The sequence below is a fragment of the Henckelia pumila genome, chromosome 3, assembly GCF_033568475.1.
Source record: "Henckelia pumila isolate YLH828 chromosome 3, ASM3356847v2, whole genome shotgun sequence".
Classification (NCBI taxonomy): Eukaryota; Viridiplantae; Streptophyta; class Magnoliopsida; order Lamiales; family Gesneriaceae; genus Henckelia; species Henckelia pumila.
Genome location: NC_133122.1, coordinates 137,818,970 through 137,891,058, shown reverse-complemented (window position 1 = coordinate 137,891,058; position 72,089 = coordinate 137,818,970). Strand labels below are relative to the sequence as shown.

Sequence of the window (72,089 nt, the reverse complement as noted above, 5' to 3'; positions counted from 1 at the left end):
CCTTAAAAGGAGATTTAGTCATTTTTCCTTTTAGACAAGATTCACAAGTAGGTAGAGAGTTAATATCCGACATATCAAACATGCCCTCTCCCACTAGCTTGTTCATCCTTCTTGAGAAAATATGACCTAGCCTAGCGTGCCATAGGTTTGCTGGGTTTTGACTATCGTTTTTCCTTTTGTTTGTTGTAGCCGGTTTATCAACATAATTCATTGGAACGTCTTTTAGTTTTAAGTTGTATAGATCGTTTTCAAATTGTCCATTTCCAATTAAACATTCATTCTTGTAAATATTGCAAATCTCATTCACAAAATTGCAAGAATAACCATCTCTATCTAGCATAGAAACAGAAATAATGTTTTAATTAAATCTGGAACAAATAAAACATCTATCAAAAGTAACTTAAAACCGTTCTGCAAAAATAAATATTTCCCATAGCTATGGATTTAACTCTGGAACCATTCCCGAGCCTTGACTGGGTCTCACCCATCCTTATCCTATTACTTCTTGTTATCATTTGCAACTCATTGCAAATATGAGATCTACATCTGGTATCCAATACCCAAGAAGTAGTATTAAGAAAAACATTTATTTCAATGTAAAACATACCCTTTGCAGTTCGCAACTGCTTGGGGTATTCCTTGCAGTTACGTTTCCAATTACCGGGTTTCTTGCAGTGATGGCAAACTTGTTTAGACTTGTCCAATTTTGCATGTAACATTTGGCCTTGAGATCATGGTCCAACCATTTCTCTAATTCGGCCAACCTTTCGGCAGTTACATCAGCCGGGGCTGTTTCGGAGAAGCCTTTTCTAACACTTAGAAAATCTTTTTCCGAACTTAGGACAATCTTAACTTATGGAATCATTCTGTATTGTTTGCGTCAATAAGTTTGTTTTGTTGGAGAACAGAAACATGTGGATTACTGAGATAAAACAGACAATTATCGATGATTGTTTAAATAATTTACTAAGACATAAAATTGGCGAATTTTATTTTATGAATCTCACTCCCACTATTTTAACGATTTCACCACCCTCTAGTGAAAACGGGAAACTTTTTCCTTAGTGAGAACATGGAGTCCAATTGACAAACTTATGGTCCCGAATAATATCAGCCAACCATAATTCTCAAAAGGTAGAGCCCAATTGCTTCCTAAGCAACCCCCATGTATTTACCTCATGTCCAATAAGGGCCCAATAATATGACGCCGTTTAAAGTGACATGTCAAGATGACCCATCAATATTAAGTTGTGATGGACGGTCGCCATGTGGATCCCCCAATAATATGAGCCGATCCCATGGGAGTTCCACCCAACTTACAACATTTGTCGATCCAATGTACAGCTTTCCGACGGACGGGCCCCCCCAATAATATGAGCCGGACCGTATCCGCGGGTAGCATCACATACATTGACCGTTGATGGAAGGTGGGAACATTTAAACAAATTTAAATTTCCTTTATTTATCTTGATATAAATTTTAAATCATATTTAAAATGAGGGATTTTTAATTATAAAAATATTTGTCTCATCATATTTAATTTATTGCATGCTTGCCGGATTCACGCAATTATGTCTAAACATGCATACAATCATAATATCAAATATTATATAGGATGATCGATTCCATTTCTAATTGACCCGTGGTTGCCAATCACGGGTCTTAGTCCAATCCTAGGTGATATGCAGTATGCAATGCAATCCTATTACATGTGCTTCCAATTTACATTTCTTCAGTCTTTATTGTCTGCTGGGCCCACCGTCTTCAAATCTTGATCTCCCACTAAATCTAATGTATTTACAATAAATAACAATGACAAGTAGGGGATACATTTTTAGGGGTGGGAACGGGCTATAAACCAAGCCCACTTTTATTACATATGACATTCATATCGGGCCATAAACCAGGCCCATTAATAAAACCAACAACAATAAAAACAAAATGTAAATTCCTAACATACACCTACAAAATTGGTCATGGCAATCGATCATCCTTATCCAATAACATTTAATTCAAAATTAATTTATTGGATAACATGCAGTGGCAATTCAAATTTAAACAAGATAAAATCATATTTATATATAAAATCTCATTTCACATATAAAATCATATTTTATCTCTATATCAAATAAAATCATATTTTATCTATAAAATCCAATTTTACAAATAAAATCATATTTTACTCAATATATCATAAGATCATATCTTATCATCAATTGTACCAAAATAATTGATTTCAAAATTCAATTTACGGATAAAACATTAAAATTTTCCAAAAATTCAAATTTATCCAAAATCAATTTTAAAATTTACGGACTCGAACAATTCGATCCGAAATCTCGTGAACCAATCAAAAACAATTTTTGACCGGACCAAAAATTAAATTTTAACATATTAAAATTAATTTTTAATAAAAATATAATTTTTCCCGCGGGCCGCCCGGACACTCCCGGGCCGCCCGCACCCGGGGCGCGGGCCGGGGGCAGCCCGGCTGCCCCCTTAGGGCAGCAACAATTGCTGCCCTGGCGGCGCCTAGCGCCGCCCCTGGGCGGCGCCGTGCGCCGTCCTGGGCGGCGCCGAACGCCGCCCCTGGGCGGCGACGGTCGCCGTCCTGGGCGGCGCCGTGCGCCCCCTTTGGGCGGCGCCGTGCGCCGCCCGGGGCAGCAACAATTGCTGCCCCACCGGGCAGCGATCCAATCGCTGCCCGGGTTTTGCCCCGGAAAAAAAAAATTTTTTTTTATTTAAAAATATTTATTTTGTTTTCCAAAAACCGAGATTCAAAAATTTTGTACAATCGATTAATTTAATCGTTTGATCTGAGCAACCTGGCTCTGATACCACTGTTGGAAAACTTGTGTTCACAGATCAATCACGATTGATACCCGGCGCAGCGGAAGTTTAAAAATTTTATCATGGAACAATTCCATGGTGTGGGTATCAACCATTCAACGATTAAATTATTGTGTGTGTAAAATTCAAATAACAATTAATTAAATTTTACCTTCAATCTCGAAGCGAGATTATTGGACACCACACAGATTTCTCTGCGCTTCTTGTATCTCCCAGGAACTGATGAACTCCTTCAATCAGGTCCACGAATGGGGTTTAAATCCCTCTGATAGATTGCACTAGAAAATCTATCAGAAGTTTTTCTGCGAAGAGATTAAACGAATCTGATTCGTTATTCCTGACTGCAATTCAAAATCACAGACCGGAATTTTCTCTGACAGAGTGAAAGGGGGGGGCGGCCGAAATATGTTTGAGAGAGAGGGTAGGGTTTTCGAAAATTGCTCTCAAAATAATGACCTGTTCTATGTAATTTCTGTACTGCAATAACTTATTTATAATGCAGGCCACTAACACCTTAGGGCCCATTAGTCATAAGCTAGGGCCCGACAAGCAAAGCCCGCACGTTCAAAAATTAATATAAAATTCATCGTGACTCCGATTGATGAACCGATTTCACCAATGTGCATAGAAACCATTTCTGCATATTTTAAAGTCAAAATAAATTTTCCTGAATCCGAATTCAGTGGTTTCCAAAAATGTCCATCCCTATGTCATTTTAGGAAATCCTACTCCCTTACTCTTATTTAAGAAGTCCAACTCCTTAGTTCATTAAATTTAACTCTTTAAATTTAACTATCTCAACGGGGATTAAAACTCCATTACACTGTGTGACCCTCAATGGTTCAGGGATACAGCTAGCCGTGGGCTCACAACTCCTTGTGACTCGGAACAACACTTTCCGACTTGCCCAACGAATCAAGGTAAAGCGCCTAGCAACATCGCCCCATGATTCCCTAGGTATCACTGATAGTGCCTACAAGAACCAGTAGATTTTGGTTAGCGTACAGTACGGTCCCTTCATCCATATATCCCGATCGAATCAACAACCATTGGTATATCGAGAGTCGCTCAAGATTCGATAACTATGCAATACATCTTGAAGATCAAATTAGTGACATCGCATGTGCTACTAAGAAACCATTTCTTAAATCACATCAAGTACTCTGGCCAGAGATTTGTCACACTAATATCTCCTCAGATCGCATAGGATATCCACACTCGTAAGTATGTGGTGAATCCTTGACAACAATGCATTGACTCCTATATGTGTCGTAACTGTACCCAATCTCGACACCTGATGACCCCCATAGAGTCGGTAAACGAGTCAAAGCACAGCACTAGCATATAGAGTCTCCATGATGTTTCAAGTCGTAAGGACTAATGGTGTACAACCAAAACCGCGGACTTTATCCACTCGATAAGTGATAACCACTTGGAAAGTCTGGATAGGGTAGTTCGATTATTCATCCTATGAATATCCATTTGCATGCTTCGAACATCTCCATGTTCCCTACCAATGAAACGTGGTACTCCGCATCGCAAATGCTAGTCTCAAACTCGAGCGATCCTTATCCTTATTATCGGACGGCTCAATCGACTAGGAACGGTTTTTAGAATATACAGTGACTATAAGATGTATTTCATGATAGACATCTCCATGTTCTACCACATCTTACATACACTATAGTATATTCAAGGTCTTTATCAAAACAACAATAGTATATCACAATATAACAATATGAAGTAATATAAAGTCATTGCCATAAAAGTGTAAATAATATTAAACAAAAGATTGTTTATACAAAGAGTCATCAAAGCCCATAGCCACACAGTTGGCTCACTGGGCACCCACTCTTACAGTTTCATTGGTATGGAACATAGAGATATTCAAAGCATGAAAATGGATATTCATATGATGAATGATCGAACTACCCTATTCGGACTTTCCAAGTTGTTATTATTAATTGAGTGGATAAGTCCGCTGTTTTGGTTGTACACCATTAGTCCTTATTACTTGAAACATCATGGAGACTCTATATGCTAGTACTGTACTTTGACTCGTTTACCGACTCTTTGAGGGTCATCAGGTGTCGGGATTGGGTACAGTTACGACACATATAGGAGTCGATGCTTTGTTGTCAAGGATTCACCACACGCTTGCGAGTGTGGATATCCTATGCGATCTGAGGAGATATTAGTGTGAAAAATCTCTGGCCAGAGTACTCGATGTGATTTAGGTTACTTGGTTTCCTAGTAGCACATGGGATGTTACTATTTGATCTTCAAGATGCATTGCATAGTTATCGAATCTCGAACGACTCTCGATGTACCAATGGTTGTTGATTCGATCGGGATATTTGGATGAAGGGACCGTACTGTACGCTAACCAAAACCTACTGATTCTTGCAGTCACTATCAGTGATACCTAGGGAATCATGGGGCGATGTTGCTAGGCGCTCTTACCATGATTCGATGGGTAAGTCGGAAATTGTTGTTCCGAGTCACAAGGAGTTGTGAGCCCATGGCTAGCTGTATCCCTGAACCATTGAGGGTTACACAAGTAATGGATTACTAATCCCCGTTGAGATAGTTAAATTTAAAAAGTTAAATTTAATGAAAGAGAAGTTGGACTTCTTAATTAAAGGGAGTGGAATTTCCTAAAATGACATAGGGATGGACAATTTTGGAAATCACTGAATTCGGATTCAGAAAAATTATCTTGACTTTAAAAAATGCAGAAATGGTTCCTGTGCACATTGGTGAAATCAGTTTATCAATCGGAGTCATGATGAATTTAATATTAATTTCTGTAATAACAGGCTTAGCTTGTTGGGCTTAAGTTATGGATTATAGGCCCTAAGGAGTTAGTGTCCTAATAGACATATAACTTAATCCAGTCTAGAAATTATAAATACATGATATGCAATTTTCGAAAATCACACAAGTTATTCCAAGCTTGATTTTTTGAAAATCCACTCTCCCTTTTGAGAGAATTCAGTCTGTGATTTTTATGAAAAATTAAATTCTGAATTGACAGATCAAATCTGTTTAATCTCTTCGATAAACATCTGATTGATTTCTAGTGCAATCAATCAGAGGGTTTTAGTTTTTTGTTCGTGGACCTAATTCCGGAGATTGATCGAGCAAGTCATCAGTTCCTGGGATTTACAACAAGAGCAGATTTAATCTGTTGGAGTCCATAATCAAGCCATATCTTGAAGAGGTAAAATATTAATTGTTATTATTATTTTACTTGCATAATCTAATCATTATGATTTGATACACATGATATGGAATCGTTCCATATAAAAGTTTTTTAAACTTCCGTAACACCGGGTATCAGATCTATGATCTGAAAACGTGTTCCAATGGTGGTATCAGAGCCAGGTTGCTCTCAGATCAGACGATTAAAATTAATGGATTGTACAAAATTTTTAGCCTCGGTTTTTGAAACAAAACAAAATTTTAAATTAAAATTTTTTTTGAAGGGCAACACGGGCCTGCCCGTGGCAGCGATGAGCTGCCCAGCTCCACATGGGCAGTCTTGTCCCACGTGGAGGCGGGGCTGCCCGGAACGTCCCGGCAGCCGGAAATTTAAAATTTGATTTTTTAATTAGAATTTTTAATTTTTGAAATTTTAGTTTTTGGTCCGATCGAAAATTGTTTTTGATTGGTCCACGAGGCATCGGGTCAAATTGTTTGAGTTCGAAATTTTTAAAATTGATTTTTGGATAAATTTGAATTTTTGGAAAATTTATAAATTTTTTCCGTTAAATTAAATTTTATAAAATTAATTATTTTGGTACAATTGATGATAAGATATGATCTTATGTATATATTAGATAAAATTTGATTTTATCTTTTAATAATGTTGCCATTGCATGTTATCCAATGATTTAATTATTGAATTAAATATTGGATAAAGGATGATCGATTGCCATGACCATTTTTGTAGGTGTATGTTAGGAAATTTATATTTGGTTTTTGTTATTGTTGTTGGGTTTTTATTAATGGGCTTGGTTTATGGCCCAATTTGATTTGTCATTTGTAATAAAAATGGGCCTGGTTTATGGTCCGTTCCCACCCTTAAATATGTATCCCCTACTTGTCATCGAAATTTATTGTAAATTTATTAGACTTAGTGGGAGATAAAGATTTGAAGACAAAGGTGGGCCTAGCAGACAATAAAGACCGAAGAAATGTAATTTGGAAGCTCAATGTAATAGGATTGCATTGCATACTTGCATATCACCTAGGATTGGACTTATACTCGTGATTGGCAACCACGGGTTGATTAGTTTTGGGGTCGATCATCCTAAATATAATATATGATATTATTATTTTATGCATGTTTAGACTAAATTGCATGAATCCCTCAAGCATACAAATATGATAAGATGAGACAATTTTTCAAAATTAAAAATCCCTCATTTTAAATATGATTTAAAATTGATATCAAGATAAACAAAAGAGAATTTAAATATTGTTTAAATGTTCCTACCTTCCATCAACGATCAATGTATGAGATTCTACCCGTAGGCATGGTCCGGCTCATATTATTGGGGGAGCTCGTTCGTCGGAAAGCTGTACATTGGATCGACACATGTTGTAAGTTGGGTGGAACTCCCATGGGATTGGCTCATATTATTGGGGATCCACATGGCGACCGTCCATCACAACTTAATATTGATGGGTCATCTTGACATGTCACAATAAACGGCGTCATATTATTGGGCTCTTATTGGACATGAGGTAAAAACATGGGGATTGCTTTGGAAGCAATTGGGCTCTACCTTTTGAAAATTATGGTTGACTGATATTATTCGGGACTATGATTTGTCAATTGGACTCCATGTTCCCACTAAAGAAAATAGTTTCTCGTTTTCACTAGAGGGTAGTGAAATCGTTAAAATAGTGGGAGTGAAATTCATAAAATCAAATCTCGCCATATTTTATGTCTTAGTAAATTAATTAAGCAATCACCGATAATTATCTGCTTTCATCTCAGTATATCATTATGATGAATCTTCGTAATCCACATGTCTCAATTCTCGAACAAAACAAACTGACTGGCGCAAACTATACGGAATGGTTCCGTAAGTTAAAAGATTGTCCTGAGTTCGGAGAAGATTTTCTACGTGTTAGAAAAGGCTCCTCCGAAAACAGCCTCGGCTGATGTAACTTTGGAAAGGTTGGCCGAACTAGAGAAATGTTAGGACCATGATCTCAAGGCAAAATGTTACATGAAAAGATGGACAAGTCTAAATAAGTTTGCCATCACTGCAAGAAACCCGGTTACTAGAAGCGCAACTGCAAAGAATATATATATCGAGTAGTTACGAACTGCTAAGGATATATGTTATAATGAAATAAATGTTTCACTTAATAATACTTCTTGGGTATTGGATACCAGATGTAGATCTCACATTTGCAATGAGTTGCAGATGATGACAAGTAGTAATGGGCTAAGGATGGGTGAGACCCAGTTAAGGCTCGGGAATGATTCCAGAGTTGAATCCAAAGCTATGGGAAACATTTGTTTGATTTTGCAAAACAATTTTAAGCTATATTTTGAGAGAGAAGTTTTTTATTTGTGCCAAGATTTCATTAAAACATTATTTCTATTTTTATTCTTGATAGAGAAGATTTTTCTTGCAATTTTGCGAATGAGATTTGCAATATTTACAAGAATGAATGTTTGATTTGAAATGGACAATTTAAAAACGATCTATATAACTTAAAATTAAAAGACGTTCCAATTAATTATGTTGATAAACCGGTAACAACAAATAAAAGGAAAAATGATAGTCAAAACCCGGCAAACCTTTGGCATGCTAGGCTAGGTCATATTTTCTCAAGGAGGATGAACAAGCTAGTGGGAGAGGGCATGTTTGATATGTCTGATATTAACTCTCTACCTATTAGTGAGTCTTGCCTAAAAGGAAAAATGACTAAATCTCCTTTCAAAGGAAAACCTGAGCGTAGTCCAAATCTGTTGGATTTTATCCATACAGATGTTTGCGGTCCATTTAGTATTGGTACTAAATTTGGTCACACCTACTTCATTACCTTTACTGATGATTATTCTATGTATGGATATTTATATTTGACGAAATATAAGTCTGAATCATTTGAAAAGTTCAAAGAATTCAAGACTGAAGTAGAAAATAAACTAGGTAAAAGTATTAAAGCACTTCGATCGGATCGAGGTGGAGAATATTTAAGTACCGAGTTTTTGGACTATCTAAAAGAGAATGAGATTCTCTCTCAGTGGACTCCTCCTATGACACCTCAGCTTAATGGTGTTTCGGAGCGTTGCAATCGAACTTTGTTAGACATGGTTCGATCCATGATGAGCTTCACTGAGCTCCCACCTTTGTTTTGGGGCTATGCGCTTGAAACGGCGGTATTGTTGTTGAACAATGTCCACACTAAAGTAGTGGATAAAACTACATACGAGTTATGGAATGGCAAAGCTCCTAAGTATTCGTACTTAAGGATTTGGGGATGTCCTTCTTACGTGAAGCGGACAGTGGGAGATAAGTTGGATAGTCGATCCACCTTATGTTATTTTGTAGGGTATCCGAAAAATTCAATCGGATATTATTTCTATCATCCTACTGAAACAAAAGTGTTTGTTTCGAGGAATGCCACCTTCATGGAGAAGGATTTCTTACTTGATAAGAAAGGCAAGATGATGGAACTCGAAGAGATTCGAGAAGAACCCGAGATACAAAATAACGATTCCACACCTCAGGAACCATTAAACGACACGCCTCTTTCTAGAAGATCCGAGAGGACTTCTAGACCTCCTATTCGATATGGTCTACTTCTTGAAGGGGATCAAAATGAACCCGACATTGGATGTGATCCAAGAAACTTCAAGGAAGCAATTTTTGATGCGGATTCGAATTTATGGCTTGAAGCTATGCAGTCGGAAATAGACTCGATGCATACAAACCAAGTTCGGTCTTTAGTAGATCCTCCCGATGGAATTGTTCCAATAGGGTGTAAATGGATCTACAAGAGAAAACTTGGGCCTGATGGTAAGGTACTGACCTACAAGACACGATTGGTAGTAAAAGGTTATACTCAAAGACAAGGAGTTGACTATGATGAAACCTTTTCACCAGTCGCAATGTTCAAGTCCATAAGAATCCTTATTGCCATAGCAGCTTGGTATGACTATGAGATATGGCAAATGGATGTGAAGACTGCATTTCTTAATGGAAACATTAAGGAAGAAATCTATATGATGTAGCCCAAGGGATTCACATCCATGGGAAGCGAGCATAAGGTATGCAAGCTTCAGAGATCAATTTTTGGTCTCAAACAGGAATCAAGAAGTTGGAACCAGAAATTTGATGAAACAATAAAAGATTTTGGTTTTATCAAGAAGCCGGAGGAACCATGCGTGTACAAGAAAGTAGTTAAGGATGCTGTGACATTCTTAGTACTTTATGTTGATGATATCCTACTCATTGGGAATGATGTAGGGATGTTGCAGTCAACAAAGATATGGTTATCAGGTAGATTCTCGATGAAGGATTTGGGTGAGGCGTCCTATATTCTAGGAATACTTATCTATAGAGATAGATCTAAGAGAATGATAGGACTCACTCAAGCAACCTACATCAACACCATATTGAAAAGGTTTTCTATGGATAAGTCCAAGAGAGGACATCTACCTATGTGTCATGGAGTTTCTCTATCCAAGTCTATGTCTCCCAAGACTGACAAAGAGATTGAGAAAATGACACACATACCATATGCATCAGCCATAGGTAGTATCATGTATGGGATGATATCTACCAGACCGGATGTAGCCTTTGCTCTGAGTGTCAAGAGCAGATATCAAGCCAATCCCGGTCAAATGCATTGGAACGCTGTGAAGGATATTCTAAAGTACTTGAGAAGGACTAAGAATATATTCATGGTTTATGGAGGAAGAGAATCGAAATTGGAAGGCTATACCGACTCTAGCTTCCAAAGTGACGTGGATGACTCGAAGTCAACCTCTGGATTTGTATTAATGCTCAATGGCGGTGCTGTCTCTTGGAAGATTTCCAAGCAGGACACCACAGCGGATTCCACCACTGAGGCAGAATACATTGCAGCATCAGCTGCTGCTAAAGAGGCCGTTTGGATGAGAAATTTCGTCCTAGAGTTGGGCGTAATTCCTGAAGCTGTTGGTCCAGTCCCGGTGTACTGTGACAACACTGGTGCCGTTGCTCAGGCAAAGGAACCAAGGTCTCATCAAAGATCCAAACACATACTGAGAAAATACCACATCATCTGGGAGATCGTGGAAAGAGGAGACATCACTGTCTGCAGACAATATCGTTGATCTACTTACTAAGCCCTTGCCAGGACCATTGTTTGACAAACATCGCGAAGCAATGGGACTACGTAGTATGACTAGTTGGCTATAGGGCAAGTGGGAGATTGAAAGAGTTGATGCCCCGCTAGCCAAGTTGTGGCTAAGGGTTTTGAGAGTCTCTTATTGTAAAGAATCTTTGTTTAATATAATTTACATTTATTAATGGCATTTTCTTTATCTTTCTTCATAATGTTATATTGTGATATACTATTGTTGTTTTGATAAAGACATTGAATATGCTATAGTGTAAGTAAGATGAGATAGTGAATAAAGAGAGGTCACTATCATGAAACACATCTTATAGTCACTGTATATTCTAAATAGTTCCTAGTCAATTGAGCCGTCCGCAAATAAGGATAAGGATCGCTCGAGACTAGCATTTGCGATGCCAAGTACCATGTTTCATTGGTATGGAACATAGAGATGTTCAAAGCATGCAAATGGATATTCATATGATGAATGATCGAATTACCCTATTCGGACTTTCCAAGTGGTCATTATTAATTGAGTGGATAAGTCCGCGGTTTTGGTTGTACACCATTAGTCCTTATTACTTGAAACATCATGGAGACTCTATATGCTAGTACTGTACTTTGACTCGTTTACCGACTCTATGAGGGTCATCAGGTGTCGGGATTGGGTACAGTTACTGTAAGGCCCGAAAATATTAAGTTCTTAATGACGAGATTTAAGATTTAAATTCTGAATAAGAGAGAAAAGATGAATTTAAGAATGTATGAAAATTAGAGATTTCAATTTCGGGTCAGAAATATTTAATTTGAGAATTTTTCGGATTTTAAGATTTTAATATCCGGAATTCTGAAATTAAAAGATTAAAAATATTTGAATTAATATTTATGGAATTTAATATGTAAATTCCAAGATTATAAATATCAAGGATTTAATTTGAGGATGAAATCCGAGCAAGGGCCAATTTGCAAATATTGAATAGTTCAAGGACTAAAATGCGATAAGGTCCAAAATAATTTAATTTTAATCCGAGAATATTTAATTTGAGAATTTTTAGAGTTTAGAATTAAATTCTAATATTCTTAAATTATTTAGGATTGAAATTGAATTAAATCGCTTGTTTGGGGACTTAAATGCAAGTAGGCCAAAGTTGGAGGACCAAACTGCAATTCCATTGCAAGTGGCCCTTTATACGTGTGTTTTGTATGAAAAGGGATCAGATTATCAGCCCAAAAACAGAACCAAACGAGAGAGAAAAGGGAAGAGAATGGTTAAGCTATTTTTGACACTTCAAGCTCCAATAACTTTCGATCCGCCCAAGAGATTTTTTGATTGAACATATATTTGTGATCACAGCTTAGATTGCTACGTTTTGACGTAAGTTTTATGAAGTTCTACCATGTTTGAATTTTAAGTTGTTGTTAGAATCAAGATTTGATTGTATAAACATGTTCTAGCATATACAACGATAGCATATCTAAGACGGATCGTGAAAAGATCGTCGTTTGAACATGTTTTCGATTTTTGAAAGATTTTTCATAATTCTGATTTTCTAGGGCTGATAATTTCGAAATTGTGTTGATGAATTGGTATTGCTTTTGAGTTGAGATGAGTAGTAAGATTGATGTTATGTTTAAGGAAAGACCGAAATCGTATCGTTACACCGCCGGTTCAAGATTTTGAATTGTTATGCATTCTCAATGTCTAGAGCTCATCTTTAAGCTTATTGTGGATGAATTGAATATGAGATTATGTTGAGAATGAAGATATAATGATATTTGAATCGAAAGATTTATTGGACTCGAATAGTTGCGACGTCGGTTTGAATTTCGATTGTATTAGCAAGATTTGAACTGAATAAGCTCTAAAGAATCATCGATTCGAATTGGAACTTGATGTTTAGATATGTGATAATATATTTCAGATTTGAATTGAAGATTATCGAAGTTGAATTGACGATTTCGAGTTTGAATGACTTGAAGTGTTTGAAGTTGAATCAAGAATACCTTCAAGTAGCACTGATTGAAATGAGCAGCATTGTATTAATGATTTGGCTAGCGTTGAGATGATCAGTATTGGCAACAGATTCAAGAGATTTGAATCGCGATGAAAGGTATGAGTTGACATTATTCTTGCCAGGTAGAACAACTCGAGAACGTGGTGGTTTTCGAGTTATCCTGAAATCACATACTTAGTTGTTTAAGTGCTCTTATGTGATTTACTTGCTTTTGTTGCTATGAATATTTATTTATGTGTTCAATATGTTTATCAGTATTTATTTGAGTAATGCATACAGATTATGTTGCATTCATCTTGAACTCCAGCCTAATAAGCACAGAGGGTTAAAAGCCTAGAGTGCATATGACGTTTGGTGGATTGTAGTTGAGTGGCACGGAATGTAGACTTACTTCCAGAGCCAGAAGACTCACTATAGTTGCACCAAAGTCAGAGGAAATAAAGTATTTAACTTCACCTCGACTGGGTGAGTTGGTTTTCCTTAAAGATTTTATTCCTCGGGATCCCAAGAACTAAGCTTATTGGTATCAGATTTGATAGCCTATTCCTTGGCACATGCATTGCATTTATGCATTAACCTAGAGTTTTCTATGGTTTAGATTATGCAGTTATAAATGCTAGCATGTTGTAATACGCTATTCTAGATATGAATGTGTGCTATTGTTGTAGATGAATCGTTATGCTTTAAGAATTTAAGAATAGATGATGATTCTATGATCTACATGTTATTACATGTTTTATGATTTTAGAGTTTATGGCATATAGATTCCATATGCGTTAATGATGTATATGCATGTCTTTCAAACTGAGATTTATTCTCACCGGAGTTATCCGGCTGTTTCTTTGTTTGTATGTGTGTATTGCATCAGGTTGGGGCATGATCAAGCTAGAGTTGGCTTGGATAGCTTGAGAAGAGAGATAGCATGTGGTGACTCGGGTTTTAAGCAGCTGATATGTATTGTATATATAACATGTTAGAAGACCAAGAATCTTGTACATGTTTCTATTTGGTAAATCCTAGTTTATATTCATGAATTGATGTATTTATGAGTTAGGATTTATTTGTCAATGCATGTATATTATTTTGTATCTTGTATAAGACTAGATGTCTTTATATTCCAAGTTTAACAGCATTAAGTTGCAGAAGAATTTCCAGAATTTGGAGACCGCTCGATCGGGTGACTTTTGCGGATCGAGCGCGGCCTGTGAATTTCCAAAGCAGAGAAGTGAGTTTTTGGGCTCGCTCGATCGGGTGATTTTCACCGATCGAGCGAGACCAAAAGTGTTGCAGACCGAGAGCTTAGAATTTTAGCTCGCTCGATCGGCTGAGTTTGCCCGATCGAGCGAGGTGATGGTTTTAAAAAAAACTAATTTTTTTTTTTAGCTCTTGGTTTATTATTCATGTATTGTTTGATTAATTGTTATTAATCGTTTATTGCCCTAAGATGAGATTAGCAACCCGGGTCCCCACAACAGGTGGTATCAGAGCGTAATGTCTTGGACTAAGATAGAAGTTGAAAGGGGTAGATTGAGTCGCATGCATTGATAGTATTGCATGAGTATGCTTTACTTGTTTTATAGAATTGTATGCGACTATGATTGCTTGATTGAACACTGCTTGCTTAATCGATATGCGAATTACATGCTTATATGCTGATATGTATGCATGATTTATTGAATTCATTAGAATAAATGAATTCGTTGCAAGAATGTATTATTTGAAAATCATGAGAATTTGAAAGTATGTGTTCTATTCAGAAGCAGGAGATTATATGTATGTTATACTGACATTGTATGTTATAATCTCTGCCATATATATTGCTTCTGTTATTGAATAAGACAGATTATGCAGAGAGCATGAGAACCTCAGACAGAACAGAACCGCAGATAGAACAGAACAGTGTTGAAGTACATTTTTGAACCGATTGTACTGAGGAGTATGTTAGTTGAACAACCCCAAAGCTATTGATCATCAACTCAGAAAGATACAGAATATGCTATGTCTAGAAAGGAGTTGATTTGAAGAGCTGGATCAGTTGTTCAAGAGAAGCATATTCAGATGAACATAGAACCAGCCTGATTTTATATCAACTCCAGGACTTAGCAAGAAGTTGGTGAAGTTGCCAAAAGAAGTACTGAAATTGTTTGGCAGGTAAGTAAACAGAATTGTTTCTTTCCGTATATGCTAAAGATGATAGAACAGTAGAGACGCATAAGTTGATTTCAAGCCAGTAAGAGAAGAACGAAATCATGAACCGGTTAGTACGAGGCAAAGTTGAATTTTTATTCACGCCTCTGTAATTGTGGAAACACTATGATCATCACCTCCACTACAACTTCCATAGAAGTATAGCTATGAAGCAAGAGATAGTGGCAACAACAGCAAAGATTGAAAGGCTCAAGTTGTATCAGATAAGAATATTACAGGTAAGTGAGTTAATTCTAGTTAACCGCTTATATATTGATTGCATAGTATACAGTCATAGATTAGTGATTTGTTATGCTATAATCCGTATCTGATGAGCTTTTATTCAATATATTTGCTGAGATTTTGGTCTTTGAGTAGAAGAAATGCATTTGAATGATTAGACAGAGAAGATGAAATGCAGACTTGAGAAAATAAGATTGAATATGCATTATAGATATTAATGCAATAACTGAGTATCAGATAAGAATTGATTGATTCTGTGCAGTGATTAAGTTAGATCAGCAATAGCAATGAGTAGAGGTCTATTTGATATGAGTTGCAGAAATAAATTTCTATTATGTCGGTACTGTTTATATCACGATGATCGTGGAAGAATGTCAGTAGAATTCTAGTCGATATATTGAACTAGTACAGAATTAACCTAGAATTGACCGATATGTCAATGGTTAGAATGTACAGAAATAGTTCAATGACATATATCAATTTTTCTACGACATGAATGCAGTTCTATATAGATTGGTGTCTAGTACAATGGTATTATGACAACTTGTATAGAAGGGCATTACTTGAACTGAAGAACTTCAAAAACAGTTAGCAGATTTAGTATAAAAGAGTTATGTAGTACCGAAATGATGATTAATTCTATGAAAATAAGTTAAGTCGAAAAGATTATATTCGACTATTGTCAGCTAAGAATTAATAAATGAACTCATGTCAATAGAGAATAAGAAAAATCAGTTACAGTTGAGCTTTCTCTTCAATTTTGCTGAAGCTATTACATCATAGAAATCGTGATTCTTGAATTTCTTGATATCGATTATGAGGTTTTTGTATTTGACCTCGATCGAGTTTGATGGACTCTTATTTTTTTTACTAGAGTCTGATTTGATTCCTTCTTCTTGATTTTTATGATGCAAGTGATATGGTATCACTTAGCAGATTTTATCATTCAGAATATGTAATTTTGGATGATCTTGATTTGAGCAAGTTCCTTTGAGCTGAGATTTGAGAATTTTGATTATTTGATGTATTTATTCAGTGTATCTTGAAGTATTTGGCTCGTAACTGATAGAAATTCAGATTCAGAATACTAGCAAGATTTCTGGGTTTTAGCTAATTGCTGGATTTATTGGGTACAGATCTGTACTTGTTGAATGTTTGTGCTTGGAAGATACTTAAACAATCAGAATTGTTGTGATCCAAGCTAAACTCGAATTAGTTTGGACAGATAAAAGCAACAGATTGATTGAGAATGCTAGATTAAGATAAGAGATAAGACAGCAGAGCAGAACAGATGAATGTTTGTGGTGATTAATCGTTTGATTATGTCAGATATTCTAGATATGGAATATCAGATTCTGAAAGAATCATAAGACAACAGATTTAATATTTATTCAGTTGTCTAAACATGTATGACTTACATGTAGTCATTACTTGGAAATCAGTATTGGTGAAAGAATTGAAAGCAGATAAGACATAATTAACAGTACCAATACGAAAATTCCAGTAAAAGAAGTAGAAAAGAAGAACTCAAGTGGTTTCTGTAACAGATTAGTTACATAAGAGTTGAGATCAGATCAACTTTTTGAACGACTTTGGTTCGAATCTACTCGAATCGTCATAATTTTGCGATTTAGAGTGTAGTAGATTTTGACAGATTCAAGAATATGTTGTATTAGATATGATACAAACATAAAAAGATACTGGTTATGCATACAGCAAGAGGATTCGATTACAGGAATTATTGAAATCTATTGTCGAGATAGAGACTTTAGATTTGTTTTCTAGATTGTGGCATTGATTGTCAGATGTTCTGAGTGTTTGGTTGTATGAGATTTCATTATACCATCATCTGATTAGTGGACTATCAGATATGATTATCCAGATTTCCGAGGATATTCTCAGAACTATAGTACTAGATTCGGTACTAGTTGATTGATTATTTGCCACGTGATTACTATGATTCCTGTTACAACTATTTGATAGATATAAAGACAATATTTTGATGATTGATTGATCAGAAACACAGAATTGTCTTTATATTGAAACAATCTTACAGAAATATCAGCTATCAGACCAGATATGAGTCAAGAAACGATAGAGAATGTGAAGATTGCTTCGAACAGAAAAGAATAGAGCAACATTAACATAGCTAGTAAATGAGCAACAGATAGAGATTTGAAGCCTGAACAGAATGATCAGAAAATAAATTTTTTCCCAAGCATCATTAGGTTCAGAAAGAGATTTTAGAAGCTATGAGTATTTGATCTAACTCGTTGATTAATACTCAATCGTGAATTGTCAGATAGATGAATTGTTATCCATATGCATTGGCTGAAGAATATCAGCTAGAATATGTATGTGCTTTCAATTCAGATACAACAGAAGTCGATAAGATTGTAAGCAAGACAGACAAACTGATGTAGAGTTAGATCACGGGAAAGAGCAACATAGATATAAGTTGACTCAGTGATTATATGTTCCTGAGAATCGATATGATTTCAGAAACTATCAAAAGAGAAGATATCAGAATAGATATCGAAAGCTCAGAGAATTGAAGTCAGTATTACTTCAGTCAGCTATACAGCTTACGAGAATCAGCAGTCAGATCGAATGCGATTTCGAGGACGAAATCATTCCTTAGAGGGGAGGAAATGTAAGGCCCAAAAATATTAAGTTCTTAATGATTGGATTTAAGATTTAAATTCTGAATAAGAGAGAAAAGATGAATTTAAGAATGTATGGAAATTAGAGATTTCAATTTCGGGTCAGAAATATTTAATTTGAGGATTTTTCGGATTTTATGATTTTAATATCCGGAATTCTGAAATTAAAAGATTAAAAATATTTGAATTTATATTTATGGAATTTAATATGTAAATTCCAAGATTATAAATATCAAGGATTTAATTTGAGGATGAAATCCGAGCAAGGGCCAATTTGCAAATATTGAATAGTTCATGGACTAAAATGCGATAAGGTCCGAAATAATTTAATTTTAATCTGAGAATATTTAATTTGAGAATTTTTAGAGTTTAGAATTAAATTATAATATTCTTAAATTATTTAGGATTGAAATTGAATTAAATCGCTTGTTCGGGGACTTAAATGCAAGTAGGCCAAAGTTGGAGGAACAAAGTGCAATTCCATTGCAAGTGGCCCTTTATACGTGTGTTTTGTATGAAAATGGATCTGATTATCAGCCCAAAAACAGAACCAAACGAGAGAGAAAAGGGAAGAGAATGGTTAAGCTATTTTTGACACTTCAAGCTCCAATAACTTTCGATCCGCCCGGTAGAATTTTCGATTGAACATATATTTGTGATCACAGCTCCGAGTGCTACATTTTGACGTAAGTTTTATGAAGTTCTACCATGTTTGAATTTTAAGTTGTTGTTAGAATTAATATTTGATTGTATAAACATGTTCTAGCATATACGACGATAGCATACCTAAGACGGATCGTGAAAAGATCGTCGTTTGAACATGTTTTCGATTTTTGAAAGATTTTTCATAATTTTTAATTTCTAGGGCTGATGATTTCGAAATTGTGTTGCTGAATTGGTATTGCTTTTGAGTTGAGATGAGTAGTAAGATTGATGTTATGTTTTTGGAAAGACCGAAATCGTATCATTACGCCGCCGGTTCAAGATTTTGAATTGTTATGCATTCTCAATGTCTAGAGCTCATCTTTATGCTTATTGTGGATGAATTGAATATGAGATTATGTTGAAAATGAAGATATAATGATATTTGAATCGAAAGATTTATCGGACTCGAATAGTTGCGACGTCGGTTTGAATTTCGATTGTATTAGCAAGATTTGAACCGAATAAGCTCTAAAGAATCATCGATTCAGATTGGAACTTGATGTTTAGATATGTGATAATATATTTCAGATTTGAATTGAAGATTATCGAAGTTGAATCGACGAGTTCGAGTTTGAATAACTTGAAATGTTTGAAGTTGAATCAAGAATACCTTCAAGTAGCACTGATTGAAATGAGCAGCATTGTATGACTGATTTGGCTAGCGTTGAGATGATCAGTATTGGCAACAGATTCAAGAGATTTGAATCGCGATGAAAGGTATGAGTTGACATTATTCTTTCCAGGTAGAACAACTCGAGAACGTGGTGCTTTTCGAGTTATCCTGAAATCACATACTTAGTTGTTTAAGTGCTCTTATGTGATTTACTTGCTTTTGTTGCTATGAATATTGATTTATGTGTTCAAGATGTTTATCAGTATTTATTTGAGTAATGCATACAGATTATGTTGCATTCATCTTGAACTCCAGCCTAATAAGCACAGAGGATTAAAAGCCTAGAGTGCATATGAAGTTTGGTGGATTGTAGTTGATTGGCACGGAATGTAGACTTACATCCAGAGCCAGAAGACTCACTATAGTTGCACCAAAGTCAGAGGAAATAAAGTATTTAACTTCACCTCGACTGGGTGAGTTGGTGTTCGTTAAAGATTTTATTCCTCGGGATCCCAAGAACTAAGCTTATTGGTATCAGATTTGATAGTCTATTCCTTGGCACATGCATTGCATTTATGCATTAACCTAGAGTTTTCTATGGTTTAGATTATGCAGTTATAAATGCTAGCATGTTGTAATACGCTATTCTAGATATGAATGTGTGCTATTGTTGTAGATGAATCATTATGCTTTAAGAATTTAAGAATAGATGATGATTCTATGATCTACATGTTATTACATGTTTTATGATTTTAGAGTTTATGGCATATAGATTCCATATGCGTTAATGATGTATATGCATGTCTTTCATACTGAGATTTATTCTCACCGGAGTTATCCGACTGTTTCTTTGTTTGTATGTGTGCATTGCATCAGGTTGGGGCATGATCAAGCTAGAGTTGGCTTGGATAGCTTGAGAAGAGAGATAGCATGTGGTGACTCGGGTTTTAAGAAGCTGATATGTATTGTATATATAACATGTTAGAAAACCAAGAATCTTGTACATGTTTCTATTTGGTAAATCCTAGTTTATATTCATGAATTGATGTATTTATGAGTTAGGATTTATTTTTCAATGCATGTATATTATTTTGTATCTTGTATAAGACTAGATGTCTTTATATTCCAAGTTTAACAGCATTAAGTTGCAGCAGAATTTCCAGAATTTGGAGCCCGCTCGATCGGGTGACTTTTGCGGATCGAGCGCGGCCTGTGAATTTCCAAAGCAGAGAAGTGAGTTTTTGGGCTCGCTCGATCGGGTGATTTTCACCGATCGAGCGAGACCAAAAGTGTTGCAGACCGAGAGCTTAGAATTTTAGCTCGCTCGATCGGCTGAGTTTGCCCAATCGAGCGAGGTGATGGTTTTAAAAAAAAAGAATTTTTTTTAGCTCTTGGTTTATTATTCATGTATGTTTGATTAATTGTTATTAATCGTTTATTGCCCTAAGATGAGATTAGCAACCCGGGTCCCCACAGTTACGACACATATATGAGTCGATGCTTTGTTGTCAAGGATTCACCACACGCTTGCAAGTGTGGATATCCTATGCGATCTGAGGAGATATTAGTGTGAAAAATCTCTGGCCAGAGTACTCGATGTGATTTAGGTTACTTGGTTTCCTAGTAGTACATGCGATGTCACTATTTGATCTTCAATATGTATTTCATAGTTATCGAATCTCGAACAAATCTCGATGTACCAATGGTTGTTGATTCGATCGGGATATTTGGATGAAGGGACCGTACTGTACGCTAACCAAAACCTACTAGTTCTTGCAGACACTATCAGTGATACCTAGGGAATCATGGGGCGATGTTGCTAGGCGCTCTTACCATGATTTGATGGGTAAGTCGGAAATTGTTGTTCCGAGTCACAAGGAGTTGTGAGCCCACGGCTAGCTGTATCCCTGAACCATTGAGGGTTACACAAGTAATGGATTATTAATCCCCGTTGAGATAGTTAAATTTAAAGAGTTAAATTTAATGAAAGATAAGTTGGACTTCTTAATTAAAGGGAGTGGAATTTCCTAAAATGACATAGGGATGGGCATTTTTGGAAATCACTGAATTCGGATTCAAAAAAATTATCTTGAATTTAAAAGGTGCAGAAATGGTTCCTATGCACATTGGTGAAATCAGTTTATCAATCAGATTCATGATGAATTTAATATTAATTTCTATAATAACAGGCTTGGCTTATTGGACTTAAGTTATGGATTATAGGCCCTAAGGAGTTAGTGTCCTAATAGACATATAACTTAATCCAGTCTAGAAATTATAAATACATGATATGCAATTTTCGAAAATCACACAAGTTATTCCAAGCTTGATTTTTCTAAAATCCACTCTCCCTTTTGAGAGAATTCAGTCTGTGATTTTTATGAAAAATTACATTCTGAATTGATAGATCAAATCTGTTTAATCTCTTTGATAAACATCTGATTGATTTCTAGTGCAATCAATCAGAGGGTTTTAGTTTTCTGTTCGTGGACCTAATTTCGGAGACTGATCGAGCAAGTCATCAGTTCCTGGGATTACAACAAGAGCAGATTTAATCTGTTGGAGTCCATAATCAAGCCATAGCTTGAAGAGGTAAAATATTAATTGTTATTATTATTTTACTTGCATAATTTAATCGTTAGGATTTAATACCCATGATATGGAATCGTTCCATATAAAAAAATTTAAACTTCCGCTGCACCGGGTATCAGATCTATGATCTGAAAACGTGTTCCAACATGTAATGCTTGACTTAGAACTAGTTGGCAAGTTTCTTCACTCCTTGCGAAGTTGCGTACAACATTTCAGCTATCAGATGATTATCTTAATGGCATTTTCGATGAGTTGTACGAGCAAAAATGAGAATCTCGATTGTTTGTGAATGTTTTTCTGGGTTTCATGTTTTGGGAACAGTTTCGTTTCTAGGTTCGAATGGATAGATGAAGAATTGTCAGACGAGATTAACGATGGCTCAGGACAGATAGACGAAGTATTTGAATTTTCGATGCAGATATTTGTATTTTGTTTAGGGAGACTGAATATTCTGAAGAGGTTACCTTTCAGAGGTTTTTTCTGATTCGAGAAGAGGGAGATCGTCTTTGAGTTTGACCAATTCTTAGGAGATTCTAAGGAGGATAGGCAATCTTGCCTTTAGATGTACGTTTGTTCCGTCTCTTTCTGGTATTCACGATGTATTTTCCGTCTGCCGTTGCGGAATATCACCAGATTATTCTTATGTTCTTCGACCGATGAGACTGATTATAGTGAGTCGTCGGGTTGCTTTGACCGAGTTAGAGTTCCGACCGGAATTAGAAGCAGCTCTGAACCAATCTGATTCAGTGGGTGTTAGTGCAGTTGAGCCAATACGGATTCCAAGAAGCAGTTTGAAAGACAAGGTCCAATATGTAGAAGCATTCCAGAGTTATATATTTGAAGAGAATTCATATTGCAGTTTGGTTTTGCCTCTTATCCATTTTGAGATTGAACCGTATTCGATTTCAAGGACGAAATCAGTTCTTAGAGGGAGAGAATTGTAACGCCCAAAAATTAGCCTATTCGAGATTATAGGAGATTAAGATTGATAATCGGAGATTAAGAAATTTGAGTATTTAATTGATATTCAATAAGGGACTAAAGTGCAATTTGTGAAGTTTTTAGGGGCTATTTTGTAATTTTGGACTTTGATTATTCTTGAGTATATTTATATATCTTGACTAAGCTTCCTTCTCCATTATTCTCTTCTCCTTCATGCCTCCAACCTCCATGGACACCCCTTTCAAACTTTTAAGCTTTCTGATTTCATTTCGTGCTCGATCAGTCCGATAGAATTTTAATCCGAAGGTGTATTCACGATCACGGCTACAAGAGCTCCATTGTACCGTAAGTTTTTATTCGATCAACTATACTCCAATTTTTGGATGCCATTAGAATTTGATGATTTTCGGATTTGTTGTTCTTGAGCTAGCATAGATCGTTTATTTGAAGTCAGATCGGAAAAAGAACGTCGTTCGGATTTGTTATGAATTTTTAGCCATAATTCGTAACTGGTGTTTTTGGGATTTGATGGAATTGGGTGAATTATTGTTGATTTGAGTTGTTTAGATTGATATATTGTTGTCTGCGATTTTGGATAGTTGAATTTATAGTCGTTATGCTGCCGGTTTGAGATTTTCGGATTATAAGAGTTGGAATTTCATCCTTGAATCATTTTGAATTGGATGGATTGATATTGGATTGTTTTTATTTGTCCGTTCAGATTTGATTGAATATTGTGGAGTTCAGAGTTCATAGAATTCGAATCATCGAAGATTTGATCGAGGTTTGGTATTTAGTTACCATCACCGTAGAATTTTGTTTGGAAAAGAATTTTAATTTGGAAATTCTTTTCTTGTAGCTTGATCAAGATTGGAAGCTACGTCGAATCAAAGAAGAGGTATAAGATGACTTAGACTTGAATGAAACAAGTTACTCGAATCCGACTTGATTCGAGTGTTCCAAAGAAATCACATACTTGCATGTTAATGTACTTACTTGAATTTTATTGAATGTATTATGATTTCACACGCATTCATATTGAGCCAATTTGATTAATTTTCATTGAGAATTAGATGTTCCGGGGATTATAGTCAAGTGGCATTGTAGGAGATTTACTACAATGGCCGATCAACTTTCTATAGTCGCTCCGGAGTCTAGAGGATTGAGATATACGACGTCCACCTCGAGGGAAGAGTCGGTGTGATTGTTGTGATATCTTACCACGGGATCCCAACAGAAGAATAGAAGAACCAAATCCCTTTTTGATTATCTGAGCATGATAATCCCTATTTTAAAGACATGCATCTCATTTAGTTTCTTTTAGATTTGCCTCGTTGATATGTATATCATGAGTCGATATATTAATTGATATTGTCTGTATTGTCTCTTTTACTGAGAATTGTATTCTCACCGGATTTATCCGGTTGTTGTCTTGTCTTTGTATGTGTTCTTGACAACAGGTGTGACAGGATCCAGTCGAAGGCAGCATGACTAGATCGAGTTGGGAATGATAGAAGGGAGGATTCGGTTTAGGATTCGAATAGCATGTCGAACTTTTGTTATTGAAATAATTTTAGAACTTGTACTTTCTTTGAATTATGTTGTATCGAATATTCGAGGTTTGAAGTTTGCATGTTGTTGTAATATGTATTTTTATATCTCGGCATGTTTTTTATTTGAATTGGAGTTTAAGAAAATGATCTTGAGTAAATTTTGGATTTTGGTTCAGAACAGGTCTCGCTCAAGCGCTGGGATTGCCCGCTCGAGCGAGTGGTGTATTTTTTTTGAGTCAGGGTTTTTCTCGCTCGAGCGGGTGTTTCTTACCGCTCGAGCAGGCGTTTCTTGCAACTAGAGCGAGGCACTTTGTTTAAAAAAAATTGGCTTATAGCCTTGTCCTTTATTGGATGCTTTATTGATTATTTATGTATTAGATGATTAGAATCGAGGTCCTCACATGTGTTCTTGGGAAATCTAAAAGAGTATCATTTGTAAGCAAGGGCAATGAGATGCATATTCATTGGGTATCCGGATAGTGTGAAAGGTTATAAAGTTTGGAACCTGAAGTCAAGAGGTTCAAAGTTCTTCAACACCAAAGATGTAAAGTTTGATAAAACCAAACTGGGATATAAAATGAATATGGAAGGAAATGACAGTTAGATTATTGAGAACCTCAAATCACCGTTTGAGGTGGAGTCTTCTGTACTAGATACAGGGTCAGATGAGATGCAAGATGAGAATGCGTCAGCGAGTGATAAAAAGGAGGACTTGAGTAATTATAATCTTGCTAGAGACAAAACTAGAAAAGAGATCAAAGCTCCAAAGAGGTTTGGTGAAGCTGATCTGGCTTGGTATGCACTTACAGTAGCTGAGGAGGTGGAGTATTTAGAGCCGAGTACATATGATGAAGCTATGGCAAGTAAACACAAAAACAAGTGGATAGAATCTATGAGTGAAAAGATGAACTCACTTGAAAAGAATCAAACCTTGACATTGGTAGACAGACCGAAGCATCAGAAGACTTTGGAATGAAAGGGAATCTATAAACAGAAGGAAGGAACTCCTGGTACAGAAAAGATCAAGTATAAAGCCAGACTGGTTGCAAAGAGTTTTGGTCAGGTAGAAGGGATAGATTTAAATGAAGTCTATTCTCCAGTGGTGAAACATTGTTTCATCCGGATTATGTTAGTACTGTTGAACCAGATCGATTTGGAGCTTGAGCAGCTTGATGTGAAAAATTCTTTCCTACACGGTGACCTTGAAGAAACTATCTATATGGAACAACCTAAGGGCTACATACATTAGAAAACATAGAATAAGGTCTACTTACTGAGGAAATCATTGTATGGACTTAGGAGAGTCTGAGGTAGTGGAACAAGAGGTTTGATGAGTTCATGATTGGTATTGACTTTGTGAGGAGCCAATATGAAAAATGTGTCTATTTGAAAAAGGATGAAGAGGAAGTTATCTTGTACCTACTGATTTACGTTGATGATATTCTGATTGCAAGTAAAAGTAGGGCAGAGATATTATCCTTGAAAAAACAGCTCAACTCAGAGTTTGATATGAAAGAATTAGGACAAGCGAAGAGAATTTTGGGCATGGACATAATGAGAAATAGAAAAAGGCAGGAGATTCACTTAAGTTAGAAGTACTATTTGAGGAAGGTAGTTCTGAAGTTTAACATGAATCAAGCGAAGCCTGTTCTAACATCACTGGGACAGCCTTTGAAGCTATCAGCTAGTCAGGCACCTGAAAGTGAGGAGGACAAGATGAAGATGGCTTGTATTCCATATGCTAGTGGAGTTTGGAGTCTCATATAATGAATTGTATGTAGTAGGCCGGATCTGGAAAATTCAATCAGTGTTGTGTCAAGGTTTATGGCTAATCCAGGTTCATATAATTGGGAAGCTCTTAAATGGATTCTCAGATATCTCATAAAACACTACTGGGATTGGGTTGAAGTTTGAGAAACAACAAGATGGAATTGATCTGGAGGTTGGATATGTGGATTCGTATTTTGCTTGAAACTTAGACACGGGAAAGTCATTGACTGGATATGTGTTTACCTTTTATGACACAACAATTACTTGGAAATCTAATCTACAGTTAGTGGTTGTCATTTATACCACTAAGGCAGAATTCATAGCTGTTATTGAGGCAGTAAAAGAAGGATTTTGGTTAAAAGGGATGATAGCGAAGCTCGGTGTGAAGCAAAATCAAGTTGTAGTACACTGTGATAATCAAAGTGCAATACACTTGACAAAACACCAAGTCTATCATGAAAGATCAAAACACATAGATGTGAAGATGCATTTCGTCATAGATGTCATTAAAAAAGTAGATGTGATCCTTGAGAAGATAACATCAGAAGAAAATCCTACAGATGTTATGACAGTGCCGTATGCTAAGTTCAAGAAATGTTTGGACTTAGTTAATGCGGTGATTGAAAATTAGCCTATGGAGGCTAGATTGGAGAGCAACTGTTAACCTAAAAGAATCAAGGAGAAGATTGTTGAAGTATGCTTCTATCAGCTTGATTGGAAAAGATCGGATCAAAGAGTAGAGATCAGATGAGCTTAGTGATAAGATAAGTTCATGGTCAGATCAAATACTGGGACCAGATCGAAGTAATATGGTCAGATGAGTGTAATCAGATCGAGTGCTCGGATACTGTAACTTAATTGGTATAAAGTCATATCGATTGTCCGTAAAGCTAGAGTGAAGCTTGAAGGCAGATCTAAGTAAGAGATCAGATCAGACTAATATAAGAAGAGCTTATCAGGTACAAATACACTACAAGAAAATATTAATTCAACAACAGTGGAAAGACAACGATTTTATGTTAAAACTGTTGTCTAATAGTGCGAATTTATTGGCAAAAGACAACAGTTTTTTTAAAACCATTGTAGATCTTTGATTATTTTTTTAAAAAAATATTTAGATAAAATTCATTATTTCCCATCTTATCGTCTTCATTCTCTCTTCGGTTTCTTCTGTTCTTTTCTTCAACCAAAATTGTCACCTTTGACCGATCATTTCTCTGTCGTCGGTACTCGAAATTTAGATCCGAGAATAGATTTGGAAAGCTCTTGGAAAGAGCTTTCTTTTATTATCAATTTTGACCAATTTAATCGCCATCCTCGTCGACCCCATTTCTTCAGCCATGAGATTTTCACTCCATTTCCATCGCCGACTGCAATTCAGCCTAGGAGGAAGGTTTTTTAGTGAATGAGAACTCGATTTTGAAAACTTGAGGCATATTTTGATAATTAGGGTTTAAATATTTGTTGTTCTTGGTTCATTTGAATTTAAATATTATTGATTTGTGGAATATTATTGATCGTAGGTACTTTATACCTGCCCGTTTAAGGTAGTCATTAACAACAATTAAAAGACAACGCTTTTTATAAAAAGCGTTGTTAAAAAAGGAAACACAACGCTTTTATAAGAAAGCGTTGTCTTTATTTTTTTAAATGTATAAAAGACAACATTTTATTTGTCATCCACAACGCTTTTTAAAAAGGGTTGTGAATGAGCGTTTTTTTATTTTTTAAATGTATAAAAGACAAAATTTATTTTGTCATCCACAACCCTTTTTAAAAAGGGTTGTGGATAAGCGTTATTTTTAATTTCTTTTACAACGCTTTTTTTAAAATAAAAGCTTGAAAAATAAAGAAATAATTCTAATAGAATATACGAGAGCTATCCGCCACTCTCAAAGAAATCGATTGAACCCTCGATCCCCATCAAATCTCTCACCATCTTCGCGACATGCGCCGGCCTCGTCACATCCCAATCTTCAATTCTTCTTCTGCAGTTTTCAGCAGGCGGCTGAGTGATTCAGGCCACTACAATCAGTGTTCCGACGGCGGCTAATCGCTGGAGTCTCTGCCGCTTCTCTGCTGAGTATCGGTGCCAATTTAGGCATCATTACGAGCTTTCTTCTGAGATTCTCTCCGGAGGAAGCTCGACATCTAAAGATCGACGCACTCTAACATCTTCGCAATGCTTTCCATTTGTTGCTAACTTTCTCGATTCTACCGCCTATCTCTTAGGTATCCCGCTATTATTTGCATTTGATGAGGTGATGCAATTATCTCGATATTGAGTTCCAGAATTTCAATTGTTTTTTTTTTTTGGTATTTTTTGTTGTGTGTTTCTGTTTTTCTTTGGTTCTTATGCTTGTGAATGTATCTAATTTTGGATCGGTGAAGCATTTTTTAGCTTTCTCTGTGCTAGATCGTGTTAGGTGACAGAGATCTGCGATTTTGGTTGTGTACGCGTGTTCGTTGAATGAATTGGTGTGTCTGTTGTGTACTTGTGTTGATTGGGCGATAAGAATATCCTTTTGTTCGTGGATCCGTGAATAGTCGGGAGTATATGTTAGTGTGTTACGTAAGAGAGTGTATGTTCAGTGATGTAATGTTGTATCTTAAGAATTTTATTTTTTCTGGAGAAATCAAAGCTTGTGCATGACATGTTCTTCCTATGTAATATGTGGTCTTGGATCAAAATAATTTTGTTTGATACTTCAAAGCAGAATTTAAACAAAAAAAAGCTGATCATGGCTCCAGCTGCAGCAGGGGATTCAATTAAGCCTAGAGGCATCTTTTTTGTTTATTTAGCAACTATATATATGCTACTGCGAGTGTTTGTTGCTTCCATCCCCCAGCTTTCTTGTGGCGTTTCGGCATGCATGTGCTTTTCTGCTTAATCTCTTCGATTAGATATTCCAGTCTCAGTTTTATGTTTCCCTCATTTTCCTTGATTCTTTTGAATATTGCTTTTTCCGTTGAGCCTAAGACTCCGCTGAGTCGCTATTTTGCTCCTACGAAAGAAATTTTCGATAGTAAAGAAGTAACATCTCAACTCTAGTTTCGTTGATCTGATCCGACTACTTGGTGTTGAAAATTCCTCGCAAGCGTACGAGTGTCAAGTTTTAATATAGTGATAAAATCAAGTATCGATCCCTCAGGGAGTAAAATGAAAATAATAGTGTTTGTAATTAGAATAGTCCAAACTTTATCTAGAAAATCAATAATCAAGAATTTTGCAATTAAAATAAATAATCAGTTGATTTTAGATAGCACGCAAACAACTTTCAGGAATAATCAATCAGAGAAAATGGTCTAGAGGTATAGATTTCACATGGTTTCAACAACAATCAATCCTAATTAATTAATCTTCATGAATTTCAAAGAATTAATAGCCAAGAACACTTACGTGTATTATTCCCTCTCCCGAGTGCCGAATAAAATATATCAACTACAATTGAATTCCAATATCCCTATTAAGAATTTACTTGCAGTGATCAATTCAAAACAATGTTCTCTTTAAAAGCTCTGTTAAAGTTAATAGCTCTCCCGAGTCAGATAAACAATTAACAGTGTATTTTCCAATGGTCCTATTCAAAATCTCTTCTCCCGAGTGCCAGATTTCAAATAAATATTATAAATCAATTATTGATCAGATAATTGAAAAGACAATCAATTCTAGAAAAAAACAATTAAACTAGAAGAAATTCAATTCAATAAAATCAAGAATTCAAGAACTCTACACCAGGTTCCATCCGACCTCTAGACTCTAAAAATTTAGTTCATAATAAAATTTTGAATAAAATAATAATCCATAAATTCAAACATATTCAGAATAAAATAAAAGATAAAAGAAACAAATCCGTCGTCGACGCCGTGTCTGGTCTATCAAACTCCGTCTTCGTTCTTCAAGTTAAGCTTCCAGAAATCCTTCAAGAAAAATCTCTCGATCAAACCTCTGATTTCTGTGTAATTGTTGCGGCGGCTCCCCCAATAATCAGATGAAAAATTCCCTTTTATAGTGTCTCACAAAGCCCACTCAAAAGCCCAAGAAATTATAAAAATTTCCTTCCGAATAAAAATTTCCAAGTTCAGAATTTAGCGACAAGCGCCCGCTCCAGAAATCACGCGCGCGCGTATAGCCTTCTGATCTCAAGTTTCTCACCTTCCCAAGAACTTGAGCGATAGCTCTTCTTTGAGCGCTAATGGGAAGCGCTGATCTTTTGGCCCAATAAGATGGCCCATCACTGTTCATTTCTTTTGTCTGTACGTTTCTTTACTTTTCTTCTTTCTTCTTCCCTTTTATTCTTTTAATTCTTTTCTCTCAAATCTCATTTTTCTCATTTTTCCTCCTTTTCCACATAAATTCCATAATTTTCTACAAACACAAAAACAACAAAATACCCACATAAATCTGCTCGAAACAAGCAATTAACAATTAAAAGCTTAAATAAATTAAGTGTATAAAATACACTTATCAAATACCCCCAAACTTAGACTTTTGCTAGTCCCGAGCAAAACTATTAAATTCCAAAAACTAATTCTATCAAACCCACAAGAATAGTCAAGAAATATTATGGAGCAATGGCCTCAACAATGATTTCAAAAATATCAAATCCAATCATGTCACACCCAACTTAACACTTGAAAGTTTCAATCATAACAAAATAACCGCATAAACTCACAATCTCCGCAACTCACGTTTCAAAACACTCTTATCCAAATTCAATTCACACATTAATAGATCATGAGGTCTTTTCAAGGTAGCAATAGGATCAAAAATAAGATACTAATAAAAAACACTCACAATTAGGTAATTGCAACGAATAATAGTGTGTAAGTGTTTAGATCAAAATTCATAATCATTAAAAGCATCAATCAACAGTCCATATGCTAAATTCTCGCAACTCTTCTCCACTAGTATATTGGGCAACTGAGACTCGGTCAATAGGACTTATTCAGCTTATAATGTAAGGCCTGGCTCACGGCTACAAATAATGATAAGAATTCAAAATAAGGAGTAATTTATCATTATCAAACTCAATTACGACTCCTTTTTCATTCACAATTTCACTTCTATTTCAATTCACTTCATTTCTCAACTTTTTCACAACTCTTCTTTTCAGAACTTTTTCAACTCTCTACCACATTTTTCAAATCTTTTTTTCTACTACCTTTTTTTTTTCATCTTTTCAATTCATCCACCACACCAATCCTTTTTTCACAAATAAAGCTAGGAGCATACAACATTTTAGCATTCAAATTACTCCCTTAAAGGTAGAAAATAGTGTTTAAGCTATCGAGTAGTCAATGTAGGACCTTGAAATAATGACGAATGGAGGTTTAATCACACGTTTACACGCATGCCATTCGATTTTCAATAAAGCTCAAACAAGGTACTAGGGATAAAATAGTAATAGGTAGCTTGAAAGGCTCAAACGAATTCAGAAAAATCGCCTAAATCATTTCTAATCTCAGTTTTGCCCGTATTTCGCCTCGAAGAGTGTTCGAACTAGTTCTAGACAAGTCTCAATCCACAATTAAATCATACAAATTCAATCAGTGCAGAAAAAGAATAATCATCAGCAGTTAAAGATGATTTTCACAACAAATTCAGAATTTTCTCGTACCTCAATGTACTCATATAAGTGCAAGCTCAAATGGGCAACTAAGGATAAATTATTTCAATGAAAATTAGGCCCAAAAATTTCAAACAATGCCTCAATCATATCTATGTTTGTATGTCTCAAAAATCATATTCAAGCATTAATCACAGCGTATATAGGAAATTGTTCATCCAATTGGTTCCATTTTTTCAAAAAATATTTGTCAAATAGGTAGACAATCATGGATTTCAGTTATAGCACAAAAAATATTTTCATCAGCCATGCATCCATATATTTCTCAACTTCGTTTCAACTCAAACTAACACAACAACTAAACTCAACAAAAATTTTATCTATAAAACACACAATAAAATTTAACTACTCAAATATCAACCAAACAACTAAATCACTAAATCAAAAACTAATTCTCCCCCCCAAACTTAATGTAATCATTGTCCCTAGTGATTAAAAATCAATAAAAAAAAAAACAAGGGACTCATACCTTCGACACCGAGCATCAGGACTCGGCGTCATCATCATCATCTCCATGGAATGAAGGTGCAGCAGCAGCAGTATCATCAAAAGACCACTGCGGAGGAGCTGGATAAGGCACAACAGTGGGCGGATAATTCTGGGCAAGAGCGGCAGTGAAGTCATGCATATATGTCATATGTGCTCGCATCAACTTCCACTGCTTCTTCATCTGAGTAAGCACGGCCGTAGAATCATCACGAGTAGAATACTCAGTGGCCGGATGCGTCGGTAGTGACATGGGTCCTTCCAAATGGGAAGGTGCTGGCTCAAAGTGTGGTAGTGGCTCCGAGGGTTGCGATGGTTCAGCTGCCTGTTCAGAAGTACTGGCTGCTTTCTTCTTCTTGTCCCGTCTCAATGCACCAGTAATTCTTATAGGACCTCGAATTGGAAGAATCTGCTCTGTATCATCCCACACAACACCAGCTAACCGGCAAAGTTGAGTAATCAAAGACGAGTGGGGTAAACTGATAGTCGAGGAACCCCTAACTGCAGCAATAATAGACTCCTGAATTACTCTCCCAGCATCAACGGATTTCCCTGTCACAATGCAGTACACCAGTCCAGCTCTAACCTTAGTCACATCGGATGTATGCCCAGATGGCAACATCCTGGCAGCCACAAACTCATGCCAATTATTCGCTTCTCGTCGAAGAAATATGGATGGAAATGTAACAACTTCATCCTTCGCATTCCTCTTCCATTCCGCCCCATCCTCACACAAGGTCTGAAGTACAATGTTATCTGGATATGAGTGATTCTTGAATACCTCATACTCATCATCTGCAATGTCCAAATCTGGCATTTCATAAAGGCTGTTAATTGTACTCTTATCAAAAGGCACCAATTTTCCTCGAACTCGAACTTTCAGATTCACGTCTTTGACCATAAAATTTGCATAAAACTCATGAATCAATGATATAACAGCATCTGGTGGACTCCTAACAAATGTCTCCCAACCTCTTCTCTTAGCTTCAATTAACGCCGGCGCACTATGCTCTCTCAAACTCATTCCTCTTTCTTTGTGCATCCCTCGCTCCATTACATCAAAACAATACTCCTCTACTGTGGCATTCCAAAATCTGTGTCTATCATATGAAGCAGCAGAGGACGAAGAAATTGCTCCTTTCCCTTTGGTTTTCGGTGGCATTGTAACTCAATAATTCAACTCAAATCAAATCAAATGCCTCAAACAATGCAATAAACTCCCAACAATTCCAGCAACCAACGTTCAAATATAACCCAAGCAATTCAACAAACACTTGGTAGGCACGAATAAAATGATATAGAATTTCACTGCATCAAATGTACTCCAATCCACAACTCAGACAACCCAATAGCCTCAAATCACAACATTTATCAAAAATCAAATGTAAGAGATAAAATTTCAGCTTTTGTACCGTTCACGAATACATTTTCCAAATTCTTCAAATTCCCCTTTCTCGACAAGCTTAGATGGAGCAAGACCAATTCTGAGAATTTCTGCCTTGTAATTAAGCTCACAATCCTTGAGATGATGATATTTTGTTGAGTAGAAGATTTACGATGATCATGCCAGTGCGTGAGATTTAAAGATGGACTCGAACGAGGGATCGTGATTTAAGTCTGGGAGGAAGACTCTGGAGTGGGCTTTTAAATTTCTGAAGTCATGCGCGATAGCGCATAATCATGCGCCGTTCAATCGCGCGATAGAGCTTGATGGTGTTAGTTAGGAACGCGATGGCGCTTGATGGAATGCTGTAAAGTAGCGCGATAGCGCTTGTGAGTGCGCTATTGAGGAGCGCGATAGCGCTATGTGGAGGGGTAAAGGAGCGCGATAGCGCATGGTGGAGCGCGGTTAGAGAGCGCGATAGCGCATAATGCAGCGCCCTTAGATTGCGCGATAGCGCTTAGTTCTTGCGCGGGTATAGAGGGCGATAGCGCTTGGTCTTGTGCTGTTAGGGAGTGCAATAGCGCATAAGTGTGCGCGGACTAGCAAGAGTTGACGAGCGAGCGCGCATAAAGATCTGCCCAGACTGTTAAAATCCTGAAAAATTTTCAAAACATTCATAAATTTAGGCCTCCAAAGTTCCCAACAATAATTCAAAAATCATAAAATTAACTAATGAACAAGAATGAAAATTAAAGCAGAAATTAAAAATAAAAAAAATAAATAAATAAATAAAAATAAATAAATAAATAATAAAAAATTTTGGGTTGCCTCCCAAAAAGCGCTTGGTTTATAGTCGTCAGCCCGACTTTCACGGGATTAATTCTTCCCCTTCTCTTTCACTCGCCAAATAAATTCCACGAACCGCCTTTTAAATTTTGCTTTTTTCGTGGCCTTCTTTGGTGGTTTTGGCGCTCTCTCGTTCGATGAATCAACCGCAAAATCAGCTCTTTGACAGCTCTCCAACTTCACAACCGGTTCAATTAAGCATAATAGTTCGATGGGTGGATTAGATGTTTTCGTAAATAAGTTGAAGATTACTCGTTCGCACTCCACACCCATTGACAACTCCCCTTTCATCACTTCAATTTTTGCATCCGCCGTGGCCAAGAATGGTCTCCCAAAAATTAGCGGAGCACCATGATCTGCTTCTATATCCAATACCACAAAATCCGCTGGGAAGATGAATTTATCCACCTTGACTAGAACATCTTCAACAATTCCTAGTGGATATTTAATGCTCTGATCCGCCAATTGCAATGAAATCTTAGTCGATTTCATGTCTCCCAACTCCAAGGCCCTGTAAATAGATAATGGCATTAAATTAATACTGGCCCCTAAATCACAAAGTGCATTATTAAAATAAGAAGAGCCAATAGAACAAGGAATAGTAAAACTTCCTGGATCCTTAAGCTTTTGTGGCATCTTCTTTTGCAGCACCGCACTGCACTCTTCAGTCAAATTGACCACCTCGTTCTCTAGCAGTCTCCTTTTCTTGGACATCATCTCCTTGATGAATTTTGCGTAGTTCGGCATTTGCTCCAAAGCATCAGCAAAGGGGATGTTGATGTGAATTTTCTTGAAAATCTCCAAGAATTTGGAGAACTGCTCGTCCAATGCTTTTTTCTTGAACCTCTGCGGGTAGGGAAGTGGAGGTTTGTACCTCGGTTTCGGCTCCAGTTCAGGCTCCTTCTCTTTTGTCTCGACTTCCTCCTCTTTCATAGCAGTTTCTTGGACTCCAATTTCTTTTCTACTCCTCAACTCTATGGCATTGCACTGCTCCTTGGGATTTACCTCAGTATTGCTAGGGAACTGGCCGCGATTGTTGTCCTTCAGTGCGTTCGCCAACTGCCCAATACTAGTCTCCATGGATTGCAACACTGCGCCCATGTTGGCCATGTGCGTCTCCAAACTGTCAAGTCGAGACTCAGTTCTCGCCATCCTCTTACCTGATTCCGGCGCAAAAGTACTAACCACATCCTCCAACGACTGCTTACCCTCATCCTTGTTTGTATTGAATCCCGAAGGATTCAGCACATTTTTATTGTTAGCATACGAAAAATTTTCATGATTACGCAAGTTAGGATGATAAGTATTTGGGACAGGGTTACCTCTATAGCCTCCATATCCTCGGTAGCCATTTGGATTTATATAATTGACTTGCTCTGGGTTATGTGATCCTTCAACTCCAATGGAATCTGCAACATTAATTTTATTCAAAGAAGCTACCTGTGTAGTCAGTGCAGATAATTGAGCAGTGATGGACGTGAGAGGATCCACTGCATACACTCCAGCTGGTTTCTTGACTCCCACATGCTCAAATGGCCATTGGAAACCATTGACCGTCATCTCCTCCAACATATCATAAGCCTGAACATGATCCTTCGCAAATATAGTACCTCCAGCCGCTGAGTCCACATTCATTCTCGTAGGCGCATTCAGTCCGTTGTAAAACCACTCAATCTATTCCCAATCTGCAAAATTGTGGTTAGGACAACGTCTAAGTAATTCTTTATACCTTTCCCACGCCTCGTAAAGCTGTTCAAAATCCATCTGCCTGAAAGTACTGATCTCAATCTTCAGTTGGGTGGTTTTGGCAGGTGAAAAATATTTCGCAAGAAATTTTTCTGCCATCCCCTCCCAAGTAGTGATGCTTCCAAGCGGCAGTGATTGCAACCAACTTCTGGCTTGATCCCTGAGAGAAAACGGAAACAAGCGTAAGCGTATAGTATCCTCAGACACACCATTAATTTTTACCGTATCGGTTATCTCAAAAAAGGTGCGTAGGTGTAGATAAGGATCGGCAGTGGCGCTCCCATTAAATTGGTTCTGTTGAACCATGTTGATCAATGCAGGCTTTAGCTCAAAATTGTTTGCATTGATAGTTCCTCAAGCGATTCCAGAATAGTGAGCCTGGATCGTCGGTCTGAAGTGATCTCTAATAGGCACTAGGGGAGCTTGGTTTGCTTCTTGTTCAGCCATTCTTTCAAGTTCTTCTCTTCTAGCTCGTCTTAAAGCACGCGCAGTACGCTCGATCTCCGGATCAAACAGTAGAGAATTAGAACTTTGAGATCGTTGCATAGACTGCAATTAAAAGATAAGAACAAATTAATTAGTAACTTAAAATAAAAAAACTCTAAATTAAAATCTAGACTAATTGGTAACAAGACTAAAAAATAATCAAAATTTACTCCCCGGCAACGGCGCCAAAAACTTGGTGTTGAAAATTCCTCGCAAGCGTACGAGTGTCAAGTTTTAATATAGTGATAAAATCAAGTATCGATTCCTCAGGGAGTAAAATGAAAATAATAGTGCTTGTAATTAGAATAGTCCAAACTTTATCTAGAAAATCAATAATCAAGAATTTTGCAATTAAAATAAATAATCAGTTGATTTTAGATAGCACGCAAACAACTTTCAGGAATAATCAATCAGAGAAAATGGTCTAGAGGTATAGATTTCACCTGGTTTCAACAACAATCAATCCTAATTAATTAATCTTCATGAATTTCAAAGAATTAATAGCCAAGAACACTTACGTGTATTATTCCCTCTCCCGAGTGCCGAATAAAATATATCAACTACAATTGAATTCAAATATCCCTATTAAGAATTTACTTGCAGTGATCAATTCAAAACAATGTTCTCTTTAAAAGCTCTGTTAAAGTTAATAGCTCTCCCGAGTCAGATAAACAATTAACAGTGTATTTTCCAATGGTCCTATTCAAAATCTCCTCTCCCGAGTGCCAGATTTCAAATAAATATTACAAATCAATTATTGATCAGATAATTGAAATGACAATCAATTCTAGAAAAAAACAATTAATCTAGAAGAAATTCAATTCAATAAAATCAAGAATTCAAGAAAATGTCTACACCAGGTTCCATCCGACCTCTAGACTCTAAAAATTTAGTTCATAATAAAATTCTGAATAAAACAATAATCCATAAATTCAAACATATTCAGAATAAAATAAAAGATAAAAGAAACAAATCCGTCGTCGACGCCGTGTCCGGTCTATCAAACTCCGTCTTCGTTCTTCAAGTTAAGCTTCCAGAAATCCTTCAAGAAAAATCTCTCGATCAAACCTCTGATTTCTGTGTAATTGTTGCGGCGGCTCCCCCAATAATCAGATGAAAAATTCCCTTTTATAGTGTCTCACAAAGCCCACTCAAAAGCCCAAGAAATTATAAAAATTTCCTTCCGAATAAAAATTTCCAAGTTCAGAATTTAGCGACAAGCGCCCGCTCCAGAAATCACGCGCGCGCGTATAGCCCTCTGATCTCAAGTTTCTCACCTTCCCAAGAACTTGAGCGATAGCTCTTCTTTGAGCGCTAATGGGAAGCGCTGATCTTTTGGCCCAATAAGATGGCCCATCACTGTTCCTTTCTTTTGTCTGTACGTTTCTTTACTTTTCTTCTTTCTTCTTCCCTTTTATTCTTTTAATTCTTTTCTCTCAAATCTCATTTTTCTTATTTTTCCTCCTTTTTCACATAAATTCCATAATTTCCTACAAACACAAAAACAACAAAATATCCACATAAATCTGCTCGAAACAAGCAATTAACAATTAAAGCATATATAAATTAAGTGTATAAAATACACTTATCACTACTCCAAACACGGGCCTGTTGAACGGCTGAATTGTTTTTGTCAAGAGGGTTCAGAAGTCTTTAATATGTTGCAAAGTCTTGGTTTTCTTCCTGGTTGGTATTATTCTGGTCCAAACAGTCTCAAGCCCTGTTATTCCCAACGTGTTGAAAATGAAGAAGAGTCATTCCTGTTTATAGCCAAAGCCTTATAACCTTACCGGATTTTGTTAACGGGTCACTTGTTTGTATACACAACGGTCGTAAATAAATCGTATGCAAATTTTTTCAATTAATGTGATTTACTGATTTCTTTCTGACCTATTAAAAGCTTAGGTGCATATAGGTAGTACTTTTTAGCAATTCAATACCTTTGAGAATATGCATCCTAAATTTTGTCTGACTTCTTTATATCCGATGCAATACAATTATCATTCAAACTGTGAACTCTTCTGCTAATAAACAATTTCTACCACGTATTTGCTTGCCCTCATCTGATCTATAGCCGATTTATAGATATATTCAACACCATCTATATACACGAATGAAAAACATGCTGCTAGTGAATATTGGCCCCTGAAAATTGATGATTATTTCCCCTGAGCACTAACTAACTTGTATTCCTATTTTTTTATTCTGATGTTTATATTTATCTTGATCCAAGATACTGTTACTGTTGATTTGGAACAGATATGCAAACAATGATTATGCTTGCTGGACTGGATTTTATACTAGTTGACCTGCATTGAAAAGATATGTTTGTTTGCTGAGTGGTTATTATCTTGTATTCTCTGTCATTTTTGTACATTAATCAACAAAAGTCCTCGTTGACTAATTTTTTTTTGCTCAGGGACAAGTCCTAATTATGTGTTACAATGATTTAGTCATGAAACTTGTTATTTTAATTGCTTTATTTAACAATATGCTATAGTTTTTATGTATATATTTGTGAAGTATAAGAACATAATACGAAAACCATGACAAGAGACTGACATGCCATAATATCCAGCTACATTTTGCATGCTGGCAGCAATTTTTTGCATTTTTTTGGATATATTTTTGGCTTAGTGCATTACTAACTTAAGTTCTACATGTCTAGGCAGCTAGGCAACTTGAATTTCTGAGGGGAAGAACATCTAGCACCAGTACTGATGTCTAGGCACTATAGATGACTATGCAAAACTACTGGCCATTGGAGTCACTGAGGTGCATTTCTATGATATTTTGCACTATAATCACATCACAATATCTTGCCTTGTGCTTATAAATGGACCTATACTTTAAAATCCTAGGAGTATTATCAAATGGTTTTATATTTGCAGGCAGAAACTGTGGTGAATTCAGCTTTGTCATGTCTGGTTGGTTGTAATTTGGGGAGGCAGTGTGCTGAATCCACGGTGAAACTTAGCCAGGTCAGGTGGCACTTAAACTTTGTGAACTTGTTTGAGTTACCAGTGTAGAAATCGACCTCCTTAAAAATTGTAGAAAACAAATATTAAATAGTGTGAAGCTTATAAATTATTTAAATCAAAATCAAAATTTCTTCTTTAAACCATGTATTATGTAATATTTTTTTTAAACACAATAACAAACATATATATGGATAGTACTTAGGTTAAATTTCTCAACTGAAACCAATTGGAAATACATGAATGATCCCATGTTAAAATGTGAAAAAACAATTAATATGCTAATGACCAAATATTTGAGTTCAAGGCACTTCAGATATAAACACTACTGGTTATTGTATTGAATTAGGTTAGAAAATATTGGATAAAAATTGTATTTAAAACTAAATTAAAGTGTGATTAATTGGAAAATAACTATATAAATTACTTGGAAAAGGAATATTTATTATTCCACCATGTTATGGAGATAGTTTTAAAAATACTTCAGTCCTCTACAGTAAATATTCTTACTTGTATTAATATATGTCAACCTCAATTGTTATTTGATATGCTTTTATATGATTCTATTCATGTCAACATCTTCTATTGCTCTTCCTACAGTGTCAGCAGCTTTATATGATTCTTGTTTGCTTAATATGGGTTTAGCTCTTTCTCTGTTTAACTTTGATTTGAATTTGGGAGTCCATGATCTAACTGACTGATGTTTGGTATAGATCACGATTGTCGTTGTTGCGGTTCTTGGAGGGCTTCCATTGGCAGTAACCTTGACGTAAGTGTGCCATTAAGTTGTCTGTTATCAGCCACCTACCATTTTACCATCTCCAATCTTGTTATTCATGAGCTTGATTTTTCTTTAATTTTCTACAGTCTAGTGTACTCAATGAAGAAAATGATGGCTGACAAGGCCTTGGTATGTAATTAATTATGGTTCTCTGTCAGGATTTGTTCAGTGTTGATATTGTATTCTTCAAGAAATTGCTGATACAAATTGTTCTACAGGTGCGTAGGATTTCAGCTTGTGAAACTAGGGGATCATCAACTACCAATTGCAGTGATAAGACAGGAACTTTGACATGGCCGAGATGAACATGAAGAGTTCGATTATTTGTTATATTTGAATGATTTTTGTTATATTTGAATGATTTATAATATTAAAATATTGTATATTAGATTTAATTTTTAAAAATTTTGAATATTGGGTGATAATATTGAAAATTTGTGAATTAATTTTTTTTTGTTTTTTATTTGAGAAAAGACAACGCTTTTTAAACGTTGTCGTAGGTGAAAAAAGCGTTGTCGTTACTAAAAAAGACAACGCTTTTTCAAATATCACAACGTTTTTTATGCGTTGTCTTTGCTCAAAACGACAACGCTTTTTAAGCGTTGTCTTTGACCGCGGCCTTTTACAATATTGGCTACAACAACGCTTTTTGTGACAAAGACAACGCGGAAAAAGCGTTGTCGTTTTTAGATACGACAACGCTTAAAAAAGCGTTGTCTTTGAGCGTGGTCTTTTACAACACTGGCTACGACAACGCTTTTTCGGGGACATTAACAACGCGGAAAAAGCGTTGTCTTTGGCCGTTTTTCTTGTAGTGTATACCGATCAAATTTTTTATTTTTACAAAATTTATTTCGAACTTATAGCTTGTATTTTGAGTAATTTTTTGATTCATGTACGTAAGCTTGGATTCTTGTGTCTCTCTATTCCCCATGTGGCTTTGGTTTTCGTATATGAGTTAAATACTTTCTTATGTTATTGATTTTTTTAATATTTGGGTAAGGTTTATTAATTTCGAGAGGACAAAACTTCCTCAAGAGATTCTTAGACATAATATAGAGGAAAAAAAAAAAGAGAAATACTTTGCTGATATATAGAGGGAGGTCAAGAAAAGTGATGCTGGAATTCAGGTAAAGCATTCTATCTGTTTGGTGGTAATAGATTGGAGCTGTGAATAGATATTTTATTACTTTCTATTAACTGCTACAGGCAGAGGGTGTATACAATCAGAAGCTTCAGAATTTGGATCCTACTATCGATAAGGTAGTCAATTTTATCTTGTTAGAATTACTACAAATTGTTGATCCACGATTGTCTGATAAATAATGTTGTTATTGATTGGATCGTGTAGTTGCCGTACCTAAACAGGTTAGGGAGTTGATGAAGGTCGATGGACTCACAAACGATGAAGTTAAAAGTCATTTGCAGGTTTGTGAATTTGTAGTTTTTCCTATTATTAAACTCGAGCATTCACAAATCTTTTCAATTCATATCCTGTTTAAGATTTTCCTTTTATCTCTATGATATTTCATGAAAATACAACTTTCTCGATGTGTGTGGACAAAGGGATTCGGTTGAAAGTTTATTTTTGTTACTTTGGATTAAATGGGCCAATGAGAATAGCATCTTGGATTGTTATTAAATGGTTTAGGTGAAGAATCTCATGGCAGAAACTTTTATTGAAGTAAATACTTTTGTCGTGTTAATGCGAATAAGAATAATGCGAATTAGTGATCAACCATGTCAAATTCTTTAGATTCTGTCTTGAGAAAGAAGATTGTCTTGGCTTTAATTTATTCCGGCTTTTAAGCCATATTCTAACCATGTTTTCTGGAAAATTCCCCTCCTTGGCATTTAAATGATCGGTGCTCTAAATTTTTTGGGTGCATGCTTGTAACAGATATACCAGGAGGATCAGATGCCAGTGAAGGTATATATGTAATTAATTATTCTATGGATAGTACACTAACATTGAGAGCTTGCTGTCGGCGCTTTAATAATTCTGGTATGCTTTAGGATTCAAGAATATATTTTTTTAAAAATTAAAATTATTATCCTCTAAATTTTCTTACCAGGTTTCGTTGATTGATGTAGAAGGGCCTACCATCTTGTATCAAAGACTCATTGCCAGTGAATTTTAAAAGGGAACATTTCGACGCAATTTGAAACTTGCAGCTTCCATGGTTTTGACAAAAATCTTTTGCTTGTGGCAACAAAAGATTCATCAGTTTTGTCTCTCGAGTGTGACTCGGGAAATACACTAAGCTCCAGTAAGGTTCGTCCAAAGAAACCATCTAGAGCTTATACACAGATTTCGGGTGAGTATCATTTCTTATTACATTTTTTTTTCTTGCCATTTGGAAGATGGTGCTTGTGTCTCATGGCCTATATAATTAAATATCTAAAATGTTTCATTAATTTAATCCATTTTGATTAAGTGTTCGTACTTCTTGACAGTTGTACAAGGAATATTAGATAACATCAATTCCAACAACACCATGGAAAAGAAATCATTAGTATTTCTTTGTTCTGAAAACGCGGTTTATGTATATTCCTTGTCACATCTAGTCCAGGTATGAGCACTACTATCATGTGAGATTATTGTAACTTTGCAGGAAAGCCAACTGATTTTTCTATTCCATTTTTATGATCTCGTGTCAGGCTTCTTCAACAATTCACAGTTGATGCCCAGAAACAAGAGGAATTGAACATGTTTTTATAGAGTATGATGCCCCAAAAAATTATTTTGACCCGAATCCGTTCATTATGGGTTGGCCCAATTTTGGGATTATTATTATATATCAGGTCCAACCCAGTTTTCTACCTGTTAGGGCATGTCTAGACCTGGGCTGCTTATTACTGGGCTGACTCAAGCTGGGGCCCAATAGGGCTTGGTATGTTTTATAGGTCAAGTGGAACTTGAATACATTGGAGATAAGCTTGACCATTGCACAGATATGAATGAGATAGGGATAAACTCAAGGGCGGACCAATGAGTGAAGTGTCCTACTCCATGACATGTTATAATTCGACTAGGTAACTTACTCTATTTTTCCTATAAATACAGGTACTGTTATGGTATTCATTATTCATTACACACTTTTACATTCACGCATTCATATCTATCAGTTTTCGCATTAATCATACTCTCTGCCTTCAAGACACTGACTTAGGCATTGGAGGGGTCATGCCGAAAACACTTTCGGCGCCCCTTGACCTAGCTATTGCTTGTGCAGAACTTGGTGTACCTGACCCGACCTGATTCATTGGAAATTTGGAGGATCCATTCTACCAGGCCGAACCCGAGGTAAAATTCCGACATCATCAATTGGCGCCGTCTGTGGGAATTTGAAGAAAAAGAGTTTCGATGGCTAATCAGAATGAAGATCACCCAAATTTAGAGGTACTAGTAGCTCAGGCTGTTCAGAGGGCTTTTGCAGAAAGAGCAGGGGCCAATCCACTACACATTGATCATAATGCCCACCTCGATGAAATCAGAAAGTTGAAGGAGGAGATGGAGCAGTTAAGGAAAAAACAGTCCGGGTACCTAGCTACCACAACAAGAAACATTCCTTTTACTCAGGAGATATTGGACGCCGACCTCCCCAATCAGGTCAAATTGCCTCATGTTGGGGAGTATGATGGCAAAGGGGATCCTGAAGACCATTTGGCACGTTTTGAGAATGCAGCTCTGTTGCATAAATATTCTGATCAGATTAAGTGCCGGTCTTTCCTTACTACTCTCATAGGACCAGCCCAGCAATGGTTCAATATGCTACGTCCTGGGGAGATCAAGGAATTCAAGGATTTCAGCAAATTCTTTTTGCATCACTTTGCTAGCAGCAAAAAGCATCCTACCACTACTTTCAGCCTCTTTGCAATCAAGCAACAAGAACATGAAAATTTGAGAGCATACATCCGCAGGTTTAGTGCCTTGACTCTCGAGGTACCCATGGCTATTCCAGACCTGCTCATCAGTGCCTTCATGCAAGGGCTGGATACAAAAGATTTTCTTAAATTCCTAATAAAGAGGCCGCCAGAAACATATGAAGAATTACTTGCCCGAGCTGAAAAATATGTCAACATGGAAGAGATACAGGTTTCGCGGGCAGCTGTGAAGAGGGAACGGCCAAAAAGTCCAAAGAACAATAGGGTTCCAAACAATAATTCAGGGATGGGACAGCCATTCCGACCTGCATTGTTGGGAGAATTCACCTCTTTCACTCCTTTACGCATGAGTAAAGTCCGAGCCCTACAAATTTGTGACGATCGAAAACTCACACAAAGGCCTCCGTGGACGGAAAATGGACCCCGAAACAGGCAATCAGATAAATATTGTCACTTTCATAATGAGTATGGGCATACTACAGAAGACTGCCGACAATTAGATCAGGAGATTGAGAGGATAATACAACAACATTCTGAAATAAAAAATATATTGATCCGACAAGAGGGGTACCGTCCGAACAGGAAACAACAAGAAAGATTGAGACAGAGAGCCAGGACTGCTCCTCCTCATGAGGATTTCAATTCGCCCAAATCAGGACCAGCCTAGTGATGACCGAGCTCATCAAAGACCGGCTCCGCCTGCTCGGGGAATTATCAATATGATTTCAGGAGGCCCTACTGATGGAGATTCCAATAAAGCTAGGAATACTAGCAGCCAAAAATTAATAAATATGGAGATTGACAATCAAACTGTCAACACTGGCTCGACCCTCTCTTTTGGGCCGGAAGATTTAAAAGGGGTTGCTAACAACCATAATGATGCACTGGTAATAAGGGCCATGGTCGCGAATTACGATGTGACCCGGATATTTGTGGATTCAGGCAGTTTTGTCAATGTTATATTCCAAGAAGCTATCAATCAAATGGACCTGGGACAGTACAGAATAGAGCCCGTCGTCACATCACTCTTTGGTTTCACGGGTCATGCAATCCAGCCTGTTGGGTTAGTACATCTACCCCTAACTCTTTGGAAGGGCAACGGTCGCAAGACCAGGATTGTGTGCTTTATTATAGTAGACGCTCCATCTGCCTATAACGCATACTGGGTAGACCTACCATGACCACTTTCATGGCCGTTGCATCAGCTCTGCATCAGAAAATTAAGTTCCCAGTGGGTAATGAGGTCGGTGAGGTGCAAGGTGATCAAGTTATTGCACAAAAGTGTTATGTGGAGGAAGTCAGAATAGAACAAAAAGTAGCCAGGACTGATAATGTTGACAGACCTGGATTTGCTGGCATGGAAAAATTCAACTTGATAGAAGACACATCTGTCACTGCTGAAGAAGAAATTGAAGAAATAATGATCTCCCCTACTTCGGGGATGGTAAAAATTGCCCGTACCCTTGAAGCAGAGTTGAAGCAACTACTACTGGAATGTTTGCAAAAAAATAAAGACGTCTTCGCGTGGTCAGTTTTAGACCTGGTAGGGGTCCATCGGGAAATTGCAGAGCACAAGCTCAATGTAATAAAGGGCTGTCGCCCTATTATTCAAAAGAAAAGGCACTTCGGTCCTGAAAAAGATGCAGTAATAAAGGAGCAGGTGGACGAGCTACTCAGGGCTGGGCATATTGAAGAAATCCACTTCCCGACCTGGTTGTCTAACATAGTCTTAGTCCCGAAATCTACGGGAAAATGACGTATGTGTGTAGATTTTCGAGATTTGAATAAAGCATGCCCTAAAGATTGCTACCCCCTACCTAGAATAGACCAGCTTGTCGATTCCACTGCAGGGCATGAATTACTTAGCTTTTTGGATGCTTACCAAGGATATCACCAAATTCCCTTGGCAAAAGAGGACAAAGACAAGGTCAGTTTTGTCACATCAGCAGGAACCTATTCCTATGTGGTCATGCCGTTTGGACTCAAAAACGCCGGGGCTACATACCAAAGGTTGATGGATAGAGTATTCGAGCAGCAAATTGGAAAAAATATCGAGGTCTATGTAGATGATATCCTGGTCAAGACCCGAACTGCGGACCAGTTCATTACCAACCTAACTCAAACTGTTCAGACTTTAAAGCACTATCGGCTTAAGCTAAACCCCTGCAAGTGTACTTTCGGAGTCCGAGCTGGAAAGTTTCTGGGTTATATGGTTACAAGAAGGGGAATCGAAGCTAATATCGAAAAGGTCCAAGCCATCATTACTATGAGCTCCCCCAAGAATATACAGGAAGTACAGAGATTAAAAGGAAGAATTACAGCACTGGACCGGTTTATAAGCAGATCAGCAGATAAAAGCCTCCCTTTCTTTAAGGCACTACGAAAAATGAAAAATTTTGAATGGGATAATGAAAGTGAGAAAGCTTTCCAGGACTTGAAAGCTTACTTACAGCAGTTGCCCATGCTGAATAAGCATATCCAAGGGGAAGAATTGTTCTTATATCTGGCGGTGACCAACCGAGCAGCCAGTTCAGTCCTAGTCAGGAAGGACGGAATAAATCATCAGCCTGTGTACTTTGTGAGTCATGCCTTGAAGGGAGCTGAACTCAACTATTTAACGCAGGAAAAACTAGCCTTAGATTTAGTTATCACTGCGAGAAAATTGCGTCCTTATTTTTTGTCACACCCCATCACGGTGCTCACCAACAGCGTTCTGGGAAAAATTGCAGCTAATCCAGATGCATCAGGGAGACTTATCAGATGGATTACAGAGTTGAGTGAGTATGACATCAAATTCAAGCCCCGGACAGCCATAAAAGCTCAAGCCCTAGCTGATTTCTTAGCGGAGACAGTATAACTAGAACAAGAAGAATTATGGAAGATTTTCGTAGATGGGTCATCATGTCAGTCCGGGTGCGGAGCTGGAATTGTGATCATCTCACCTTGGGGGGAAAAACAAATATTTCAATCAGGTTAGACTTCAAGGCCTCAAACAATGAAGCGGAATATGAGGCATTATTGCTTGAGCTCAAAGCAGCACGAAACTTGGGCATCTCCCGAGCTAATCTGTATTCCGATTCCCAATTAGCAATCCAACAGAGCAACGGGAGATTTGAATGTAAAGATAAGAAGATGTTGAGATATATCAAAGCATTAGACAAAGCCAAAGAAGGGTTCACCGAGTTGAACTTAGAGCTCATCCCCCGGGATAAAAATATGAAGGCAGACCACTTGGCCCGCTTAGCCAGTGCTCTGAGTAACCGATCTGATCCCATTGTCGCAGGTCGGGAACTTGTTTCACAACTAGAAACTTTGGATGAAATTATAGCTCAGGTACCGGAAGGAGACTGGCGATATGATATGCACAAATATCTAATCAAGAAAGAATTACCGAGTGATAATAAGAAAGCAAAGGAAGTTAAGAGAAGGGCTCTCCGCTTTGTCGTGATCGATCAAATTCTGTTTAAAAGATCTTTCTCTCAGCCTTTGTTAAAATGTTTGGGTCCTGATGAGGCCAATTATGTCTTACGAGAAATTCATGAAGGGTCTTGTGGCAGTCACCTGGGCAGTCTGGCCCTAGCTCGAAAAGCACTTTTGGCAGGATTCTTCTGGCCAACCATGCGGAAAGACTCAGCAGATCTGGTTAATTCTTGTTATAATTGCCAGAGACATGCTAACCTACAATGGAGACCTGCAGAATACATGAAGGCAGTGATGGCCGCTTGTCCTTTTGATCAATGGGTAATGGATATTGTGGGGCCATTCCCTGTTAGCATAGGACAAAGAAAATTTTTATTGGTCGCAGTCGATTATTTTACCAAATGGGTTGAAGCCGAGCCCTTAGCCAAAATTGCAGAAAATGAAGTGCTCAATTTTCTATGGAAAAATATAGTGTGCCACTTCGGAATCCCTCGCAGGTTGGCATCAGATAATGGGAGACAGTTCTGTGGATCCAAAGTTCAGGCATGGTTCCAGGAAATGAAGATCGAACAAGTTTTCACCTCTGTAGCATACCCTCAAGGGAATGGACAAGTCTAAGTTACCAACAGAACGATAGTCCAAGCCCTTAAGACACGATTGGATGCAGCCAAGGGCAAGTGGGCAGACGAGCTCCCTTCAGTATTGTGGTCTTACCGAACTACAACTCGATCCGGTACGGGTGAAACCCCTTTCAGCATGGTGTATGGGACTGAAGCTGTTCTCCCAGCAGAGATCAGATAAGAGAGTTCCAGGATCATGGCATACGGCCCAAACAATCAAGAACTGCGAGCAATGGATTTGGACTTACTTGAGGAGCACAGGTCCCGGTGGTCAATTAGGCTCGCAGCCTATCGCAAACGAATGACCCAGGCCTATAACAAAAGAGTATACCCTAAGGTTTTCCAGGAGGGAGATCTGGTTATGTGAAAGATACAACATCCAGAGGAAAGAGGAAAGCTAGAGGCCAAGTATGAAGGCCCATTCAAGGTGATAGGAAAAGCTGGAATAGCTGCATATTACTTGGAAGATGCCCAAGGCAAGAGGGGTAAAAGGTCCTGGAATGCTCAACACTTGAAAAAATACTATCCCTAGTAGCTTAGCTCGGGCCTCATCATGCTATAGCTCCCTAAGCTGAATAACCAGTTAGTCATTCTTTTTGCGTTATTTATTTCTCAATTTTTTTTCAGAAGTCAGTCCTGGTTTTTTTTTTTTTTACTTTATGGTCAGTCCTGTTTAGCGTCAATTTTTGGAACAATTTAAATGCAAAAGTCAATTTTTTTTATGGAACTTCCCTACAAAGTCCACCTCAGTGGCCCACATCAGTGGAATTCAAAGCCCAGGCAGGTCTGACACTCAAAGTCCACCTCAGTGGCCCACATCAGTGGAATTCAAAGCCCAGGCAGGTCTGACACACAAAGTCCACCTCAGTGGCCCACATCAGTGGAATTCTAAGCCCAGACAGGTCTGGCACTCAAAGTCCACCTCAGTGGCCCATATCAGTGGAATTCAAAGCCCAGGCAGGTCTGGCACGCAAAGTCCACCTCAGTGGCCCACATCAGTGGAATTCAAAGCCCAGGCAGGTCTGGCACACAAAGTCCACCTCAGTGGCCCACATCAGTGGAATTCAAAGCCCAGGCAGGTCTGGCACTCAAAGTCCACCTCAGTGGCCCACATCAGTGGAATTCAAAGCCCAAGCAGGTCTGGCACACAAAGTCCACCTCAGTGGCCCACATCAGTGGAATTCAAAGCCCAGGCAGGTCTGGCACTCAAAGTCCACTTCAGTGGCCCACATCAGTGGAATTCAAAGCCCAGACAGGTCTGGCACACAAAGTCCACCTCAGTAGCCCACATCAGTGGAATTCAAAGCCCAGGCAGGTCTGGCACACAAAGTCCACCTCAATGGCCCACATCAGTGGAATTCAAAGCCTAGGCAGGCCTGGCACACAAATTCCACCTCAGTGGCCCACCAGTGGAATTCAAAACCCATACAGGTCTGGTACTTAAAATTAGTAATGAGCAGTACTAACACCCACATTTTGGTGGGTAATTAAAAAGCCAAGTATGATTCAATCTCGAGGATCACAGTAGAGCTTAAAAGAGCTTATAAAAGGTACTAATTTGCATTCAACCAGTCCAGGCACCCTTAAAGGTCGGAATTCAATTCTCACTCATCCAGTCCGGGTACATGCAGCTCGGGTTTTAAGGGATACACTTGATTAATTATGACTTGATTTTCATTCAGCCAGGCCGAGCATGTAGAGGTCGGGCTTTAATGGTATAATGAATTTGATTTTCATTCATCCAATCCGGGTACATATAGCTCGGGTTTTAATGATACACGATAAATTGTAGCTTGATTTTCTTACAATCAGCCCGGGCACATTAAGTTCGGGCCTTCAAGTATCAGAATTCGGTTCGGTTTGGCCAGTCTTGATATATTGAGATCGGGCCTTTAATGAATTGCACAATAAGTTCTTGATTAAATTTTCAGATAGTCCGAGTGCATATAGGATGAGTCCTTAAATTTTTTAAGGTTATGGTTTTGTCATCCAGCCAGTCCGGGTATATTTAGTACGGGCTTTCAGTAATTTACACGGTAAAGTTTGACTCAACTGGAATTCAACCAGTCCGGGTATATGTGTTGGTTGGGCCCTTAAATGATTTATACTTGATAAATTTTGTGGCTGGATTTGCATGCACATTTATAACAGTAAAATCATATTAGAATAGGAGAATTCTTAAATAAACCTGAACTGGGCAAAAACATTCATACGTGAAAGAGTAAACAATGTATCAGCCCTACTTGGGCAACAACCGAAATCAAGGACCTCGCAGGGTCTACCATTTAGATCATGTTTTTAAACAATATTTATACAAATAATCAAGGGGCGGAGGCATCCTGTGACTTTGAGCCCTGGTCGGGATCTCCTGGTTTCTCTTGCTCGGTCTCTTCTGATTCTTCGTCGGGCATGTCTTCAAGAGCTTTGGTACAGTCTAGGAAAAGGGCGGGGTGCTCGGTCTCCGAATACCCATTATCCTTGAACTGGGCAAGGCACCCTTTAAAGCCTTCATCAAAAAAGGTAGCCGCCTTCTCAGCTACCGTGTTGGCAAAATCCACGGAGTTCAGGAACTCCTGTTTCCCGACCTCCTTCGCAGCCTCAAGCTCCTTGGTCAGGGCCCGTACTCGGTTCTCTAGTTCAATCTTATCCACCTCCAGATCGGAAGCCTTTTTGTGGGCAGCCTCAAGAGCATCTCGCCCGGACTCAATCTCCACCCTCATCTCGGTCACCTCCTCGTCATGCTCCTTCTTCATCTCACGAGACTTCCGTGTGAGTTCAGAAATCCGAGTTACGAAGGCTTCCTGATTCAGGGCATGCTCCTCTCGGGTTTGAAAGCTCGGCTAGTGATCTCCCCTCCCCAAGCTAAAGCCTGTGATAATAAATGCCAGCTCTGTAAGTGCCAGATCAGTATACAAGGTAAGATTGAAAAATCGCAACATACCTGCAAGGATGCCAAAGCAAAGTTTTGTTCAGCTTCCAGGTGTGGCACCGCTTGTAGGATTTTCAAGTCAGAATGGGAAATTAAGTTCTGCATTATGCCCAGGCACCCTTGGGGGTCGGGCTTCGAGAAAAATGACATCTCTGGGACCCCGAGCTTATCGGGCATTCCTTGAGGCTCAGCGTCAGGTAGGGACCCGAACTCTATTATGGGTTCCTTGCTACGGGCTCGGGATGTGGAAACAATGGACGGCTGCTCAAGCTCGGGAAGATTAGTGCTGGGCTTTTCTTTGGTTTTGGAAGCTTTCTTTTTTGACTGTTCAGTGGGAGGAGGTTCGGGATGAGTGCTGGCCTCACTATCCTCTGTTTTCTTCCTCTTCAAGTTCTTCAGTGTAGCTCTGAAGTTGGCAGGCATAGCGGCAGATCTGATCCTGTCGTCTAAACAAATAAAAAAAAATAATACAGTAAATAAAAGGCATAAGGGGAATCAGTCTAAGATAAGGATAGCACGGGTACAGGGGTACTACCTGCATCCCCTTGGATCTCTACTCCCTTCCCACTGAAGCCATAATGACAGAGCAGATCCTCCTCAATCAGGCTCTCAATATCAAAAGTTTGCGCGGACATGGTGTTGATAAAATTGGTGAAATTATGAGTAGGCAGGGCTGGGGGTTTAGGACTGGTGAAGTTCATAGCCCAGTTGGACCGACATTCCCATGGCTGGTTGGGGTTGACAAAAAAGTATCTGTTTGTCCAGCCTTTGTGTGAGCTAGGCTTACCCTTCAAAAAGGGGTATTCGGCGGTTTTCTTAATTTGCAAAAAGTAAATGAAATTTCCTATGTCTAAGGGAATTCGGAAGAAACAAAAAAGGACACCTAATGATATAATTGAACTAAAAGAGTTCGGGGATAATTGACTCGGGCACACACAAAAGTATTGACATAAATAGGATACGCAGTTCGGGACTGGAAATCTTAAACCCATCTTGATCTGATCTAGGCTGAAGCTCAAGAAGTTGGGGGGGGGGGGTCTGTGAGCCCGGTCTTTATGGCCCGGGATTGTAAGATCATAGGTATCGGGCATTCCCGATTTCTCCCTAATGATGGGACCCAGGTCTGGACTTAGATGGGAGGCCAGGACTTCATACCATTGTTTTCCTTTGGCAGATAATCGGGCCTCATCCGACCTAAGTTTGTGCAGTCGCTTTAATTTTTGTATATGAGTCTCCGACAGATCCAGCTCTGAGCTTGGATTATTGGAATCGGAGGTCTCGGGGTTGTTAGAGGGAGAATTGGATGCTTCAAAAAAGGCTACTATTTCCCGAACAGAAGTCTCGTCTGGGGAGGACATATTAATCAACCTAGTGTAAGGACGGTAAGACTTACAGGTGAAAGAGTTGTAGCTCGGGATTGACACAAACAAGACAAACGCAGCAGTCCGGGTCGGGCGAGCTCTTGAAATTTTTGCAGTGTAACAGTACAAGAGTGAAAGGTAAAAAACAAAATTTTTACCGCCCAGTATATATAGAGGTGGTGAATCGATCTGGACCGTTGATTTTTAACTTGATCTACGGTTCGGGACGGGACAAGCCATGTTTTTTTTGGCTTCGGGAAATGAACCGATAGAGGACATCTGAGCCGTTCATTAAAAACACATCACGCGGATCCTGATTTGGACCGTCCAAAAGAAACACATTGCATTAATTAAATTCTGAACTGGTCGAATGGCACATGCATAGTTCGGGGTCCGGACTGAATTCTTAGTCTAACTTCATTCTTCTTTTAGACCAGTTAGGGAGGTACTATTGATGCCCCGAAAAATTATTTTGACCCGAACCCGTTCATTATGGGTTGACCCAATTTTGGGATTATTATTATACATCAGGTCCAGCCCAGTTTTCTACCTGTTAGGGCATGTCAAGACCTGGGATACTTATTACTGGGCTGACTCAAGCTGGGGCCCAATAGGGCTTGGTATGTTTTATAGGTCAAGTGGAACTTGAATAAATTGGAGATAAGCTTGACCATTGCACAGATATGAATGAGATAGGGATAAACTCAAGGGCGGAACAATGAGTGAAGAGTCCTACTCCATGACATGTTATAATTCGACTAGGTAACTTACTCTATTTTTCCTATAAATACAGGTACTGTTATGGTATTCATTATTCATTACTCACTTTTACATTCACGCATTCATATCTCTCAGTTTTCGCATTAATCATACTCTCTGCCTTCAAGACACTGACTTAGGCATCGGAGGGGTCACGCCGAAAACTTTCGGCGCCCCTTGACCTAGCTGTTGCTTGTGCAGAACTTGGTTTACCCGACCCGACCTGCTTCATTGGAAATTTGGAGGATCCATTCTACCAGACCGAACCCGAGGTAAAATTCCGACATCATCAGAGTACTACTTTCTTAACACCCCATTGTACATTCTTAACCGTATAGATCCATTTCCTATGATCTTACAAGCTTGATTATTTCCTAACAATACCATGCCTCCGTTAGATTCATTTAACCACAAATCATGACTTGTTTGGACACATGTGGAAGGAACACCCTGAGTCTAGGATCCATTCATTGTTAGTTTCTTCCCTTGATACAGTTAAGGCCTCTGCAGATTCATAACTAGAAGATATTATAGCAGCTTCACCATCCTCATTTGGTTTCTGTTTTTTCTCTGGAAAATTGCGTTTGAAGTGTCCCTCTTTGTGGCAGTGGAAGCACTTATATTTAACCAAACTCTTGGACCTTGATCTTTCTCTATTTGGCTTCTTAAATCTCCTTTTAGACCTTCCCCGAGCTGTGATAATCTCTCCTTTAGGTTCAGAAACTGTGTGAAGCTTCTTCTGTAATTCCTTAGACTGGATAGCAGCTTGCACCTCTTCAAGAGTTATTGTTTGTTCCCTTCCATATAGCATTGCATCTTTAAAATTCTCATATGCCTTAGGAAGGGCATTCAACAATATCAGTGCTTTGTCCTCCTTATCCATTTTAACATCGATATTTTCAAGATCATCGAGAATCTTCACAAACTCATCTATTTGATCACTTAGGTCCTTTTCTTGAAGAATTTTAAATGAGTAAAGTCTACGCTTCATGTAAAGACGATTGGCCAGAGACTTTGTCATATACAGACTTTCTAGTTTGGCCCATACAGCAGCTGGAGTCCTTTCCTTGGCCACTTCTCGAAGTGGTTTATCTCCAAGGCACAAGATGATTGCACTATGTGCTTTATCCATCATAGTGTCTCTTTCTTTATCCTTTTCATCACCCGATTTCACCTCCTTTAAACTCAGTGCTTCGAACACCCCTTGTTGAATTAGAATGACACGCATCTTGATTCTCCACAATGAGAAGTCATTTTTCCCAGTGAATTTTTCAAGATCAAACTTCATTGTTCCCATGGCGTTATGAGTCATTCCCACGGACGGCGCCACTTGTTATTATTAAACAACTCGATTAACCCAACACCACCAAACAACTATCAACACCGATCTTGATCCCAGTCCAAGAATTCAACAATACAATATCACACTCACGCACGCTCGCAGCAGAAATTCAAAATCATAAACTAGAAAAGAAATTGACACAGATGAATTACGTGGTTCAGTCAAGATTGACCTACATCCACGGACAATCAAACCAATAAAGTTTATTAATCACCACCGAGAATCCAGATTACAAGATATGAAGTTACAAAAGAGTTTACAAGAATCAAACTCTGCCTTCTAAACCCAGAAGCTGATCCGCTTTGATTCTTTCTCTCAATCAACTCTTTGGTTCCAATCCCTTGAATCTGCTTCTTCCTCTCAAGTGTTTTTGTCTCATATGAAGAATCTCTTGATTTATTGCGTCTCCCTCATATATCTGTGTAGCTCGAGAGTTCTTCCCTTTTATCTGTTTCTAACTCCCTTTAACAGACTAACAAATAGCCGTTGGCGAATTAGACTAAATGGGCTGGAACATAAGGGCCCAACAAGTGAGTGGCCAGTCCACTTAGCTAAAACTTATGACCCAAACTCAACATGGACATATGACAAGGCCTTTAAAGGCATAACCCGATAACAAGAAGAATAGAAGAACCGAATCCCTTTTTGATTATCTAAGCATGATAATCCCTATTTTAAAGACATGCATCTCATTTAGTTTCTCTTGGATTTGTCTCATTGATATGTATATCATGAGTCGATATATTAATTGATATTGCCTGTATTGTCTCTTTTACTGAGAATTGTATTCTCACCGGATTTATCCGGCTATTGTCTTGTCTTTGTATGTGTATTTGACAATAGGTGGGACATGATCGAGTCGAAGGCAGCATGACTAGATCGAGTTGGGAATGATAGAAGTGAGGATTCGGTTTAGGATTCGAATAGCATGTCGAACTTTTGTTATTGAAAGCATGTTAGAACTTGTACTTTCTTTGAATTATGTTGTATCGAATATTCGAGCTTTGAAGTTTGCATGTTGTTGTAATATGTATTTTTATATCTCGGCATGTTTTTATTTGAGTTGGAGTTGAAGAAAAAGAGCTTGAGAAAATTCTGGATTTTGGTTCAGAACAGGTCTTGCTCGAGCGCAGGGATTGCCCGCTCGAGCGAGTGGTGTATTTTTTTTTGAGTCAAGGTTTTTCTCGCTCGAGCTGGTGTTTTTCTCGCTCGAACGGGCATTTTTTGCCGCTCGAGCGAGGCACTTTGTTTTTTAAAAAAAATTGGCTTTTATCCTTTCCTTTATTGGATGCTTTATTATTTATGGATTTTATGATTAGAATCGAGGTCCTCACATTAAGTGGTATCAGAGAGATAAGATCTTGGACTGATTAGAAGTGAGCGGGATAGATCGAGTCCACATGAATTAATTTCTCGCATGTGATTGAATTGTTTAAATTGATTTATTTAAATACCATGCGAGCATGCTTTATTATTTCAGAATTTAATTGAATTACATGATTTTGTGATTTAATTGATAAAGCATGAATTATTTGCGATACAAACTATATTTATTTTCTGTTCGAATCCGGATTTCGTCGAATGAAATGAGTAAACAGAACAAAGGTTTGTGGACACTGAATGTTTGAAGATTGAGGTAGCATGAGATATATGTTCTTGATGAATATTGAACAGTAATCGAACTACATAGAATCCCGATTGAATCAGAGTAATACTGCGACTGATCAGATGGATATCTATCCGACACCGATGGAAGCATGATTGATGAGATTTCAGTCGTTTAAACCGCCGACTCTGAGGAGTACTGAGAATATCGCGGGATGTAAAAGCTGGTTACTAAAGATCAATCAGATATTTGATTCTCTGGACTACTCATATGACTGTAGAACTCGATTAGTTTTATTTCAACTTCAAGGCTTTGCGACAAGTTGGTGGTTCTCGAAGAGGAAAGAATTCGAGAATCAAGGTACGACTATTTCTTGGAGTTTGTTTAATCCAAATTTATGCAGAAGATTCAGTTGCATCAGTTGACCAGACATAGAGGGAATAACATAAGAGGTCACCTTCAATCGAAGGAAAAACAATTCAAGAAGTCTGGATGCAGTTCTTCTAGATCCAGCGGATCGTAACAGTTGTGTTCAGGACAGAGTTTGGTATCTTCCGATATATCTTGCAACAATTGTGGAGGTTGACACCTCAGTGAGCTCTGTTGTGGAACCTTTGGTAGCTGTCATATCTGTTAGCAACCCGGACACTTTGCTTAGATATGTCCTCTGCGAGGTGCTGAACGATCTCAGAGTGTTCATTCTTTTCAGCCACCTCAACACAATCTATTGGGAGGTAATCAGAATTTGAATCAACCTTCGAAGCAACATTGATCTTTGCCTTTCATGAGGATCCTCAGACTCAGGCTGCACCTACCGATGACATAGCAGGAATAAGATTGAACTGGGTAGCATTGTACTTAGGTTATCAGATTTTGATTATACTGTCTGTATAGCTGCTTTAACCAAGTACAGGACAACCGATGATTGATTTCAGATAGTTGTCAGATTCCGATTCGAAATGATAGACGAGTGGAAATATTTCGGTAAGATTTTTTATCCAAAATTACTTGATTTATGTTTGTTGATGAGCCGTTTATTTCAGAAAGGTGCAGAAGGATTTTCGATATTCGCAGTTGATGTCCGGAAATTTCAACCCGAATTGATTGATATAACCGAGGTTATAGAGTTTACTGATGTTTTTCTGGATGAGATTCCAGATTTGCCTCCGACTCGTGAGGTTGAACTCAACATCGACTTAAGAGCAGACAACATCAGCTGAGAATTCGAGAGAAAGAGGTATTGAAAACCGCATTCAGAATGAGGTATGGATGTTTGAGTTTTATAATCTTACCGGTTGAATCGAAAGTTCTTTAGTAGTGTTTTTGGGTCTGATGGACCGAATCTTTCAGAAGTAATTAGTGGAATTCATGATCTTTCTTATCGATTATTCTCTTTTTTATTCAAAGAATTGTACTGTTAATACAGATCATTTGAGAATCATTTTTCAGATTAGCGTGCCGAGCAATGTATGTTATTCTATCAACGTCTGAATTCTAAGGGGATCGAGTTGTCTTTTCCTCGATCATACTATCTCTGAAGCTGAAATTTTTGTTGATCACCTCAAGACCGGAGCTGATATTAATTGATCTAGATCGATATCTGTACCTGAACTTGAAGATTTTGGATTTAGCGAGTTTCTATCGCCGATTATCGAGGGAATTCTTATTGTTTGTGAAGCCGATTACTCGGAAGAATGTGCCTTCTGTATGAATCTTTTGAGATCAATTTTCTTGATTGAAGAAGAGATCGTTCAGCGTTCAGTATTCTTTATTCCTTTTCTGTACTGATGATCATCACTGCATTGTATCTTCTTATCGAGATTTGAGATATTTTATCTCGAGGATCGCGTAGTATCTTATTCTTCGAGGCATTTGAAGGCACACGAGACTCAATTTCGGATTCTTGGTTTGAGTCTTACAACAATCTTATTACTTGAAAGATCTGGCATCACTTTTCTTACGAGGAGATTTCCAAAACCTTTTCTGATCTGAAAAGATTGAAGTAGTGTTTCCGCAGAATGAACTGATATTGGAGATGAGGAACAGAATTGGTTAGATCTCTTGAATGATTTTAAATGTTGAATCTAATTATATACGAGAAATTGAAGACAATAACTGTTACTCTGAGCCGAATACTCTGTACTCTATCATTATTCTTATCGATGTATTTGTTTTGAACGTTGATTGCTACACTTTTGATTAGAGTCTGGCTCAGATAGGAAGTCTATTAGAATTCTTTTGTTCGAGCCGAACCAGAGTTGATTGAGAAGATTGAGAACACTTAGAAATCCGATTCGATTTTTTTTAGAATCCGATGAAGACAAATCATATCTGGATACAGTCTAAGTTTCAGGTCAATACTGAAGCCTTGTTGGTGAATAACCATATAGTTGTGTAAGATGTTTCTGTTTGACACAACATATCTTGAGATTGGCACATTGCATTCTATTCAATGTTATTTCAGATGACCGAAAGATGTTTGATGATTAGAGAAATCAGATCGGATAGTGAACGATAAAGAATGAGATTCGAAGTATGACTTCCGATGTTCTGAACTGTCCGCAGTTGATAGATGATAGAGAGAATGATCTGATTGTCGGTTGTACAGTTATCTGTTCAGATTTGAGAGGGGATTTCTTTTCAATTAATATTGTTCCAAAGCTATTGAGCAGTCTGAGATTGAGATGTCATCTGAGTATTTTTAACCGATTGATGAATCTGCTATTGTTTTCTGTACATAATGAATTTACGACTCGACCATATGATTGAATTTTGTCGGAAGGATTGTCAGATTGCTTGATTTGCCAATTTAGTCTTTTCAGTTAGAGATCCTCGATTCGCCCTTTCTTTTGGGCATAGTCTTCGAAGAGACATTTGTTGTTCGATTACATCTAAACTCAGCTTTTATCCTCAGAACGACGGACAACCAGATCAGGCTATTCAGATTTTATAGGATATTCCATGAGTGTAATGCTTGACTTAGAACTAGTTGGCAAGTTTCTTCACTCCTTGTGAAGTTGCGTACAACATTGCAGCTATCAGATGATTATCTTAATGGCATTTTCGATGAGTTGTATGAGCAGAAATGAGAATCTCGATTGTTTGGGAATGTTTTTCTGGGTTTCATGTTTTGGGAACAGTTTCGTTTCTAGGTTCAAATGGATAGATGAAGAATTATCAGACGAGATTAACGAAGGCTCAGGACAGATAGACGAAGTATTTGAATTTTCGATGCAGATATTGTATTTTGTTCAGGGAGACTGAATATTCTAAAGAGGTTACCTTTCGGAGGTTTTTTCTGATTCGAGAAGAGAGAGATTGTCTCCGAGTTTGACCAATTCTTAGGAGATTCTAAAGAGGATAGGCAATCTTGCCTTTAGACGTACGTTTGATCCGTCTCTTTCTGGTATTCACAATGTATTTTCCGTCTGCCGTTGCGGAATATCACCAGATTCTTCTTATGTTCTTCAACCGACGAGACTGATTGTAGTGAGTCGTCGGGTTGCTTTGACCGAGTTAGAGTTCCGACCGGAATTAGAAGCAGCTCCAAACCAATCCGATTCATTGGGTGTTAGTGCAGTTGAGCCAATACGGATTTGAAGAAGCAGTTTGAGAGACAAAGTCCGATGTGTAGCAGCATTCCAGAGTTATATCTTTGAAGAGAATTCATATTGCAGTTTAGTTTTGCCTCTTATCTCTTTTGAGATTGAACCGTATTCGATTTCGAGGACGAAATCAGTTCTTAGAGGGAGAGAATTGTAACGCCCCAAAATTAGCCTATTCGAGATTATAGGAGATTAAGATTGATGATGGAAGATTAAGAAATTTGAGGATTTAATTGATATTCGATAAGGTACAAAAGTGCAATTTGTGAAGTTTTTAGGGGCTATTTTGTAATTTTGGACTTTGATTATTCTTGAGTATATTTATATATCTTGACTAAGCTTCCTTATCCATTATTCTCTTCTCCTTCACGCCTCCAACCTCCATGGACGCCCCCTTTCAAGCTTTTAAGCTTTCTGATTTCATTTCGTGCTCGATCAGTCCGATAGAATTTTAATCCGAAGGTGTATTCATGATCACGGCTGCAAGAGCTCCATTGTACCGTAATTTTTTCTTCGATCAACTATACTCTGATTTTTTGATGCCGTTAGAAATTGATGATTTTCAGATATGTTGTTCTTGAGCTAGCATAGATCGTTTATTTGAAGTCAGATCGGAAAAAGAACGTCATTTGGATTTGTTATGAATTTTTAGCCATAATTCGTAAATTTTGTTTTTGGGATTTGTGGAATTGGGTGAATTATTGTTTATTTGAGTTGTTTAGATTGATATATTGTTGTCTGCGATTTTGGATAGTTGAATTTATATTCGTTATGCCGCCAGTTTGAGATTTTCTGATTATAAGAGTTGGAATTTCATCCTTGAATCATTTTGAATTGGATTGATTGATATTGGATTGTTTTTATTTGTCCGTCAGATTTGACTGAATATTGTGGAGTTCAGAGTTCGTAGAATTCGAATCGTCGAAGAGTTGATCGAGGTTTGGTATTGAGTTACCTTCAATGTAGAATTTCGTTTGGAAAAGAATTTTAATTTGGGAATTTTTTTGTTGTAGCTTGATCGAGATTGGAAGCTATGTCGAATCAAAGAAGATGTATAAGATGATTTAGAATTGAATGGAACAAGTTACTCGAATCTGACTTGATTCGACTGTTCCAAAGAAATCACATACTTGCATGTTAATGTACTTACTTGAATTTGATTGAATGTATTATGATTTCACACGCATTCATATTGAGCCAATTTGATTAATTTTCATTGAGAATTAGATGTTCCGGGGATTATAGTCAAGTGGCATTGTAAGAGATTTACTACAATGGCCGATCAACTCTCTATAGTCGCTCCGGAGTCTAGAGGATTGAGATATACAACGTCCACCTCGAGGGAAGAGTCGGTGTGATTGTTGTGATATCTTACCTCGGGATCCCAACAGAAAAATAGAAGAACCAAATCCCTTTTTGATTATCTGAGCATGATAATCCCTATTTTAAAGACATGAATCTCATTTAGTTTCTCTTGGATTTGCCTCGTTGATATGTATATCATGAGTCGATATATTAATTGATATTGCATGTATTGTCTCTTTTACTGGGAATTGTATTCTCACCGGATTTATCCGGTTGTTGTCTTGTCTTTGTATGTGTTCTTGACAACAGGTGGGACAGGATCGAGTCGAAGGCAGCATGACTAGATCGAGTTGGGAATGATAGAAGGGAGGATTCGGTTTAGGATTCGAATAGCGTGTCGAACTTGAAAGAGTGGGTGCCCAGTGAGCCAACTTGTGGCTATGGGCTTTGATGACTCTTTGTACAAACGATCTTTTGTTTAATGTAATTTACACTTTTATTAATGGCAATGACTTTATCTTTCTTCATATTGTTATATTATGATATACTATTGTTGTTTTGATAAAGACCTTGAATATACTATAGTGTATGTAAGATGTGGTAGAACATGGGGATGTCTATCATGAAATATATCTTATAGTCACTGTATATTCTAAACTGTTCCTAGTCGATTGAGCCGTCCGATAATAAGGATAAGGATCGCTCGAGTTTGAGACTAGCATTTGCGATGCGGAGTACCACGTTTCATTGGTAGGAAACATGGAGATGTTCGAAGCATGCAAATGGATATTCATAGGATGAATAATCGAACTACCCTATCCGGACTTTCCAAGGGGTTATCACTTATCGAGTGGATTAAGTCCGCGGTTTTGGTTGTACACCATTAGTCCTTACTACTTGAAACATCATGGAGACTCTATATGCTAGTACTGTGCTTTGACTCGTTTACCGACTCTATGGGGGTCATCAGGTGTCGGGATTGGGTACAGTTACAACACATATAGGAGTCGATGCATTGTTGTCAAGGATTCACCACATACTTGCGAGTGTGGATATCCTATGCGATCTGAGGAGATATTAGTGTGACGAATCTCTGGCCAGAGTACTTGATGTGATTTAAGAAATGGTTTTTTAGTAGCACATGCGATGTCACTAATTTGATCTTCAAGATGTATTGCATAGTTATCGAATCTTGAGCGACTCTCGATATACCAATGGTTGTTGATTCGATCGGGATATATGGATGAAGGGACCGTACTGTACGCTAACCAAAATCTACTGGTTCTTGTAGGCACTATCAGTGATACCTAGGGAATCATGGGGCGATGTTGCTAGGCGCTTTACCATGATTCGTTGGGCAAGTCGGAAATCGTTGTTCCGAGTCACAAGGAGTTGTGAGCCCACGGCTAGCTGTATCCCTGAACCATTGAGGGTCACACAGTGTAATGGAGTTTTAATCCCCGTTGAGATAGTTAAATTTAAAGAGTTAAATTTAATGAATAAAGAAGTTGGACTTCTTAAATAAGAGTAAGGGAGTAGGATTTCCTAAAATGACATAGGGATGTACATTTTTGGAAACCACTGAATTCGGATTCAGGAAAATTTATCTTGACTTTAAAATGTGCAGAAATGGTTTCTGTGCACATTGGTAAAATCGGTTTATCAATCGGAGTCACGATGAATTTTATATTAATTTCTGAACATGCGGGCTTTGCTTGTCGGGCCTCAACTTATGACTAATGGGCCCTAAGGTGTTAGTGGCCTGCATTATAAATAAGTTATTGCAGTACAGAAATTACACACAACTGGTCATAATTTGAGAGACAGAAAATCGAAAACCCTAGCTCTCTCTCAAAATAAATTCGGCCGCCCCCTCCCTTCTCTGCGTGAGAAATTCCGGTCTGTGATTTTGAATTGCAGTCTGGAATAGCGAATCAAATTCGTTTATTCTCTTCGTAGAAAACTTCTGATAGATTTTCTAGTGCAATCTATCAGAGGGATTAAACCTCCATTCGTGGACCTGATTGAAGGACAGAATATTCATCAGTTCCAGGGAGAGACAACAAGAGCAGATTAAATCTGTTGGTGTCCAGAATCTCGATTCGAGATTAAAGGTAAAAATTACATAACAGTTATTTAATTTTTACACACACAAATAATTTAATCGTAAACGGTTGATACCCACACTATGGAATTGTTCCATAATAAAATTTTTAAACTTCCGCTGCACCGGGTATCAATCGTGATTGATCTGAACGCCAGTTTTCCAACAGTGGTATCAGAGCCAGGTTGCTCAGATCAAACGATTAAATTAATCGATTGTACAAAAATTTTTGGGTCTTGGTTTTTTAAAACAAAATAAATATTTTAAATAAAAAATTTTTTTTTTTTTTCGGGCAGAATTCGGGCAGCGATTGGATCGCTGCCCGGTGGGGCAGCGACGGTCGCTGCCCCAGGCGGCGCACGGCGCCGCCCAAAGGGGGCGCACAGCGCCGCCCACGGCGGCGCACATCGCCGCCAGGGCAGCGCTCGGCGCCGTGCGCCGCCCAGTGGCGACGCTCGGCGCCGCCAAGGCAGCGATTGTCGCTGCCCTAAAGGGGCAGCCGGGCTGCCCCGGCCCGCGCCCACGGGTGCGGGCCGGCCCGGGAGTGTCCCGGGCGGCCCGCGGGAAAAGTTATTTTTTTTTATTTAAATTAATTTTAATGTGTTAAAATTTTATTTTTGGTCCGGTCAAAAAAAATTTTTTTTGATTGGTTCACGAGGCATCGGATCGAATTGTTCGAGTCCGAAAATTTTAAAATTGATTTTTGGATAAATTTGAATTTTTGGAAAATTTTAATATTTTATCCTTAAATTGAATTTTGAAATCAATTATTTTTGGTACAATTGATGATAAGATTTGATCTTATGTATATATTAAGTAAAATATGATTTTATCTATAAAATTAGATTCTGTAGATAAAATATGATTTTATTTAATAAAAGGTAAAATATGATTTTATATGTAAAATATGATTTTATCCTGTTTAAATTTAAATTTCCATATGCATGATATCCAATAAATTAATTTTGAATTAAATGTTATTGGATAAGGATGATCGATTGCCATGACCAATTTTGTAGGTGTATGTTAGGAATTTACATTTGTTTTATTGTTGTTGGTTTTATTAATGGGCCTGGTTTATGGCCCAATATGAATGTCATATGTAATAAAAGTGGGCTTGGTTTATGGCCCGTTTCCACCCCTAAAATGTATCCCCTACTTGTCATTGCTATTTATTGTAAATACATTAGATTTAGTGGGAGATCAAGATTTGAAGATGGTGGGCCCAGCAGACAATAAAGACGAAGAAATGTAAATTGGAAGCTAATGTAATAGGATTGCATTGCATACTGCATATTACCTAGGATTGGACTAAGACTCGTGATTGGCAACCACGAGTCAATTAGAAATGGAATCGATCATCCTATATATAATATATGATATTATGATTGTATGCATGTTTTAGACATAATTGTATGAATCCGGCAAGCATACAATAAATTGAAAAATGATGAGACAAATTTTCATAATTAAAAATCCCTCATTTTAAATATGATTTAAAATTGATATCAAGATAAATAAAGGAAATTTAAATTTGTTTAAATGTTCCTACCTTCCATCAACGGTCAATGTATGTGATGCTACCCGCGGATACGGTCCGGCTCATATTATTGCGGGGGCCCGTCCGTCGGAAAGCTGTACATTGGATCGACACATGTTGTAAGTTGGGTGGAACTCCCATGGGATTGGCTCATATTATTGGGGGATCCACATGGCGACCGTCCATCACAACTTAATATTGATGGGTCATCTTGACATGTCACTATAAACGGCGTCATATTATTGGGCCCTTATTGGACATGAGGTAAAAACATGGGGGTTGCTTTGGAAGCAATTTGGCTCTACCTTTTGAGAATTATGGTTGGCTGATATTATTCGGGACCATAAGTTTGTCAATTGGACTCCATGTTCTCACTAAGGAAAAAGTTTCCCGTTTTCACTAGAGGGTAGTGAAATCGTTAAAATAGTGGGAGTGAGATTCATAAAATTAAATTCGCCTATTTTATGTCTTAGTAAATTGCTTAAACAATCATTGATATATGTCTGTTTTTCTTTTCAGTATTTCATACAATGAATTCGCGTAATCCATTATTCTCGATCCTCGAACAAAACAAGTTGACTGGCGCAAACTATACGGAATGGTTCCGGAAGTTGAAGATTGTCTTGACTTCGGAGAAGATGCTCTACGTGTTAGAGAAATCACCTCCGAAGGAAGCACCAGCTGACGTAAGTCCGGAGGAATTGGCCAAACTTGATGCATGGTGGGACCATGACATCAAGACCAAATGCTATATGCAAGCCTCGATGTCTGATGAACTCCAGAGGCGATTTGAGGACACCGTGAATGCTGCTGACATTCACGCTCAACTCAAGGAACTTTTTGGGGCTCAATCGAGGGCTAAAAGGTTCGCTACTGTTAAGGAGCTAATGACGTGTCGCATGCGTGAAGGGACTTCGGTCCGTGATCATGGGGTACGAGTGATTTGGCTCATACAGAAGTTAGCAACTCTTGATTTGGTGTTGGAGCATGAACTCAACGTGGATTTACTGCTTCTGTCTCTTCCTTCTTCGTTTGACGGATTTGTGGTAAATTTTAATATGAACAAGATAGAGGCCACCCTTGAAGAGATGGTCAATATGCTTGTGACATATGAATCCACACTAAAGAAGGATAAACCAGCTTTCTTGGTGGGCTCCTCATCTTCTGCTAAGAAGGGGCCAAGTACGAAGGGTAAGAAACGTTCTGCCCCACCCAAGAAAGTCGAACCCGAGAAGAAGCACAAGACAAAGGCTTCAAACAATGGAAAATCCAAGGATGTTTGCCATTACTGCAAGAAGCCCGGTCATTGGAAGCGCAACTGCAAGGAATATCTAGAGCAGTTGGGAACTTCAAAGGGTATGTTCTATATTGAAATAAACATTTCACTTAATACTACTTCTTGGGTATTGGATACCGGATGTGGATCTCACATTTGCAATGATTTGCAGGTGATGACAAGAAGTCGCAGGCTTAGAATGGGTGAGACCCAGCTGAGGCTCGGGAATGGTTCCAGAGTTGAAGCTACAGCCATTGGAGATGTTTGTTTAATTTTGCAGAACGGTTTTAAGTTATTTTTAAGAGATGTTTTATTTTTTCCGGATTTAATTAAAAACATTATTTCTGTTTCTATGCTAGATAGAGATGGTTATTCTTGCAATTTTGTGAATGGGATTTGCAATATTTACAAGAATGAATGTTTGATTGGAAATGGACAACTTGAAAACAATCTATACAACTTAAAACTAAAAGACGTTCCAATAAATTATGTTGATAAACCGGCGACAACAAACAAAAGGAAAATCGATAGTCAAAACCCGGCAAACCTTTGGCACGCTAGACTAGGTCATATTTCCTCAAGGAGGATGAACAAGCTAGTGGGAGAGGGCATGTTTGATATGTCTGATATTAACTCTCTACCTACTTGTGAATCCTGCCTAAAAGGGAAAATGACTAAATCTCCTTTTAAGGGAAAACCTGAGCATAGTCAAAATCTGTTGGATTTGATCCATACAGATGTTTGTGGTCCATTTAGAGTTGGGACTCAACATGGCCACACCTACTTCATTACCTTTACTGATGATTATTCAAGGTATGGGTATTTATATTTAATGAAATATAAGTTTGAAGCATTTGAAAAGTTCAAAGAATTCAAGGCTGAAGTAGAAAACAAGCTAGGTAAAAGTATTAAAGCACTTCGATCGGATCGAGGTGGAGAATACTTGAGTACCAAGTTTTTGGACTATCTGAAAGAGAATGGGATTCTCTCTCAGTGGACTCCTCCTATGACACCACAGCTGAATGGTGTATCGGAGCGTCGTAATCGAACTTTGTTGGACATGGTTCGATCCATGATGAGCTTCACTGAGCTTCCACCTTCGTTTTGGGGCTATGCGCTTGAAACGGCGGTATTGTTGTTGAACAATGTCCACACTAAAGCAGTGGACAAAACACCATACGAGTTATGGAATGGCAAAGCTCCTAAGTATTCGTACTTGAGGATTTGGGGATGTCCTGCTTACGTGAAGCGGACAGTGGGAGATGAGTTGGATAGTCGATCCAGCTTATGTTATTTTGTAGGGTATCCGAAGAATTCAATCGGATATTATTTCTATTATCCTGCTGAAACAAAGGTGTTTGTTTCTAGGAATGCCACCTTCTTGGAGAAGGAGTTCTTATTGGATAAGAAAGGCGAGATGATGGAACTCGAAGAAGTTCGAGAAGAACCCGAAATACAAAATAACGATCCTACGCCTCAGGAACCATTACTGGACACGCCTGAACCTAGAAGATCCGAGAAGACTTCTAGGCGTCCTGTTCGATATGGTCTTCTTCTTGAAGGGGTTCAAGATGAACCCGACATTGGATGTGATCCAAGAAACTTCAAGGAAGCAATTTCTGATGCGGATTCAAATTTATGGCTTGAAGCTATGCAGTCTGAAATGGATTCAATGCATACAAACCAAGTTTGGTCTTTAGTAGATCCTCCTGATGGAATTGTTCCAATAGGGTGTAAATGGATCTACAAGAGAAAGCTTGGGCCTGATGGTAAGGTATTGACCTACAAGGCGCGATTGGTGGCGAAAGGTTACACTCAAAGACAAGGAGTTGACTATGATGAAATCTTTTCACCAGTTGCAATGTTCAAGTCCATAAGAATCCTTATTGCCATAGCTGCATGGTATGACTATGAGATATGGCAAATGGATGTGAAGACTGCTTTTCTTAATGGAGACATTAAGGAAGAAATCTATATGAAGCAGCCAGAGGGGTTCACATCCATGGGAAGCGAGCATAAGGTATGCAAGCTTCAGAGATCAATTTATGGTCTAAAACAAGCATCAAGAAGTTGGAACCAGAAATTTGATGAAACAATAAAAGATTTTGGTTTCATCAAGAACCCGGAGGAACCGTGCGTGTACAAGAAAGTAGTTAAGGATGCTGTGACATTCTTAGTACTTTATGTTGATGACATCCTACTCATTGGGAATGATGTAGGGATGTTTCAGTCAACAAAGATATGGTTATCAGGTAGATTCTCGATGAAGGATTTGGGTGAGGCATCCTACATTCTTGGGATACAGATCTATAGAGATAGATCTAAGAGAATGATAGGACTCACTCAATCAACTTACATCGACACCATATTGAAACGGTTTTCAATGGATGGGTCCAAGAGAGGACATCTACCCATGTGTCATGGAGTTTCTTTATCCAAGTCTATGTGTCCCAAGACTGATGCAGAGATAGAGAATATGACACATGTACCATATGCGTCAGCTATATGTAGTATCATGTATGGGATGATATCTACCAGACCGGATGTAGCATTTGCTCTGAGTGTCACGAGCAGATATCAGGCTAATCCTGGTCAAATGCATTGGAAAGCCGTGAAGGACATTCTTAAGTACTTACGAAGGACTAAGAATATGTTCATGGTATATGGAGGACGAGATCTGAAATTGGAAGGCTATACCGACTCTAGCTTCCAAAGTGACGTGGATGACTCGAAGTCAACCTCTGGATTTGTGTTCATGCTCAATGGCGGTGCTGTCTCTTGGAAGAGTTCCAAGCAGGACACCACAGCGGATTCCACCACTGAGGCTGAATACATTGCAGCATCAGCTGCTGCTAAAGAGGCCGTTTGGATGAGGAAGTTCGTCCAAGAGTTGGGCGTCATTCCTGAATTTGTTGGTCCAGTCCCGGTGTACTGTGACAACACGGGTGCCGTTGCTCAAGCAAAGGAACCAAGGTCTCATCAAAGATCCAAACACGTACTGAGGAAATACCACATCATCCGGGAGATTGTGGAAAGAGGAGACATCACTGTCGAACGAGTGGCCTCTGCAGACAATATCGCTGATCCGCTTACTAAGCCCTTGCCAGGACCATTGTTTGACAAACATCGCGAAGCAATGGGTCTACGTAGTATGACTAGTTGGCTATAGGGCAAGTGGGAGATTGAAAGAGTGGGTGCCCAGTGAGCCAACTTGTGGCTATGGGCTTTGATGACTCTTTGTACAAACGATCTTTTGTTTAATGTAATTTACACTTTTATTAATGGCAATGACTTTATCTTTCTTCATATTGTTATATTATGATATACTATTGTTGTTTTGATAAAGACCTTGAATATACTATAGTGTATGTAAGATGTGGTAGAACATGGGGATGTCTATCATGAAATACATCTTATAGTCACTGTATATTCTAAACTGTTCCTAGTCGATTGAGCCGTCCGATAATAAGGATAAGGATCGCTCGAGTTTGAGACTAGCATTTGCGATGCGGAGTACCACGTTTCATTGGTAGGGAACATGGAGATGTTCGAAGCATGCAAATGGATATTCATAGGATGAATAATCGAACTACCCTATCCGGACTTTCCAAGTGGTTATCACTTATCGAGTGGATTAAGTCCGCGGTTTTGGTTGTACACCATTAGTCCTTACTACTTGAAACATCATGGAGACTCTATATGCTAGTACTGTGCTTTGACTCATTTACCGACTCTATGGGGGTCATCAGGTGTCGGGATTGGGTACAGTTACAACACATATAGGAGTCGATGCATTGTTGTCAAGGATTCACCACATACTTGCGAGTGTGGATATCCTATGCGATCTGAGGAGATATTAGTGTGACGAATCTCTGGCCAGAGTACTTGATGTGATTTAAGAAATGGTTTCTTAGTAGCACATGCGATGTCACTAATTTGATCTTCAAGATGTATTGCATAGTTATCGAATCTTGAGCGACTCTCGATATACCAATGGTTGTTGATTCGATCGGGATATATGGATGAAGGGACCGTACTGTACGCTAACCAAAATCTACTGGTTCTTGTAGGCACTATCAGTGATACCTATGGAATCATGGGGCGATGTTGCTAGGCGCTTTACCATGATTCGTTGGGCAAGTCGGAAATCGTTGTTCCGAGTCACAAGGAGTTGTGAGCCCACGGCTAGCTGTATCCCTGAACCATTGAGGGTCACACAGTGTAATGGAGTTTTAATCCCCGTTGAGATAGTTAAATTTAAAGAGTTAAATTTAATGAATAAAGAAGTTGGACTTCTTAAATAAGAGTAAGGGAGTAGGATTTCCTAAAATGACATAGGGATGTACATTTTTGGAAACCACTGAATTCGGATTCAGGAAAATTTATCTTGACTTTAAAATGTGCAGAAATGGTTTCTGTGCACATTGGTAAAATCGGTTTATCAATCGGAGTCACGATGAATTTTATATTAATTTCTGAACATGCGGGCTTTGCTTGTCGGGCCTCAACTTATGACTAATGGGCCCTAAGGTGTTAGTGGCCTGCATTATAAATAAGTTATTGCAGTACAGAAATTACACACAACTGGTCATAATTTGAGAGACAGAAAATCGAAAACCCTAGCTCTCTCTCAAAATAAATTCGGCCGCCCCCTCCCTTCTCTGCGTGAGAAATTCCGGTCTGTGATTTTGAATTGCAGTCTGGAATAGCGAATCAAATTCGTTTATTCTCTTCGTAGAAAACTTCTGATAGATTTTCTAGTGCAATCTATCAGAGGGATTAAACCTCCATTCGTGGACCTGATTGAAGGACAGAATATTCATCAGTTCCAGGGAGAGACAACAAGAGCAGATTAAATCTGTTGGTGTCCAGAATCTCGATTCGAGATTAAAGGTAAAAATTACATAACAGTTATTTAATTTTTACACACACAAATAATTTAATCGTAAACGGTTGATACCCACACTATGGAATTGTTCCATAATAAAATTTTTAAACTTCTGCTGCACCGGGTATCAATCGTGATTGATCTGAACGCCAGTTTTCCAACAGAACTTTTGTTATTGAAATTTTTTTAGAACTTTTACTTTCTTTGAATTATGTTGTATCAAATATTCGAGCTTTGAAGTTTGCATGTTGTTGTAATATGTATTTTTATATCTCGGCATGTTTTTTATTTGAATTGGACTTTAAGTAAATGAGCTTGAGAAAATTTTGGATTTTTGTTCAGAACAGGTCTCGCTCGAGCGCATGGATTTCCCGCTCGAGCGAGTGGTGTATTTTTTTTTGAGTCAGGGTTTTTCTCGCTCGAGCGGGTGTTTCTTACCGATCGAGCGGGCGTTTCTTGCAACTCAAGTGAGGCACTTTTTTTAAAAAAAAAATTGGCTTATAGCCTTGTCCTTTATTGGGTGCTTTATTTATTATTTATGTATTAGATGATTAGAATCGAGGTCCTCACATGTGCTCTTGGGAAATCTAAAAGAGTATCATTTGTAAGCAAGGGAAATGAGAT

General features: G+C 38.0%; 3 protein-coding genes across 3 annotated transcripts; all 3 read left to right on the top strand.

The window, feature by feature from the left end:
* The first annotated feature begins 44,189 nt into the window (after positions 1-44,189).
* LOC140889595 (uncharacterized) lies at positions 44,190-45,377 on the top strand. Its single transcript, XM_073297311.1, has one exon. It carries the CDS (start codon positions 44,190-44,192, stop codon positions 45,375-45,377), a length of 1,188 nt encoding a protein of 395 aa, XP_073153412.1.
* A 124-nt stretch (positions 45,378-45,501) lies between these two features.
* LOC140889594 (uncharacterized) lies at positions 45,502-46,466 on the top strand. Its single transcript, XM_073297310.1, has 2 exons — positions 45,502-45,773; positions 45,881-46,466. Exons 1-2 carry the CDS (start codon positions 45,502-45,504, stop codon positions 46,464-46,466), a joined length of 858 nt encoding a protein of 285 aa, XP_073153411.1.
* A 1,118-nt stretch (positions 46,467-47,584) lies between these two features.
* Positions 47,585-48,748, top strand: LOC140889593 (uncharacterized). The gene has a single exon (XM_073297309.1). The coding sequence runs from the start codon at positions 47,585-47,587 to the stop codon at positions 48,746-48,748; it is 1,164 nt and encodes a 387-aa protein (XP_073153410.1).
* Positions 48,749-72,089: the final 23,341 nt, after the last annotated feature.

Excerpts from the sequence above, each read along its gene's own strand:
- LOC140889595 (XM_073297311.1), top strand. The coding sequence starts at position 44,190 with ATGGCTAATCAGAATGAAGATCACCCAAATTTAGAGGTACTAGTAGCT.
- LOC140889594 (XM_073297310.1), top strand. The coding sequence starts at position 45,502 with ATGGAGATTGACAATCAAACTGTCAACACTGGCTCGACCCTCTCTTTT. Across the intron at positions 45,774-45,880 it reads CATGCAATCCAGCCTGTTGG|ACCTACCATGACCACTTTCA; the intron begins GTTAGTACATCT and ends CATACTGGGTAG.
- LOC140889593 (XM_073297309.1), top strand. The coding sequence starts at position 47,585 with ATGGAAGATTTTCGTAGATGGGTCATCATGTCAGTCCGGGTGCGGAGC.